Below are 72,089 nucleotides of genomic sequence, written 5' to 3' on the forward strand. Positions count from 1 at the left end.
GAATGGAATGCTCAGTTAGAAGTTGATGGAAATCCAAACAGACATTACATAAACACATTACTTTTCACCATTCCCAAAATACAATCAAAGCCCGACTGGAGGTTTGAAGGCTATCAGAGTAGCATCAATCCATCACCCTCATCAAACCCAATCAGGCTCCCAACTGAGCCCCGGCAATCTTCATGGGAGCTGGCAGGAAGCAGCGGGGAGGACACGACAACGCTCATTAATAATTTGAGCCGTCGTCTGTTCTTAATAACAAAACAACAGGAGTGGAGAGGCCGAGATAAATTATTTGATTTGTGCAATTATGTTCTCAGGAAATGGAAATGTCTGCTTCAGTGAGCCAGTCTGACGAGTCAAACCGTGTGCGGTGTTCGGCACAGATCTGTTTCAGTCAGCTCCACTGAAACGGATCTGTGCTGATATGAATGCGGAGCCCCTTGACATCTCAGTTATCTTTTTTGCGCCTGAGTCTTGTCCTCTGGTCCCTGTTAAAGATTGCTGGAGCTCTGCCAACGTGGCTCTCTGCTTGACTCCTTTAAACAAACACTAGATAAAGGATGCTTCACCTCTTTCCTCAATGCCTTTTCAGTGTTGAGAACTATTGCGTACTCCCCTAAAGATTTCTCCTGATTTTGCTTTTTTTGTCGCAGTTAAATGTTTCAGTTCAACAAACACTTTTTGCATTGCAAAGAGATAATGAGAATACATAGAAAAAGCAGTTTTCCCATCATCATTTCCTTAATTGTGAACCGCTGATCCAGCATCCTTCGTCGGGATCTTCTGCTGAAGAGCAGAATTCAAGGTTGCTTTAATAACAGCGAGTCATCTAGGTCATGAAGCAGACCACCGTGTTTGACTGTTGGCACAATGTTCTTTTTCTGAAATGCGGTTAAATGCACATCAGCTGCAATAGGACACACGCCTTCCAAAAAGTTTCACTGTTGTCTCATCAGTCACCTGTTTTTTTTATTTCCTTAGATCAGCTCATGATAAATAATGCTTTGTGACATCTTTCAGCCTACTTCATCTTTCCAGACAGATTCTATTAAATTAATTCCTTGATTATTTAGATAATGGTAAATGGTAAATAATCCCCTCAGCGAATGGTGGCTAAACTGACTTAAATTCAACTATATGTATTTTCTAAATATATTTAATTTAAAAATGCTTTTCAGGTCACTCAAGGACAGAGTAGAATAAAAGACACAGCATAAAACAACAGCTAAAATGTAATAAAATAACAAAGATTTCTTAAACAAGTTGGTTTTGAGTCTTGATCTAAACAGAGGGGGAGCCAATATTACAGATATCAGGCGGGAGGAAGCTCCATAGTTTGGGAGCAAAATGGCTGAATGCTCTAGGCACATGGTGCTGAGATGGCTGGAAGCCACAGTAAGGTAGATGAAGGAGGAAGACCTAAGGGGAGGGGAGGGGGTGGCGATGTGCAGGAGAGTTTTGAATTGTATTCTTGATTTAACTGGAAATCAGTGCATCTGGTGGAGGACAGGGGTCATGTGGTGGAAAGAGGGCTTTTTGGTAACATTACGTGCTGCTCAATTTTAAACCATCTGAAGCATATGGAGGGATTTATGAGGAAGACCAAAAAGAAGAGATTAAAAGTAGTCAATGTGAGAGCTGACAAGGTTGTGAACAAGGATAGAAGCGGTGAAAGGGGTTAAGGAAGGGCGGAGGCGGTTTATGCTGCGTAAGTGAAAATATGCAGTGTGAGTGATATTACTGATGTGAGCCTGAAAGGATAGGGAGCTGTCCAGGATGACACCCTGAGGGGAGGGGGAGACAGGGGAGCCCTTGATAGAAATAACTGCCATCATACTTTAGATTTTGTACCACAGAAAAGGATTTCAAGGGGACCATTTATATTTCCCCATTGGGCCAGGTTGTTTTGGATAATTCTATTTCTTTAATAAAAATAATCATAATTTCCTTAGTTATATCAATTTACAGTGTTTGCTATGGTAACAAACTTCCGTCCTCCTGCAGCCTGCTCCAATGGCCACATTGGAAGGCTGGAGGTCAAAGTCAATCTAGAGAATATGATCACACCAACAGTTTGATGCTTTTCAAAAACATGCCTAAAGTAACAATAATTAATCAGGAGCTAAAAAAGGGACTGTTGTTCCAGATTTATTGCATTATTAGAAACCTATTTTCAAATCATTGCTATTCTTTGCAAAAGACAGGTTACGTGCTTGGATTAAATTCAGAAAACAAACCCCGGACTTTTTCTGACACCTCACTGATACTGAAAATATTTAGCATTGAGTGTTTTTCACTCAGTAATAGCATCCTCACCTAAGATGTCAGCTTGACTTGGTGGCTCTTGGGTATGTTTGGTAAATTCACTGACAAAAAAAGCAGGTTTTAGCCTGATTATGACCAGTCAGGCGTGTTCAAGTGGAAATTTGTCAGATTCTGGTACACCTTTACTAAAATCTCTTTAAGAAGTCGTCCAGATCAGAGAAGTAGTGTAAAAAAATGAAGCCATCTTTGTATTTTAGGCTGACTTGTTCCAAACTGTTCTTAACTTTATGCAAGCCATATCGGTGGCATACCTGCTATATTCTGGGCTAGTGAGTTGTTAAGTCATAGGAAGATACCTCTCATTCTTCACTGGAGTGGCTGTTTTCAAAGAGCTGCTGTTAGTCCCAATTCAGGACAATAAGGGGGAAGTGTGTGGACAGTAGAATAAGCTGCTGTGCAGAAGACAAGATGCTTGTGATAATAACAGAACAGACAACAATAAAACATTAAATGTGTCTCAGCGGAGTCAAAGAAAGCTTTTGCTGAGCTGGGCTACAGTTAATGGATCTCCAGGACAGCAATTTTCTTTTCTTTTCTTTCCCTTCCTTTTCTCTTCTTTTTGTGGTCAGAAAACTGAGCAAGTGCGCAATTATTGTCTAGGATCTGACCTTTTCTCACACAAACAGCAGAGGGAAAGAAGAGGAGCCTTGCTCGAGGAGTGTTGGTGCAACGCTGAACTGCAGCAGAATGTAAAGGAGCCATGCAGGGAGCACGCTGTTCTCTGGGCTATGTTTCTGCTCAACAACAACACTGTATGTACAAAACCAATTTTCTCCAAGGATATCACAGAATAATACAGTACCCCAAACAGTGGACCTTATCTTTCGCGTACAAATAGACAAATGAACATAATCACACAGAAATATTATCAGTGTGTTCCCACAGAGGAACTATTGGGAAAGCTTGTAACATCCTAACCAAAAAAAAAAAAAAACAGAAATGTACATCTGCCTGTTTAGATCCCTGATCACAAAGAGAAAACAGGATCTTTTGAGATAGATACAGAGAAGCCACAAATATTTCTCATAAAACTAATTCTCTGGAATGACTGTAAACAGTGAATCTTAATATTGAAAAAAGAGACTAGAGAAGAGGCAGGGTTGTTCTGTGAAACCGTTTGAGCATCTGTTACTGATTAATTAACAAACCACTGATAGATCATCATCATGTCTCATTTATGAGTGCTGTTTAAACCCTGTTATCGGAGCACTTTGACAGGAATCTGTGGAGTTAGTCAACTTTGACAATGATATCCATGTTTAAGCATAGATAATGAGCAATAATATGAACACATGAGAGGACTGCATTCACACAGAAAGAAACCATCTGACATCTCTGGGACTCATTCTTCATAAGGGTCCTTCAGGCATGATGGAAGACTGCACAGATCAGGCTCTTGGTGAGGTCTTTCTAGAGTGTACTATGAAGAGAGTGGGCTCCCTGTTACATATGACGAAGGTGTGCTTTTTCAAATGATCAGGCTATGGCCATGGTTTTCTCAGGACTCCCTACTGCAGTTAAAGCATGGGGGAACGTTAACCTTTACACCTTTAACAGGATAACCGAATCATAGCTAAGCCTAATTGTTAACATCACACAATTCAGGCTGCTCAGTATAGTGGGAGCAGAGCAATGTAGCTTAAACATTATTAAGCTAACAACAGAATTCAATTTCATGTTCATCTGTTTTTTTTTCCTCCTGTCTTCAAATAAGCTAAAAGCACATTGCCTTTTTTAATGTAGCCTTTTTAAGATGAAGTTAGAGATGGAAAGACTTGGACGTCATGCGATGATGATGATGACGATGATCATAACAGGATATAATTACATGCAGTTCCTGAAAGTTATTATGCCTGATCTGCTTTCAGAAGCACTGTTGATCTTTTAATTACAGTAAGTTCTCCTCAATGGGATTTTTCTTAACAAAGTTAAAAGGATCAAACAATGTTTTTGGTGGCTGAAAATTTTTATTCTACAGCTGCCATCGGCTTGATTCCTCACAGATTGCAGAAATAGCTGGACTTTAGGTAACTGTGTCGTTATCGAAACAGACAGCAGAAATTTATGTAAGCTGCGAACCAGTTAGTGGAAAAATACAGCTGCCTACATCCGATTAGCAACCAAAGAAAACTGATTTGCTGCAACGTCTGCAGTTGAAACCACAACCACTCCCGCATTGACCCTGCCAGGAATAAGGTGGACACAGATCTCTGCTTTTCAGAAAAGATTTTACTCTAGGAACCCACCTACAAGTTCCAAATTCTTTATTTTATTTAAATTTTTCCTCTTTTTTTTAAAGATTTCTGTTGCATTGGTGACCTGTATTAAAAGTATTCAAATAGGGAAATGGGCAGAGAGGGAGAAGTGGAAGACACAAGAAGGTCCCAAAGCTAGGTGTAGCTTCCATATTTGGGGCCGCTGCTCTACAACTAGACATGTGCTGCTTCCTACATCCTTTGGTTTATTCACATCTATTAAACTGTACAAGCATATTTTATATAAAGCTCTCTGACTAATGGAGTTAGTGGCAATGCGTACATACCTTTTCAAAGTGAAAATATGCATCTGCACATAAATGAAGATGACAGTGTATCACCCACTCCCCCAGAAAACAAACTGTCATGCCATGTTGTTAAACCAATGAGGAAATGAAGACTGTTGACAACAGCAGGAGTCACAATCAACAGTAACATCACATTTTCTCACTGCAACGTCATCCTGTATTATATCTGTTATTAACTTTTAGTTATAAAACAGTCATTTTTCCATGTAAATGCAGTGTCTCTTTTACATCAAAGAAAACACATTAGTATTGGTTGAATCAAATTTCTAAAATAGTAACACAGTTGTACAGAAAAAAAAAACCTGTAATTAATTTATTTCCCCTACAGGGCTTCAGTCCAGGAATCTCTTCGGCCATTTTGGCCAAAGCAAACAAATCAGTCACTTCCTGCTGTAGCTGTGATTATTGCCCTCAGTAAAAAGCTTTGTAATATTTACTATCTCAGAGGCCTTTTTTTTTTTCTGTGTGAGAGTTAGAGTCCGAGCCCGTTATCTGTGAGCTGCAGACAAAGAGCTCCAACTGTGCTGTGAGGAACATGTCTTCCAGCTCAGCTGACCACAGCACAGATCGGATGGAGGCAATAACTCCACATGATGGGAATAGATAGTGAAAGGACACGGTAATCCACACGGCCATGACACAAAACACTTACTGAGTGCTGGGAAGGCTGGATGAGAAGTCAGGAACCATGTATGAAGAATCACACGTGTTATTTATATTCTATATATTTATTTGAATCCAAATCACTTTTCAACACTCTACTGGAGTAAAGAGGAAGAAGGTAAAAGTAATAGAAAGACAAAGCTGCTTCCTTTCCTTTCGTATCCTTTGGAGGAGATATTTGATGTGAAGCTGCAAACTTTCATAGGGGAAGCGGAGGGTAGATATAGCAGAGGACATGGCCACCTCAGCAAAAGCTTCTTACAAAGCAATGTAAATGTCACTCATCCTATATGACTCAATGCTTATTCAGTACCGGCACCAGCATTTTTTAAATTCCCCAATTAGATAGAAGTTCCAAATCAGCACTCTTCAGCAGAACACTGAGGTAGCTTCATGCTGCAGCTTGTTGTTTAGACGACTAGTGCAGCCTTTGCTGTTACAGAGATTACAGCAGCCTGAGCCAAACATTGTTTCATACAGCAGAGTCTGTTTAAAGAAGCCATCTTTGTTTTTTCTTGTTTTTTGTAAACTGGGGTATTTTTTATTTATTTTTTGCTGTTAGTGCTACCAATCTGATGAGTTTTGCAGGTGTGCATTGATTAAAAGCCCTGATGACGAGGGGTCAAGCTGTTCTGCCTGAAATACATGTGACTCATAATGTTCTACACCAAGCTGTCAGAGGAAGGCACGGGAGAGTTTGACATTAAATAAAGACATAATCTTACATTATTTTCAGATTGTTTTCTTTTAGGTCATTTCCTCGTGGCAATCTTTTTGTTTTCCAGAAATATATTTTTTTAATCTGTCATTAAAAAAAGAGGTTGTTTTAAAACAGGTCATTGCTTCATCCATATGAAAACACTGAAAACAAACCAGATGCCGTAGTAACTGTAACAGTCCTGCGTGTGGTGCTGTGACTCAGACATGAAATTACAACAAAAGCAAAGAAGAAGTGGGCTATGCACATAATGCCGATGCATGACACGCTGGGGTCAAGGATTAGGCCAGACATCAGACGTCATTGGTTTTAAAAAAAAAACGTTTTTCCACAGAAAAACAAAAAGTTTACTTTTCAAGATGCTTTCCGACTGAAACCGGTTTCTGAAGAAATAATGTTTTAAGACCCGTACCACACTGCTTCCCATTTGAGAAAAAGCTGTAAAGCTGAAAATGTTTAGAATGTTTCCATGTGGACGGCTCCTTGATGAGGGTGCAGGAGTTTTCTCAAAGCCATATGATGTATAGCAGCAACTCCCCTCCCCAGCCTCTTCTGTACACACCCAGTCAGCTGGCCCACAAAAAGGAAATTATTTAAAGAAAGGCTAAATAGGATGTTCAGAAACATTTCAATTTGAAAAAAAGTGGACTGGCTACAGGAGGCTAACCGTAATTCTGTTTAAACTAGTGCTGTTTTCACACAGACAAGAGTTTGTACTCAATAAACAATCTACAACTGCTGCTCACCACAGAGGAAAATAATATCACTGATTAACTAGCTGACATCCACTTGTAAGATTTCAAAAGATTTCCACACAAAGAGGAGGATGGTGGATAATACCAGATATTTGGTGCACTAAGCACATTTCCACACATTAAGTATAAAAAACTAAACTTGAACGGTGCTTGTTTTGTGTGTTTTGTTTCAGCTCTGAGAGTCTGAGGCAAACAGACCAAAGCTGTGAACGCTGCAACAGCACAGCAACCACCAGAACAGTATTACAAATCTACTTTCAAAAGAATCCCAAAATTCTTTCAAATTATGTTAAATACTGTGTTCAATTTAAATGTAACCCAGCAAGACTGAATTTAAATTCCCGCCTTGCTCTTTGAAATATCTACACGTCTAAACACCTGCTGAAACACTAAGTTACTGTCTACACACTCATCGGTGTTACATATATTAATATGAGTGTGTATGTAGCAAAATTAACATCTAAAATAGTCACATATAACATATTATAGCTATAATAATGTATCAATCTGTGATATTATTAAAGCAGCAGTGATAATGGTTGTAGACTGGTTTTCTAATGAAAGTCATTAGCTAATGTTTTTCTACCTTTTAGTTTTCATGTTTTTGTCTGAATATTATAGAAGTCCTGTTTTTGCTCAAGGATTTCATACAATAATAAATCCCCGGCCTAAACACAGGTCATCTCTCTTTAAACTAGAGCAAGAACATCTGAATCTTAAAGCCCATAACTTTGGGGAAGCACAACACTAAACCACCAGAGAGTGCCTTTTAAATCTTATGATCGTCTTGTACAAAAGCTTGTAAATGGTTTCATAAGTGGTGAAACAACACAATAAAGAAGAAACTAAGTATTGCCTTCACAAATCATTGCTACTTTGTGGGATTCAAGTTAAATCTTCCATAAATGAAAAAATCTTAAAGCTGCTAATAAACAATTAAGATAACCTAAATATACAAATATGTCTATGCATCACCTTCTTCGCATGAAGTGACTAAAAATCGTTTGCCGGCACCTCCTTAACAGGCCACCAGGGAAACACGCACACGAACAACACGCACATGCAATAAAAACAGACACAGGTAATAAAGAAGGCACCTGTAAGCCAGCATTTCAAGAAAAAACAGCGAAAACTGTCTCAGCAGCGTACAAAATAATGCTATCAAGCAGCCAAACAAGCGTGGATGCATCTATGTGTTCGGCTACTGCTGACCTGTGAAAGTTTCTGCGCTGCAGTAATGACCTAATGTTCCACTGAGGGGGTGTGGCTTAAGAAGGCCTTCAACTCGGATCTACAGTTAGTAAGTCTAGAGGATTTAACCTGAGTTCATACAACAGTCTGTACAAAAGACTAACACATTGGTCTGAAGATTGGATCTCCAGAAAAGCTTTAACTAATCTATTTTCCAAATCTAAATGTTTTGTATGAATACAAGCTGTTACAATACCACAGACAGGAAGTTGAAAACCTATTTCTAATGTTCTTTCCATGACTTATTTACATATAAGCTCTGCTTCCTTTGTAAAAAGCTTCATCACCTGAAAAAAAGAATTATATCTCATCATTATAAGCTTTCCTCCTAAAAGAGCTGAGTAGTTTTGCTAAATGCAAGGCAAGAAAAAAAATAAGCTTTGCTCTAAAGTTTATAGGGATAATCTTTCTGTTATCTGCTGTCACTCTTTCAGCATCCACTCCCGATTCGAATCTGACTCCCGTCAGCTTCGTTGACACATTTAGGCTAGGATGATGACTTGCTTCTCCTCCCGCTTCCTGTCCCTTTCCTTCTCTTTTCTCATCGACAGGCAGAAAGTGAAAATGGGCAGGGGTAAAAGATGTACCCATCGGGTGCTTCTACAAGGCCACATTCTGCCTCTTCAGAAGGTTCTAGAAAGGAAAAAAAAAAACACACCCTACTGCACTGCTGCCGCTGTGGCTCCGTCGCAGAGCCAGAGTCCGCTGGCAACTCAAGACGGCAGCCACCCTGTTACCGTGCAACAGTAGGCTCAGACTCGCTATAACCGGCTGAAAAGCCTGAAGGCGGCTGGGTGAGGTCACAAGAGGTCGTCGTAGTCCAGCAGCTTCGAGTGCTGACGGCTTTTCCAAAGGCGGTACAGACGGAAGTCAAAGTACATCTCGATCATCTCTTTGCCTGCAGGCACAGGATAGGAAGCAGAAGGTAAACTTCCACCAGTGCACATGGGTAAGTAACCGCACATGTCACCAGCATCACCAACAGCAGCGTACGGATTTCTGCCGTATTTGGAAGCTCAACAGTGTTTGTTCACATTTTAGATCATTTACCAAAAATTATTTCCAGATTCTCCAAACTGATTATCTGCTGTTGCTGAGTTTCAAGTTACAGTGCAGTGCAGTGTCCACATTTCATGACGACAGTGAAGATTGCATTGTCTATAAAATATTAGAAATATGCCTGGGCCAGTATTCATTTCTCCAGGTGAGGAAAAAAAGTCAAATATTGTCTGGAAATAATTATGGTGGCAGAAACATGGACAGCCGTGGTGTGGAAACTAAAGGGACAAATCACCCATATAAAGGCAAAACATTTTAAAAAGTGCAGTTCTCAAGCTGCAAGTGGCATATCTTCTAAACAGCTGACAGCAGGCTTTACCCGAGCAGATAACCCCACTAATTAACCAGCTACTACTGTTACTCTATAAAGAACAGAGTGATCATAATTAATGCTAAATTAGCCATAGGTGAACTCTGCATTTATTCTGTGATAGAAAAAAGGTTAAAAAATTTAAAGAAACAGACAATCTATATGGGATATTATTTTAGCATATTTTCTCACAACTGCAGGGCTTTCGTGATAGTTTTAGACATAATATTATTGAACAGTTTAGAAAAAAATATCATTATATAAAAGTTTAAAGTTAAGTGAAACATGTCTAGACAATCCACATGATCAGTTTTACGATCCTGTGGACCGTTTACGACCATGAAGAGATTGAAGAGCTGTCTAACATTAGTAGACTGAACCTCTGCATAATGCTTGCAGCAGCTCTAAGAACACCAGCCAGAAGTTTGGAGAAAATGAGAAAGCTGCTGAAGCAATTACTGGATAATGAAGACATGTAACCCCCAGATTCCACATCCTTCGTACTAACACCGCTCCGTTCACGTACGTGAACGTCCGACTGACGGAGCATCTACGTTGCTACTTTAATTAATGAGAACTGTTCCACATCCTCCATGACTACTCCAAACGTCCCTGTTGATGGACCTGCTTCCTGTCGTTCACCGCCAAAGTATGGAACAACTCTAATTTTCTGCTCCGTTTTGGACTGTCAGGCTCCGGCCGGGTCCAGTTCCATAATAGCAATGATAGCAAACAGGACAAAAGAACGTCAACAGCCTCCAGTTTGTCAGTTAAATGGGGTAAACAGAGATCGTTAACCAAAAATTATTATTATTTTTTTAAATATTCACAGTAAATGAACTGTTTTATTTTAATAAATATAAATAATATAATAATCACTCGTGTCAAGCGGAAACGTGCAGGAGCGGAGGATGTGGAATTACGGGGTGAGATGACCATCAGTCACCTTCAGTCTGGAGCTCCACGCACCAGCTTGGCTCATGGGGTGAAAATAATCAGGAGAGCGATGAGGAATCAGCCCACAGCTATATGGAAGGAGCTTGTTAATGAGCTGATATTAGTTAGTCTACCAATAACAGCATTAGCAACACTGAGTTTTGCCTGCCACTGCTATAAAAGCCACATGTCGAGGTCTCATATGTTGCAATGAAAATCTAGATGATTCAGAGAAAGCTTAGGAGAGGATGCTGTGGTCTGATGGGACCAGAATATAACTCTTTTATGTCAACTCTACCTGACATGTAAAGGAAGAGAAATAATAAGTATGGCCCAAAGAACACCATCTCTACTGACAAGCATGAAGGTGGAAATATTATGCTTTGGGGCTATTTTCCTGCTGGAGGAGCATAAATAATCACACTAACAGGCATATGAAGAGGATCATTTACTGTGGAGTCTAGGATGAGAACACTGAAGAAGGTTCAGTTAGGAGAACACAATGCTAAGACAACAATGTTGTACCCGAAGAGACTTGTTTAGATCCTGGAGTGGCCTACTAAGTCGTAAGTAGTTGCAAATAATTCTTAATATTGAGAACTCAAAGAGAAACTATTCCCAAAGAACGACAGAACAAAACTTTTTTTTGCTTTTCTTGGAATAAATCTACCTCTTGGATAATGACATATTTGTTGTATAATTCGAAAGAAATCTTCTTTACAACACAAGCCTGGTGGGCATTTTCACAATAAAGATGCTGACTAAAGAACTTCCCCTCTGTAACAGGAAGGCGTGCTAATGATCGCGGTGATGCACATGGGATCAAACTGATGGAAGCTTATTTAATGACTGTCAGTCTATTGATGAATGACTGGGATGTCATCAGATTTGCTGGCAGTAATTTGATTGTGGCAGGCAGGATCTGGGTCAGTGAGCTGCATGGACAGTTTTCAAACCTACATTTTTCCACACACTACTCTCTACATCAGAAATAATTCACTTTGTGGAGTTCAATCACCCAAACCTTTGAAATAAAGTCTGGAAAAAAACAGAGAGGAACACCTGTATGTTTCCGGTGCCGTCAACTCTTCTCTAATTGCTCTAATTATTTATTGATACAGGAAATACAATACATTGGCAAATATTTTGGGTCTCATTCATTTTGATGAAACTATTAAAATTCCATTCTTAATACAAAGGCTTTGGTGTACATGGTGTTAGCCAACCTTTTGCATCATTATCAACTTCAACTCTTGTGGAAAGGCTATCAAGCTATAAAATGGGAATTTTGGACCTTTATTCCAGGAGAGCATTTGTGAGGGCAGACAATAATGTTGGAGGACATGAGCAGCGTTGCAGTCTGTTCTATTTTATTCCAAAAGTGCTCTAGATAACAGTCAGGATTTTGTACAGGCTTGTCCATTTTTTTCACACAAAACTCGCTCGTCTTTTATTCAGGTTACTTTGTGCCCTGACATGGGAGTATCCACAAACAGCACAAAGTTGAGGTATATCAAATTGTCCAAAATGTCATGGTATGCTGAAGCATTTAAGAGTTCCTTTCATTGGAATGGAAGGGTGAAGTTAAATTCTAATGCTCTGTGTGCTCCCAAGATGTCAGACAATTATCAGCTAAATTAAACAGAAGGAAATGCAAGTTATCCAGTCCCCTTTCATTTTCAAGCATTCAGGATGCTGAAGTGAGTGAATCTGTATCAGTGTAGAGGGTGCACTGATTAGATCATCTAACTCATTTATATAGTTTAGATGTTTTAGTAACTTTTTTGAACCACATGTAATGCTTAAATAATTTTTGTCTTTAATGTTCCTATTATTGATTTTTATGTAAAGCATTTTGGTTTACCCTCTCAAGTGATAGTGCTGTAATAAACTTGCCATTCCTTGCCTGATTATTGTATTGGGTCGTTGCAGCGATAGTACAATAGGAGCCGTGAAAAAACTGCAGGGGTGGTTTAAACATGGTGGTTGTAAGCCTCAGGCATGTCCAAAAGATCTGGCTAATCTGATGATCAGACAGTAGATCATGTTTCCAATATTATATAGAAAGCATGTCATTGCTGGAGCATTTTTCCCAGAAGCACTGTTTTCATACGTCCCTGAAACAGACACATAATTGTGCTACCATAGTATTCAGTAACAACCATTGCACAAGTGTGGGAATCACAGCAAGTTGAGAGTCCACAGCATGGACGAAGTTCTTGGTTAACGTTTTGTGCCTTTCAGCTGAAAATGCCAAGTTCTTTGTCACAGCAGCACAGGTAATGTGAAGCAAGAGAAAAAGACACAAAGGAGAGGAAGCCGAGCGTAGTGGGTCAATAGAAGACGGGGGCTTGCACAGCAGCGATAATGATGTTTTATGAGCTAAATAATTAGCATGGCATCAATAGATGTCAGGAAAATAACTGAGGAGGGAAGCATGAAGAGTGTAGCACAGCACTCTTTTCATCACTAAGTAGCTTACTGTCATTTATTAATGCCCAATATAAACATTCCAACAGGGTACTGTTGAAGTCTATAGCACTAAATCAATATAACTATGGTTTTCTAATTAGTTTTCTTTTTACAGTGCACAACTCAAGTGTGCTAAGCAGTAGTCTGCATATTTAGTCTGTAAAGAATGTGTTTATTTCTCGAATCCCAAATGTGCATGTGATGCTCTCACCCTGGGCTGACAGCTCAAGTGGGGACTTGAATTCAACCGAAGAGGGTCTCATCAGCCTTTTCAAGGTCTGAATAAGCTGTAAGACAGAAAAAGAGGCAGAAGGTGAGTTTAGTAAAGAATATTTTCTTTCAAAGGACAAATAAATGAGATGAGACCATGTGCAGAATGTTTGGCAGCCATCACTCTTCTTCTCTATGCAGACAGTTATTTTTAATCAAATGAATTATATTTGCTATGCCAAACAACTAGCCAAGAGAATTTGTCGGAAAAATTATAAAAATAAAATTTCTGTCTTTGAAAAAAGAGGAATAAAATAATCTAGAACATTATCTGTCTCATATTGGCATTTAGGAAACAGAAATAACTTTAGTAATACCAACTGACTAGACAAAAAGTTTTGTCTGATTTCATGTCAGACAGTGAGGAAATATGTGACTTTTCATACAGTGTATATAAATATTTTGTTTCAACAGTATTGCTAAAAACAGCTTTTTTCTAATTCTGCACATAGCTTTACACGACTGAGCTGATGTTTTTAGACATGTATTGGAAACTGCTGAACAGTTATGAGCTTGTTTTTTATATTATATACATTATATTATATACAAAGTTTATACCCTGAGGTGCTGCCTCCCCTACACCCTGCCCTCCACACCTAAACCCTACCGCCATATTCCAGGGGAGAGCACAAGTGACAGCCCCAGCAAACCCCTAAAACCCAATGCCCATCCCCACCTCCAGAACCCAAACTTCGGATGGCAATCTGAGAACAGAGGTGTGAGAGAGACCCCGAGCCTGCCTCTGCCCGCTTCAATGTTGTGTTGTCGCATGTTGTTCCAGAGTGCATTTGAAAAACTGGGAGGGCCAAAAGGGCAGAGCCCAACCCCCCCATGTACCCTACCCAGAACCCTCAATGTCTAAAGCTGTATGGGGCAGAGGAAGCCACCAGATGTGAGGCCTCTGCGGGGCTGGAGATAAGTGTTGAGGCCCGGGAGCCAATGGCAAACCGAGACCGACCTCGCCGCCGGACCCACCAGACACCCCACTCTGGGCACCCCCCAGACCTCCAAGACCCTGACACTCCCCAAATAAGCCACCATGTCCCATAGACACAGCCAACATCCCCCCACTCACACTAAGAGCCCATCAAACGGGCCCAAAGAGATTGATCTGTGGAGGCAGATGATTTCTCAAGACTAATTTGATCCAACTAAAGATCTTTATACTGATTGATACTGAGCAATACATAGGAAAGTAAAAGCCATGCAAACTGATTTTTTCCCCAAAGTGCTATCATCTAAATTAGTCAGCAAGCAAACTCAAGGGGAAGGTGAATTTTTACATCTCAGGCACTTTGATAAGTCCTTACATATGTGGCTCCAGAACCTCTGAACAGGTGTACATAACCACAGTTCATGAATATAATTCTCAGGATAATTGCCTGTGCAATGTGAAAACTATTTAGATTGTACTAAATCCATCCTGAATAATCTTTGACCTGTTTAGTTTCTATGAAGGATTTTGTATTGTATTAGTTGTAAATTCATATTTCTAGTAATTTTGAAAGTTCTTAAACATATCTGAGACCAGGAGTTCTGTTCAAAGCTGACTGATAAATCCCCCTCCACCAGTGTGATGTCAGGATTATTCCAGATGGGTGTATGGCTGCACGGGAAAAGTGATGATGTCAATTCTATACCAGCGTTATGTATAGCATCTTAAAGTTATGATGCCCATGTCGTCTCATGTATGGCCAAAAATTCTGTGGCAGCTGCTTTACTTTTCCCACAGGCTCCTGTCAAATTCAGCGCTTAAGGTAATCCTACAAGGGCAAAACCCAAACTCACTACTCTAGAAGCCCCATAATAGCCATAGGTCCTCAGGAAATCTGCCCAGTAAGAGCATGTCAACAACACATGACAGAAAAAAAGGAACTGTTAAATTTTAAGACTGTGAATTTTGCCAAATAAATGTTCTTGATTCTTGAAGATTTCGAATGTATCATTCATTATGGCACTTTAATACAGGTTGTCTAGACACTCAATTTGGTCTTGTTCTTACTTAGTGCTTAAATCATACAGGGCTGTAGCTTTTCGATGATTGTTTGTTCAGAAAGTTTGCTTCCTAAGATTTATTACACCTGTTAGGCAAAACATAATGGACACTGACAGCTGCAGCAGATGGAATCGATTATCTCCCCAGAAGTCTAACTCTACAGAGAAATGGGCAGGTGTGAGACATGAGAAACTTTGACAGGGGCCACTCTCTTTGAGACGGGTAACTAAATGTCAAGAAGTGTTCGGAGGTGGTAAGGAATCCGCTTAACAATGGTCTACCGAGGGAAAGGGCACTAGCGAGCAGCTTGAAATGCCAGAACAAGTCTGATCCCATTTATACTGCAGCTCTAAGAGGATTTAAAGAATTGCTTGATAATATCTGATACCATGGGACACCTTTTCAGGTGAGGGACCGTCCACACTTGGAATTGATAGTAATCCTTATGGTCAAGTGCAAAAAAACGGCAGCTTATGTGGCCTTTTTTTTTGACTCAGTGGCTTAGTGCTGGTCTCTGTCGGATGTTCTCATGTCACTGCCACCAAGGGCTGCATTTCTCTCAGGAATGCTATAATGTCTTGATCTTGCAAAGTAACTGACAACAGATTTTAATTCTATGGCACTATATTATTTTATTTGTATCAAAATAAAACCTAAATTTCGAGTCTTCATAACATTTTTTTAAACTGCTTGGTTCAGAGAAAACGACATCTTTCAGCATAAATCTCAAGTTTTGATCGGTCATATCGACGGGACATTGAAATCGTTTAGACTCTTAAGACTGTTGCTGGAGAACTGAGTGACAGTGGCGTACCTTCTGCAGGTAGTTCAGCCAGTCGATCTATTATTAGCAGCTCTCCAGCTGGGGCTGCAGGAGCACACACAGGCACCAGCGGGGGGAAAATTGTTAAATGCAGCGAATAAGCCCTTGCCTGTTCATAGCCCTCTTCATGCAACTTGTTTCAAACCTCTGTGGAGGAAATGCTAAATGTCACACTGACTATGAGAGTGGTGCTCCGTGTTCTTTCCAGAGTGGCGGTAACATTGTAACACACAAGGATAAGACTTTTGTTAGTGCAGATCTAACTTAAAAAAAAAAAAGAATATTAACTGTTTGTGATTATCAATAAGAACAGTAGATAATATTGCTGGTGGGCATGTTAAAAAAAAAATTGTTTAAAATACTTTTGATCATAAAGAGTTACTATTACAGGTGTACCATAATGTGTAAACACTTAAAAGTGGGATTCATGATTGCATATATGTAAACAGTATTTTTAAATTGTTTGTGACTGATGATCAGAGTTCAACCAACAACAACAACAGACATCAACAGCAGTTTTCTTAAAGGGTTGAGTTTGTGCAAAGGCATTCACAAAACCCTATATGTCACAGTGTGATTTTTTTTTAACCACATGGACATTTGACCGGTTATTTATCTTTATAGAAAGCACTCCATATCAATACGATGTTTTTATATGAATGGTACTAAGGATGGCTAGGGTTGTGCTATTAAAATTCTAAAAGTTAATGTAAAAGTAGTGTATGAAACGAAAATATTACAGTGTGTTCTGCGCAATACAACTACTACTAATCCAGCTTTATTTATAACACACTTACATCACCACACAGGACCAAAGTGGTGCACATATTAGATGACACCAAAATGAATTAACTAATAAATATAAAACAGGGGAAAGAGTAATCATGCAATGCATACAACAGAGTTAAGTAATATTTTAAGGGTCTACAAAATAATTACATGAAGTAAAAATAATTTCCGATTGGATTTGTTTTAAGACGGTCCAAGTCTGCTTTGATTTTAGACCCTATTGGATCAGTAGTAGCCTTTAGCCTGTGGACCAACTAATCTACATTTATACTAAATGAAGGAGGTAAGAGACTTATGTACTGAAGGTGTGTAACTGTAGCATTGGCAGAAGCTTTGATGGCTTCAGATGTGACACTTCTGGCCTTTCCATTTCTCCTCCTGTCACCCACAATTAACTTTTTGGGGTGAAAAAGAATGTTCCGTTTATGGACAGTAGACGCTTTCAGCTAGAGCTTGAATTTTTCTGTCTCAGACACCCTGTTTGTACAAGAGAAATCCAAGTAGACAGTAATTTGTTATAATTTCATAGTTTTTATTGTTAACAAGGTTATGGTATTTTAAAGTGTTGTTTTTAACGGATTCATTACTTTCTGGCATTGTGTGGGAACATCTCCTTCCTACCAAGGTTTAGATGCTGGTTGTTAGCTGAGGGTTAACAAACCTTTGCCTGTGTGATGAACCAGTAAGGGTAGCCCGAGCCAAAGCGTGGACAATTTCAATCCCCAGGCTGTGTCTCTGATTAACACAATAAACATCTTACAGCCAGGGTAGCCATCTACCCTGCTGGAAAACAATAAGCATATTTGCACTCTCTCTCTCTCTCTCTCTCTCTCTCTCTCTCTCTCTCTCTCTCTCTCTCTCTCTCTCTTTCTTTCTCTCTCTCTGTCTGTCTCTCTCTCTGTCTAACCCTATATATATATATATATATATATATATATATATATATATATATGACAAAGCGGAATGACAATATGTTATAAATCTTTAACGGGTAATGGTATTTTTTTTCTCTGCAACTTAAATGGATCTGCAACTTAAATGGAGTGTTGTTTTAAATCTTTTTTTTGTCCTGTCAGTGTAGATATTTTTCTCTCTTACAACATACTTTTTATTCAAGATATAGTGTTTTAGCCTTTTTTATATATAGCATTATTTAAATAATGTTTTTATTGTTGTATTTCTAGAAAAAATATATTTTTGTAATTTTATTGTGTTTGTTTATGTTCCAAATGTTTAAAAAATAAACCCATCAGTGATGATTATTTTTTTTATGTTTCATTAAAAAACATTACAGTTGTTTCAGATGCCTTTTATTTGTCTGTTTTTACAAGCCCAGCTCCTCTAATATGTTGAGGTGTAAAAGAGAAAAGGCGCTTGGAGGTCAGCTATTTTACACAGGCACATTGATGTTCCACATTGCTTTTATTTTGAAGGGCTCTAACATGCTGACATAGGCGTTAGCTTTGCGGTACACTGCCCCTTATGCGTCTGTCATGTTTAAAGCAATGGTCAATGGTGAACTTACCTGGGTTTGTGTGGATGAAAACCTTGCTAAAAATGATCTTGTGTGTATGGTATTATTTTTTTAAAATAATGTGGGGAAGAAATTTGGATTTTTAAATACCATACGTGTGTACAAGGCCTAAGTCGTTGGCTGCTGCAAGGTATCTGGACTGTAACTGAGCCAGTACACACGGTTTGGAGCAAGCCATTTGTGCTGTACAAGTGGTGTTTTGTCACCATGTGGATAATTCAGTGAACCTTCACTCGTAATAAAGGTTCTGATCCAAAGATGACATGGAGATTGTTAACATGAGCTGCGGAGCTGTTGCCTCTTCAAGGCAGAGTGGAAGAACCACCCCTAGTGGTGGGGTCAGAGCAGCAGACTGATAGCTGTTGTCTGTCTGATCCTTCACAGCGGCAACAGTGCTTTCTAAATGCGACTCCACCACCCGTACACCCAACATTCCCAGTTGTGTGTTGCTGTGTTTTTGCACAAGCAGCAATAGGCTTTAAAGCCACTGTTTGAAGCAGATTTTAACCAAGTCTTAAACTGGTTCTTTGGATGCCAAGTGTTGCTAAATTAGCATTTTCCCCATGACAACGGCAGCACTATTTCTTCATGGACCATCAGTGATATAGACTGACCAATGACGTCAAAGCTAATTGGTTAGCTGGATGTTTTTGGTTGTAAACACATGGTGAGTGGTTGTGTGGTGGTTAGAGAGCAGGGTGCTTGTGTCCTGAAGAGGCTGCAAGGTTCCTGGTTAACCCCAGATTGCTCCCCAGGCGCCGCATAGTGCCAGCCCACTGCTCCCTAAGGGATGGATTCAATTCAGAGGACTTATTTCATTGGAATGTATGCTGCAATGACAATAAAGGTGATGATTATTATTCCATAAAGCACTATTCAGTGTTGCAGGAGCATTTTATTGTGTATTTAAGGTAGTGTTACATGGCCATAATAAAATTAAGACCTATTAAAGATACATTTAGGACTTGAACATGGTAGTTCAGTGAATTTAAGACTTTTTAAGATCCCGTAGAAACCCTATAAATAACCTGGCTTGAAGGACTAGTTAAAAGTGTTGCCAAGTCAGTTTTGTTTAGTGATCTCTCTGTCGCCCATCTCCAGATGCTCAACCAAAGCAATTCTAAGCTTTGTAGACAAGAGCTAAACATATATGCAATATTCATTAAACGACTTTACTGTTCATCTATTCCTTATCATTTCATGTTTGGAATTTTTGATATGGATGGCAGAAAAGCATAAAATGTCTTTGCATCTCGGGTGTCAGGAGTGAAGCATGTCTTGAAGGGCCAGCATATCTAAATATGAACAGTTTTGTGGGTGGGCATATTTCAGGTGCAAGTTATCATGAGTGTGTCTCTGTGTGGTTAGTGTGTCAGTCTCTGTGGGGGAGGAAGAGTTGTGGAAGGAGCATGAGTGTGAAAGTAAATGTGTGAATATGTAATTAAGGCGAGAGCAAGCATGCGCGTGTGTGTGCTGCCTAATATAGTGGCTGTCAAGAAGTCGACACTCCCTATCCTTTAATAGTGCTGTGGGTGCCTGTTATCTACGTATACAAGTATCGGGTGCCCGATACTTGTATACGTCCATCCCTCTTCCTCAATCTTGACAGTAGGACAACCGCTTCAGCAAGAAAAGGACCTGCTAATGTTGGAATTCATATAGCTGTCTGATTTAAAAAAAAAATAATAATAACATTATTTTTGTAATTAATGGCAAAGAAACTGTTCAAGCGTACAGTCGTCTGCCGTGCAAGTACAAAAAGTGCTTTGCAAGGTTATAGTCAAGGGACAAAGTGAGCAGAATGCTTAAATGATTTATCTGCACATGAACACAGGAAGCATCTCTGTCTCAGTTTGTGTGCGTGTGCATGTTTAAAAGAAGGAGTAAGCAAAATGTAAACGTTAGCATTAAGCTGTTAGCTGAGGTTGACTTGTGTGTCCGTCCTTAAGGCGTAACAAACCTTTTCTCCATTAGCACTTCCGAGCACATAGCAGCCCATAATATGGATGAGGTTGGGCTCCGGGTTCAGTTTACTCATCAGCCTGCTGAGACGCCGCCAGAACCTGCTCGCACAAGGACAAACAAGAGGCACAGTCAGTAACAATAATAAGAAGAAGGGAATAAATGTCTCTATTTTTTTAGGTAAAAAGCTTAAAAAATTTGACATTAGCTCCTTCCATCTTTCCATCAATACTGACCAGCTTCCTTGTCTGTGTTGAGAAAAGCATTCAACCACCACATATCGCATTAGGTAAAAACAAACTGCTTCCAACGTGGACTGACAACAAAAAATCACTTTGTTGCTCATTTGTGCTGTGTACTCTGCAAACAACTGATTTTTTTCTTACCCACTTTTTGTGTAGGTCAGATTTGTACAATGTACTAAAAATATCTGCTATATCAAGATACTCTTTAATGTGAGCTGTCAATTTTTTAGAGCTCCTCCAACATTCTCATGGTTATGCTGGCTGCTTCTCTGAATAAAGCTATCCTTGCCTAGCCTCGTGAGACCATCCTGATCTCGCGAGTTTTCAAGGTTTCACTCGCAGATCAGTCTGGCTACTCTCCGTTGAAGAAAATTTGGAGCCGTTCACCAAACGAACGTCCAATCAGCGTTGGCTTTGAGGCGGGTTGAGGTGTGACGCAACGGGAAGCGCGTCAGTTCAGTCTAAACAACATGGCGGCTTCAGCCGATGAAACTAGCGTTAGCGTGGCTATCGAGCAAGTTTTATCGGAATTACAGAGTATTTATTTGCTGAGCTAACGAGCCTTTACCTGCAGCAGCAACAGTAGCTTGGCTTGTGGTTGTGTTTTCGTCGTCGCTCTGTTACGAGCGACGACGAATCTGATTGGTTTATTTGGCCCGTCTATCATCAACATAGGCCAATCAGCTAACCAGTATTTTCGCCCCTTCCCAAAATTACTTCAACGGAAGGTTTCCAGATGGATATGCGGAGCAAATCTATCTGGCGGAGTCAGGTAAATCCTTGCCTGGCCTGTTAGTCTGGGATGGAAGGCCATGTGTTGGTAGTTCTCAGCTGTGTCATACTCTTTCCATTTCCAGATGATGGACTGGCATTTTAGATACCAAACCATCATACTCTAGTTAAAAAAACTTGTCAATTTAAAATTTTCCATTTGACCTCTAAAGTGGTTTTGATCGTATCGCGAACAGTGTATTGTCATTGGTGGTGAGAAATCATCCTTTCTTAAAGTCAAAGCCGATGTACCACAGGGCATCGTTCTTGGTCTTCTAATGTTTAGGGTGTACATACAGTGAATGATTTACTTAAAGCCTGTCTTGGTGCAGGTTTTCCTTCTTCCAGGCCTTTCTACTCTGGGTAAAGCGAGTAGGGAGGAGCCGAGTCAGGCAGGGGTTGTGGATATTAAGGTAAAATAATAAAAGTGCTTGAATACTAGATTGCATCAGTTTTTAGTTTTATATTTGTGTTTTATTTTCCTTCTCCAGTATGCTCTATTTTCTCACATATCACCCTGATAAAGAGCTTTTAGTTTTTGTAGTTCTAACATGACAAAATATATAACAGTTAAATGATAGTGACATTTTCTAAGGCACTATGTACATACAGATACATTAATATACCAATGCTGATTTCCATAAATAAATAAAAAATATGAATATAACAGAAAGAAAACTAAAATTGGCCAGGAACAAAAGGCAGACTAAAAATGAGAAACTCTAATGGACCTGTTCTGGAGACACTATCAGAATCCAAATAATATGCTTCAGCAATCTCTAATTAAGCCATGACCCAGGGTGGATTTCTATCATGAATTAATACAAATATTTCATGAATTTCTTTTTCTCATCAGAAACTAAAAGCCATTTATGTTATTATCTCACACTGAATAGCTCATTATTCCACTAAATTATCAGATTTAAACAAATGTTCCTTTCAGATGTATGGCTTTGAAAAGATTATTTTGAGGAAAGAACTTTGTCAGTTTTCCCAGAGAGTAGCAGTCTCTGTGTTTTTGCTTTTAAACAGACCTCATATGTTAATTAGGAACGTCCAGTCTTCTGATCAAGGCTGTTAAACGATTAGTAGCAGAGACTCTGACTGTGATTCCCTCAGACACACCAGAAGATGTGAATCTTGGAATCATGGAAAGAATGGATTAAGACTTAATTGGGTTGCGTATATTTAAATATGATGGAACCAGATTGTTTTGTAAATTGACTTGAGAAGAACTTTTACTGTGAACTGGCTCCGTAAAACAAACTGAATGAGACCAAGCTATTAAAAAAAACACCAATCACAAAATAATTTCATAATCCAGGTTCCTAATTTTTCACTTTTCTTTTCTTTTCCATTATACAGCCCACTTTCAGCCTCTTTTTATTTAGAATTTTTTTTTATGTGTTTATTAGATGAGTCTTCTCGTCTCAGGTTTACAGGCACCTGCATCAGCCATACTTGCCCAGCTACTGGACTCATATAGGATACATTGTGTTTGGCATCCACTGTTGTAGTCTGGCGCTCACATTAGTGGGCTGCAAGCCAAAATGAAGCACGCATCGACTGAGGAAGCAGCACACGTGACATTGGGATAAACTGTTTACAGAGAACTGCTCTGCTAGCTTCCTGTTGTAGTGGCAGTAAAGTGAGCCTCCTAGGAATAAAAACGAGGCTCAGCAAGTGGATGAAAACACTGACGTTCCCTGCTGGATTCTGAATTAATCAAGGCACGATAAACATGTGGACTGAATAAATCAGAGTTGTTTTGACCAAAACATTAAAAAAAATGAACCCAAAGCACCAATTGTGTGACTGATGACTAACAACAGACCATCATTTCCTCACTAGTAATTATCTAACTGACCTTACAACTTTGAGTGAATACCACTTATTCTTGACTTCTCTGAATCAGAATGTTTATTGGTATATTTTTATTTTTCATATAAATATTGATGTCAGAAGCCAGAAAGAAAAAAAACCTGTGCCTAATCTGTATTAGCAAAGCAACACTTACTGGACCATGTCGTCCTCCTTCTCTACCTTGGCAAAGGTGGCCACTTTATTCTTCAGCAGGTAGAGATGTCCCGGACCGCCCTGAGAGAAGGTGACAATGTTAGGAAAGATCCATTTCACACTGCAGGCTGAGGCATTTTCCTTCTCTGAAAGAGTCTAAAACCTTAAAGACTTCATAACTGCGCTCAGACATTGCTGTTTTGACTGCTGTTTAACATTTACATGTCTGCAGAAACTTTAATTACAGCTTTTGGCATAATCAGTTAAATCAGACTTTATATAAAAAAAAAAACGGTACGCACAATCTATTCCTGTAATCTATGCAGCAAGAGTTCTATCATTATTCTGATACTGAGATCACTATAAATGTCAATATGTCATTCCAGAGAGAGCAGCATCTCCAATGTGTTGCTGCACACTGCTTGTCAGCTGGCTTTCCCCCTATTTCCAGAAAAGACAAATGTCATACAACACAGTCATTTCTTTGAATGGAATGGAGCGCCACTCATCACTCCTACCGCTGTGATGCTGTTTTGAAAATGTTGCACGGCCGACATGCTAGGCACGCAGGAATGGCAAGCTGTTGGATTTCTTTCTCATTTTGAGGAATAAAAAATGTTGTGGTTTAAACTGTGTTTTGTTGTCATGATGGTGTGTATGTAAACCTCAGAAAAAAAGATGACACGATTGGGATTGTTAGTTTTGTCATATAATGTTTCCCCACTGTTGGTTCCTAGAGAGCATCAAGGAGGATTCATATGTTGGAACATCTGATGTGCTTTTTAGAGTTAAAATTGCACTGCTTAATGTAACTGGTGCATATCAAATACCTCTTTATAAGTTCAGGGCAGTGTTATCAATTTTTAAATACTTTGTCACATTTAATATTAAATACAATGAGAGATATTGAAATCCATGTCCCCTGATGAGCAACATGTCTGTGATGCTGCTGACTGCAGTGTGGTTCCCTGAGCAGATAGCTTAAATAATTAACTGCCACAACACTAAAACTAAATTTAGTTTTAGGAATCAAAAACAAAAAAAGTAACAAATGAATGTTACAGAGCATTATTATTATAATCTAAACAATCAAAAAATGTTTGGTTATTTGTCCAGTAGTAAAATACATGTTGCTTGGCCCTTATTATGGAATTTTACTCTTGAACCAGACCTGCCACGCAATTCTATAATAGTCCCACCAAGTGGAGTAAAAAGTTAAGTTAGATCTGCTTAAATCCATATTTGTCAAACAAAAAAGCCATAATTCAGCCTGAACAATACCTTCCACACTGGACTTGTAGACTAACCTGGGGCTCACACTGACTACGGTGCAGGTTCTGCTCCCAGGGAAACAGCGTCAAGCTGCGGCTGCGTTCGGAACAACAGATGTTCATGTGGTCCTTTCTGTTGCTATCCCTCATAAATGATTAAAAACAACTATGTTTTTGGTTTTCTGGGGCAAAACTCGCTATCCGTGTGCACAAATATCCTATTCCACCCTCCAAAGGCCCCTCTGTTTCCTCGTCTGTCTGTGTTGTCATTTTGTTTACATAGTCCAGTTAGAATGAGTTGGTGCAGTGATTTTATTCTAATTTCACAGGAACTTTCTCCTGCCTAGCATCCAATTTTTCCTGTTTGGCTCATGAAATTCGGGAGCTGCGGCGTCCCGTCAAACTTCCTTATTGTGGAATTCTTTGCAGCACCGCATGGCCTCGGTGACCGGACCTGCAACCGACCGTGGCTGACGGAGCGTATGCATTGATTTTTTAATTATCTGGGTTCCTTGCAGCGCCAGAACTGTATTTGCACTGTATTCAGTGGGAGCCTGGCTTTAATACCACATAAAACAGCAGATCTTTCATGCATGTATTGTCAAAAAATAAGAATCAAGCTGGACAGACAAGATGCACGCCTGGCCCATTGATCTGCATATAATTTTAAACTGCTGTAAGAGCTGTTATTGGTGAATGTGTCAAAACACATTTGTTTTCCTGAAAGAATTATTTTGTTTAATAATTCTAATTTATCAATAATGATGATGATAAACAAATGGAGGAATCGATTATTTCCATAATCTATAGTTTTGTCGGGTACTTCAGTTTTTCTTTTCATCAGTATAAAATTGTATCTGCAGCTGTTGGAGTTACTGGAATCATGTCTTATTTCATTATCTATTGTCTGTAACTGCTGGCTCATTTTCCCCTCACCTGCAGTAACTTTATAAAGGTGTATTTTGCTATAGTTTGACGTAATATTTTTAGAGATTTTAATGTACAAATTAAATATTGTTTCCCACATTTGTTAATTTAATTTAACGTTTTTTTTGTTTGTTTTTTTTTATAAAATTACAGACAAAAACAATTACTTATAACTGCATCATGTGATTTTTGCTTGTTATCGACTGGACTGCTAGCTAGGCTGACTATAAAGTATGAGATGGTGCAACATTATGGAAGCATGTCTCCAGTCGGTCGCTGCTGTCACTCACCTGGCAGAAAATGAGCATGTTCCAGATTCTGCATCCCTTCCTGTAGGCAGTCAGCTTCTTCTCTATCTCCTCTGGGGAGGGAGAAAGAGAGGTGTCACTTTTCCCACTCTGCTTTCATGGTGAGAAACATAAATTGGCAGGGCCTCAAGAGACTCACACAAACACAAGAGGACAAAAACAATGAGTCATCTCTGCACTCCAGCCAGCCGAAACGTATCCCAACCTCACAGTCTCCACCCCTACAGCATGAGCCATTTTCACCTTAGCACTATTATTATTCAAAGATTAGCACTTACCAAGGATGTCATCAAAAGTCGCATGTTCATGGTCCTATAAATAGAGCATTCACACCGAATTACTATTTTATTCAACTAGCAAGGGAAATGTAGAAAAAATAAAGAATTAAGAAAACTGCAATAAAATAAGGTTTAATTCCATATTTATTGATACTCTGTTTCCTTTTATCGGATCAAGCTATTTAAAAAAGTCTGAAAAGTATAAATATGAAACAAGATAAGTACTAATTCCTATAGAGGATACAACACTTTTTTATTCAGCCAAATAACAACTTAAAATGTCCTAATGTAGCCAAGCCAAAGTAACACATTAAACAAACTAAACTATCATTGCCTGAGGGACCTTATTTCATTACTTGTAATTGTCAGACTAAATGACTGGGTATTCCTTTCATCTGCTAATGTTCAGATATGCACTGATCATTGATGTGTAGATTTCCAGTCTGCCGTTTTTTTAAAGCATTGATCTTCCAATACTGATTTTAGCCAGTTTCTCTGAAAGAAAAATGCCATTCCTTTCTTGCCTTTCTGCCATGAGTGTTAACGCCTAATATTAGCTTTGGAGTAAAAACTTTAAACTGTCTCTACCATCTGTTCTTAACATTGGAACAGTAAGCACTGCTAACTGTAAACATTCGTCTCTGTGTGGTTTCCCCAAATAATGGTGAAACTTTCCTCGTCTCTGGGACTTCCACAACACCGGCAGCATTTTCAAATGGCAAAAGTTCTAAAGGACAAATCAGAGCAGTTTTGCTGAAAAACATTCAGCCTTCCTTCTTTGTGCTGTGAGTCAACTCTGGGTTGGTTCCTTTTTTTAACCAGTTTAATGAAACCAGAGAGCCTGAATGAAATGTCCCTAAAACTTTCACCTTGGAAAAAGACAACCTGTGGCAGACGTTTCCCTTTTTTCTTACCAGAAACAGTCAGGCACAGAAAGACCTAAGTTGTTACCTTATTCCACTGATATCTTCTGTGCTTTGTTGGACTTAAACATCCCGTCTATTTAAGACTGCTAAATTGAAATTTTCTTTATCTAGCTTCCACGCTGAAAAGTGTTGTGGTTCATGAGTCTTATTTGCACTCAGTGATGGTGTTTTTTTTTTGTGGCCAGAAAAAGATTATATTTTTGAGTTTCTGGCCAGCCATCACTTGATAAAAAAATCAATTACAAGCTCTCCAATGTGACTCCTTAAATATGCTTGCAAGGAATCAGAACAGCAATTCATTTAATAAGTCCGTGCACATCAGCCAATTGGACATTTCAAAGTACCTCCTGGGTCAATCAGTAGTCACTACTCACATATAGAATAGGGATGATGGAGGGATCGTCCCGGCGGATGATGTTGGGAACATATTCAGCCTTTGGTACCTTGGAGGATATGAGCTGTGAAATAATAACAACACATGAACACAAACTGTAGTCTCACATACAGCACCATCATAAAGCTGTAATGGAATGAAACAGGGGGCAAAACTATAACTACATACTAAAGGGGACAAATGATTTTTAAAGCCTTCCTTTTCACATTAAAATCATTCAGTTAGGTTCCATATAAAGTGGAACTGCAATGCTTTGGTCTAAATTCCTCATTAGTTTACCCCACATTCCCCCTTTTTTACCCCTTTTTTCTGTTCTGAGGTTCGTCAGAGCAACTTTTTCTGGTGTCAACTCTTTAAATATAAAGGGGGCACCTCACACACTGCCCCCCCCTCCAGGTTGCAGAGTGCTCCACTTCATGCTGTTCAACAATTTTTGTAGTATGCTGGTGGACATCGTAATAAACAATTAATAACTTATCCACAAGCTTCGGCATCCTTCAGCTTGGACTATAAATTCGCTCCAAGAAATAAAAATGGCAGATTCATAGAATGTGTTAGTGAAATTGGTTGGTAATGTGATTTTTTTGCACTCCTAGGACCCTAAAAGGGTGTTTAAGGGCTAGAAAAGTGGATTTTGCATGATTTGTCCCCTTTTAAGCATTAGATAAGAGAATAATCCATGCTTTGCCCTCTGTAAGTGTTTTGTTACAAATTCAGCCATTCCTGCATTTTTGGCTTGTTGTTCCCCTTTGTAAAATACAAAGTTGGAAATAAAGTTAAAGTTCAAATTATAAAGGTCTTTTAAGTCTAGAAAGAAGGAATGGCAACATCGCAGCTTCAAAGAATTAAACTCAGTACCTTACTATTCTCTTTGTCTGCGCAGCTCCCTTAAATGCCTTTTCTTTTCAACAACTGCATAATTAGGGCCCCAATAAATTATAATTATGATGTTTTCACGCTTTTTACATTTTTATTTTTAAGAAAAGAAAGTGTGTAATTATGGTGAGGAGGAAAAATAATTAAATAATCAATAGCAAAAGAGTTCTACATTTAACAACCATGTAACTTTGACAAATACAATAGAAGGTTTAGCAGAATGTTAAGTGCTTTTGCAAGCCTCTATTTGCCCATCTTTTGTTAAAGAACAAAAAATATTACATGCAAAACAAAGAATCTCATATATTGTTTTGTCCTAATATACGGTTTTATCAAGCTAGGCTTTTATTTTGTTTATTTTTTTTGTTGGGCATTGGTGTTTCAGCAAGCCCTTTTGCCATTGCTGGTCGTTATTTCTCTATGTGGAAAGGAGAGCCGAGTCAACTCCTGCCTAACCGGGTAAGAACAACTACGGGGGGCTGCAGTGGCCAAAATACTTCAGAAGATTACGCATTTAGATTCCATTTCGTTTGTCAAATTACGTCCACAGTTTCCCTATCGTGAAAAAGACAGGTCCCAAAAAACAAATAAGCTTAAGTCATTAAGTGAAACAGATTATTATTAAGTGTTCAGTGCCTGATGGGAGGAAATTTATGAAAACAGAGCCCTGAAATGATTTTTGCTCCCTTACAGATTTCATCTGTTTTGGGTTGGCTATGACACAAGTTACGAGAGATATTTTTTTATACCAGATAAAGAAAACCAGGATAAATACAAAAGTAAGAAAACAAAAGCTACCCAAAGCAACCTGGACCTACGTGGGACTGTAATTGTCCCACAAACCTTGTCCTCCAGTTCTGCCACCACTGGCAACCAAAATTGTTATCAAGCAAAAACATTTTTTTTTTCTTTAACATCAATATCGGAGTATTTTCAAGATTGTTTTATTTCAGGCACAATGGAAAATGTTTGAATGTCAAGGCCTTCTTTAGGGCCACGCACTAAAATCTCAATAGGTTATAAGACTGGACTTTCAGTAGGTCACTCCAAAATATTCATTTAGTCTTTTTCAAAGTGCACTTGAGCTTAAGGTCAAGAACTGTTCCTTGAACATTAATTCTTCTCCTTCAGGAATGTCTGGTAGTGAGCAGAGCTCATTGATCCACCTCTTACAGCAAGTCACTCAGGTTCTAATAAAGCAGAGCAGACTCAGGCTATCAAACTATCTCTACCAACTTTGGTAGCTTTGGGGGTATTATGTTCTTTTTTAAATGCTGTTTTTATTAAAAAAAATACTTTGATGATCTGGTTTGGGTTTGAGAAAAGGTAAAACATATAAATTAAAAGTGAAATGAAATTTCAACAGCAGTCCATTTTCATAAATACAATAAATATTTTAGGTTGATACTGGATAAAAGTTAAGGTGAGAATCACCACTTCTTCTTAATTACCATGTTTGATACCAACCTAACACCTTCCCGATCTAGCATTTTATATGGAACACATCACTAATTTTGGGAAAATATATACATTTATTGACCATGATTTTTGGAGGGATGAAATCTTCTCCTTCGCAAGCCGTCCTCTCCATCTCCCGCTCATCCTCCCAGTCAGCATCCTCGTCAAGCCCTTCATCTAGAGTCCCTGAGGAGGTCTGAAGCTCGCCACCTGGCTCGCACACAGGAACAAAGGGCGCGATGAAAGGACAACACACAAACGGGATCGGGGATAAGGGTACATCCTTTAAAAGCACTGCACCTGTTACTTCATTTTTTCCTGCACAGAGGGGAGGAACGGAGGAGTTAAAACCAAACGGCAGACAACACAAAGCGACACAGCAGCAGTCTCCTTATGCACCCGGCCACACACAGACAGACGTGACACCAAGCAACGGGCAGATGGACAACAGGCTGCAGGATGAAAACGGCTCTGAGGACGATGGCCGTGGCTAGTGCCGGCAGACAGAGCAGCACGTAGAAAAGGCAGCAATCAGAGACAGTTACAGGACAGTGCATGTGTTAGTCAGTTCCTGTCCAGGTTCAAGTGAGCATTTGTGTACTCTGCCTGTCTGTAGCTCTGTGTGAGCCGTTAGCCTGTGTGCATGTAGGTCAGGTTGTAGCATTCGCTGCCAAAGGCATTCATACCCCTTGAACTGTTTTTGCACTTTTTCACGCCACCAGCCACACATTTAAATAGACTGGATTTATTTATTTCACTGTTAATCCGTCTGCTCGGCAAAGTCTCTCAGAGGTTTGTTGGTGAACAAACGACATGATGAAGACCAAATACAGCAGACATGTCAGGAAGAAGTTTAAAGCGGGGTTAGGTTATGAAACTAAACCCCAGCTTCGGGCTACTCACAGATCTCTGTTCCATCATCATTTGAACATAGAAAGGACATGAGAGAACAACAACCTTACAGAGACGTCTCAGTTTTAGTGATGGGACAGAGGGAGGCTTTTCTTCAGCAGGGACAGGAAAGTCATTCTGGAAAGTATTGAGTCAGACGGGCTAAACACAAACGCACATCAACAGTTTCCTTTGTAAAAATTTAGACCAATGCTCTACTGTGTGTTGGGCTGTCACATCAATAGAGGCTGATGTCTGTGTGCTTATAATGCTCAATAGATGCTAAAGTCCTAGGGGTATGAATGGTTTGGAACAGCTATACTGCACCGTGTCTATGGGCACTAAATGAGAGAGTGTATACCATGTAGGGCGCATTTTTGAATACTTCTTGGCAATGTGAGTGACTGAGAGAGCATGGACTCACTGTCTCTGGAGTCATGAATAGACTCAGGCTTGACGGGGGTGGGGTCACTCCATGAGCGGTTGAAGCTCTTGGCTCGGCGGTCGACGAAGGCTGACAGGGTTAGGGGGGAAGAAAGTCACTCACATAGGATCATCAATGATGACTGAAAGCTTATTGGTCCAGCATTTGACAGAACGGGAGCATTAACGTGATTTATGTGCTCCTCAAATCACTCTGGGTTCTGGTGGGTGGAAATGTATAAAGTTCTTTATTATTTATTCATTTTATGCTAAAACTGCTGCAACAATATTTTACCAAATATTTTTTTCCTGTTCATGTGCAACACAAATTTCTAATAGAAACATAAGGGATTGAATACATTTTAAAAAGACAAAAAGTTAAATTAAAAAGAATAGTAAGGCATGGTTAAATGATTAAAATAACCACATAAATTATATAAAAATCTCTTTTATGAAGTTTCTGTGACCTGAAAACAACGAGACCGCGACAGATCATTTCAAAACTTAAATGGGTGGGATTTAACCAAAAGATGACATATGTTGGAGCGAGAAATGGAAAAGGAAATAAACTAAGAAAAAAACATTGACTGATGAGAAAACCTGACCTACTCCAGATGTTCTCAACTGTTTTCTGTTAATCCTCCTTTTGAAGAAGGAAACATGTTCTCCCCCTCCCCAACCTTCGTTGTTTTCTGTTTTAATGCATTAAAGCTGTCGTTCTGAAGATTACCCATAATCCATTTTAAAATGTATAATGTGTGTATGTATATATATATATATATATATAATATATTCATTTATTGCAGTGGTTTCTAACAACCAGAATGTTTCAACATTGCCACACTTTTTAAACTATTTAGTAACAACAATGTGAATGGCTGACTCGTACCTGCAGTCAACATTTAACTAGCTATGAACCTCATATGGCAAACATAATAAGCCTCAAGCCTCAATTGCATTAAGTTTTGTACTTTTTTAGGAGTTTATTAATAGTGTTTCTCATACAATAGAGCAAACAGCAAGAGTGCTGTTGTCTCTTGCGCACAACCCACATAATCTGTAGAAAGCACTATTAAAACATTTATGGCAGCTCTTTATTGATTTGTTTCACCTTAGTGGCTAGCTTGTCATCTGTCTGACGGCTTCTAAATATATTGTTGTATGGCTTTGAATTAAGAGTTCATGTTTCCATTTCAAGCCTTTTAGGAAAATTCTTGTAAACACTACTGCGACATTCGTCTATGCACCCTGGATCAAATAGTAAAGGTAGAATCCTACTGGATCAGTTAAGAACCCCTGTCTGAGACAAATGACGTTCAGTTTGGTGTGGAGTAGGCTGTGGGCGGAGTCAAACCTTTGACTCCACCCCTGACTCACACTTTTGACTCTGCCCACAATTTCTATTCCAAAGTTGTATAGAAGATCCAAGAAACCTTTTTGCTCCCTATATTATATTACCACAAGCTTTCAAGCTGGGTTAGGATAATGTCCCCCAGTCACTCAGATCACAAGGGGTAGAAAATTGTTTAGCCCCTTTGCTAATTATTTAAGCCTAAATGAAAGGGATCAAAATTGTCAGTTTTCTTCATTATACATCAATGTAACATAAAACAAACATTTGTTCAAACTAAATCACAGCATGCTGCATCAAATCGAAATATCCCTTAAGGTACTTAACTTGTTTTTTTAAATGAAGTACAGTTCAATCGAAAATTCTAGTTATAAACAAAATTCAAGAATAAAAACATCAGGGTGCAGACAAATGTTTGACATTTGGAAAATATACAGCACTGCTGAAAACAGACTTGATATATGCAAACCTCCTAATGAGGTTCGCATATAACAAATTTACAGTCAATTGTGTAAGAATTCTGCATAAAATGGTAATGATACAATAGTCCCAGTGAAAAACACTCATGAAGACACAATTACCGTGGACCAGTTGAAACACTTCAGTGCTATCTTATGTCAGAGGGTCATCATTAGGAAAGACTACCATCCTAATTCAAATACAAACTTTAACACATGCAATATACTAAGCATGCTGAAGTAAAAGTCATGGCCAAAAGTTTTTGCAGTGACACAACTGTTGTGTTTTCCAAACAGGAGCTTCTACTTTTCTTACAACAGCACTTTTAGAGTTTTGCACATAACGCCAAGAGTTTTATTAACCTAAAAAAAAGTGCATTGTCCAACAAAGACTGTTTTCCATACATTTTTGTCATGGCATAAAATGATTATGTAATGTAAAGCTGTGACAGAATTCATGCAAAATCGCCTTACTGGCAGACAGACTGCTATAAAAGACGGAAAAATATGCTTAAACATATTTTATTCTTATTTTAGTGATCCATATGTCCAAACAAACATATGTAAATACCAGTGTTGTAGTCAAGTCACTATGCCTCGAGTCCGAGTCCAGGTTCGAGTCACCAGTGTTCAAGTCCGAGTCAAGTCCAAGTCATTAAAAAAAAAAATCCGAGTCGAGTCCGAGTCGAGTCCACTACTCATCCGAGTCAAGTCCGAGTCGAGTCACTATTGACGTGTGATGTATGACATGAAGCAGTAACATTCCATTGCACTAATAACTCTTTCGCTGTAGTTATCCTTGGTTTTACTCGGTAAAACTACCGCTTTTTCCAAGTCTAAGACGTTTCCTAACCATGGTTTTTAAATATTGTTGTTATGGAACGTGCAACAGCGACTCGAGGTACGCTGATAGGCCGCATATGAAGGATGTTAAAGCCGCAAGCGGCGTCGATCGGCCCTCGCAGCCAAGCGCACTCCGGCCACCGCCACGGTGCCGGCCGGCCGGCGGGGTTCGCGCACTGCCGGCCGGCCGGAGCCGCCCACCCGCCGGCCGGCCGGAGCCGCGGCGGGGTTCGCGCACCGCCGCGGCTCCCCCCACCGCAGATGCTGTTACGCATTTTCCTCGCCCGTCCACCGGGCGATTCCCACAAACGCGTTCGGCAGCGTTCCCCCATGACTCACAACAAATCTGGTGCAGATCGGTCGATGTAGCGAGGAGATCCAGCCGTTGGATAATGATAATGCATTTCGCCACCGGACCGGACTTAAATTGTTCGGCGGGCCGGAAAATGTATACCGATTCCTGGACGGTGACTACAAACAGAAAAAAAATGCAAATGACGCCATGAACGCCGAGCAGGAGAAAAACAACGACTTACCTTTCTATCAACTCGGCCCGTTTTCCAGTCTTTCTAAGCCCTCGACACTCAATCCATCGTTTGAGCTGAACGTTGGTATGTTGTTCCACAGTTCTACCAGTAAAATGGGCGCCTGGACATTCTTTTGTGAAAGTTTAACAGCGGAAAAGTCGGTCATATAGTTGTTGCATGTGTAATGGCTGGTTGCTACGAGCGCTCTCACACTGTTTGCCCAACCTTAGCGGCAAGGGGCGTTGCTCATGAGATGGTGACGTCACGTGCGCGGTACGACATTTAGATATTAAAATCATACACCAAATAATATTCTAATGACATATTAAAATTATAGCCTAATGATATTAAAAAAAAGTCGAGTCTTTTTCTCAATTTCCGAGTCAGAATGATCTGAATGTAGGAGTCCGAGTCCAAGTTCGAGTCATCAGTGCGCAAGTCCAAGTCAAGTCACGAGTCTCTAAATTTAGCTAATGACTCGGACTCGAGTACTACAACACTGGTAAATACCATCATGTTGCTTTAAAATAGCTGGGAATGCAGCTACAATGAACATTCCAGCTGAAGCAACAGTGTTCTGGATCATCAAAAGCTTCAAGGTGAAAGGTTCTATGGCACTGAAGAAAAACTGTTCAAATCCAAGCTGTCAGGACATAATGTCCTCCTAACCAAAATCTTCTTCAAATTGTGGCTACACCAGTGCAGAGCTTGCTTAACCCTGGCAGCATGTGCAGTGATCCTGGTCTAGTGTCAAGGAGAGGCAAACAATTCTGCAGGAATTACCAAGGGAGGGGTAGCAAAAGACCTGGTTCAAAGTTCTTTTCTCTGAAAAATCCTTCCACCATGGATTGAAAAACCACTTGTCCAGAGACCAAAATGGACAACTACCATGAGCTCTGTGTTTTGCAGAAGCATAACAATCTGATTCACACACAGTATTTTTTTCCAGCTAACAATAGAAACATATGGAATATTCTAAAAAGTTGTAAGCCATAAAACAACACTTTTACCACTGGTTACACTTCAGGCCATGACTGAATTTATGCATTCTGCTTGTTTCAGAAAGCATGAATTATGTGTGATAGCGTCTCTTCTAATGTTATGGTATAAATCATTGCAGACGAACGCAAAAAAGAAAAAAGAAAAACACACAAACAAACAACAACCTGGCATCAACAGACACTCATGCAAACAGATTCTCTCAGTGACTTACTCTGGACCTTCACCCTGCGACTGCCCACCATCCTGAGGTGTTTACGGAAGTTTCTAAAAGTTTGAGAACAAGACAAAAAAAAAGAGAAATGTCAACAACTTTTTATTAAACTATTTCTGAAAAGCAGTGTTTATTTCATGTGAGGAAAAAAAATTTAAGCATCATCTGTGTGTGGCTATGTGTAAATTTCATTTGATGTATTCTTTATTCCTTTTTCTAGTAAACATAATAAAACAAGTACACAAGCAAACTGTAGTTATCCTAATAGTGAACAGCGTTGGCGTATCTCAGCACATTAATTTGTTGTTGCTCATCAGTTAAAGCTGTTTGCTAGGCATTATGACAGCATGTTCTCTGGGTAGCAAGAAATCCTTCAGCCTGGTTGAGGAGGTGTCTTTCAAGTTGGACCTTTTGGTTATTTGGTTGTAAAAGTTGTCATACTGAAAGACTCAGTGGTGCTCCAAATATCGGAAAGTGTATGCCTGCAGAAAGAGACTATGCTTAAAGTTAGAGTCATACGTCTGAAGGTCTGTGACCTGTGCTCGAAGATCAACCGGGATGCTTCTACCTTTAGTTTAAGATTTCTGCAGACCAATTGCAGATTTCCTGGAGCATCCGCACATCGTCAGTTTGTCGGTGACAAACCCATCATACACTACAATTGCTAATGAGAAGGCACTAAAGAGATTCCACATGCAGGACTAAACTGAGGTCCTCTCCTTGTGAGCAAAAGTTGAAGTACAATGATGAATGATAAGCGAGGTCAGGAGGATGTACAGAGAGGCATCAGGTAGCCTTATTTACCTGACATATTGGGCACGGCCTGATTTAAGCTTTGTTGTAAGTAAGCTATTGGAGCACTGTAGAGCAAACTGAAGAGTAGTGGACTACCGTCAAACATGTTCTGTACCGAGATGTGTAAAGCGCACAGGAGATAAAACATTGTGTAAGGATCTGCGAGTTCAAGCCCACAGTGATGCAGTCTTAGTTTCCGGATGTAAAAGACAGGCGGAGCAACACAGGTCATTGTGGGGATTTAAGCAAAAAGGGCGCTCTAGTGTCATGGAAAACAAAGAAGTAGCCTTGTCAACTTGAGGTGGAGTACATTGCATTAGCAGCAGCCACACAAGAATGTTTGTATTTAACACAATGGCAGCGGGGCCGTGCACTGTATGAGCACCATGAATATTTAAGGACAATCAAGGAACCACAGCGTTGGCAGAGACTCCGTGGACAGAGTAATCAGAGTCAGTAGACAGAGATGTTAAAATGTTGATATCAAAGAGCATTTTGAGAGACTAGAGACTTTTTGAGAGTCTCTAGTTTTGGTTCAGAGAATGCTCCAGAAAGCTGATGCTAATGTGTGGTTATTCCTTTGTCAATTTATAAAGTATTTTCTGTATACTTGCAGAGTTGACAAACTACATTCTGCTAACAAGATGGAAAAAAAATAAAATAAACAGAGAACTAGGAGAAAAACAGCAAAGCTTGTTTTAAAGAAAAGAAGAGGTTTGCTGTTTTCCCAGTGTGGATCATTTATCTCTCAGCGACATCAAGTCCAAAAAAACTACTCTGATATTGTGGTGAGAAATCAGTTTATTCTTACTTTTAGGTTATTTTCTTCTTCTGAATAGATGATGTATAACCCAGCACATTACCCAAATAGTGTAATAAGTTGGGTTTTGATTTGTAGACTAAGGTGCAGACAAGAACTCGGAAGAGACATATTGTTGTGAGGAGTGTAATTAAATAAAGAGGAAACAGAGACTTACAGGCAGGAAAAACAAAAGGATGACCAGAACCAGGTCGCATTGCAAAGAACCTGATGATGAATGTGACAAACCTAGCTGACTATACAGTGGAAAAGACGGCGGGAACAGCAAGTGGAGTAAATTACACAGGTGAGAGAAGTTAGGGAGTTATAGGGCGTTTCGTTTGTTCTTGGTAGTCGGAATTTTCAACCTCCGGGTCGGAACATTTAACTGGAACGGCCCCTCAAGTCGGTATTACAAATCAAAAAGTCGGTTCAACCAAATGGTCCCTGACCTCGGCATTCGTGGTGGCTGCTACTCGCAGCAACATTGAGTCAAACCTCATACTTCGGCTGGTTGTGGCAGCTCTTTATTATTTATGTAACATGTAGTCAGTCGTACAGGTGCTACCTTTTAGTGTTCATCAGACGGGATGTTTCAGCTCTGTTTATTTCCACAAATTACCAACTACAAAAGCGCTATTGTCATCGTTCTTTTAACAACAGCACGAGTGTCCATGTTTTTTTTTCGCAACAAGTCGGAGATGACGTAATCTGCAACTCATCAGTTCCGACCTCCGAGGCAAAAGGAATGCACTTTTAGGCAGAAGGAGAGGATGGGCAATGAACTGGAAGGGGCAGAGGGATAACTGAATCTAATAGGGAAACATAAGAATGGCCAGACATGGGTGAATAATCTAACTAAACTGAGGATGGGGAGGCAGAAAATGAAGCTCTAACAGAACTACAAAAATCATAATGTACGTAAGTTGACTAAAACAAGAACTGAATCTAACAGATACAAGAATCTGTTAGATTTGGAACATAAGTACTGAACAGAAAACTAAACTAATGACAGAAACAAGGATCTGAAGCTAAACAATGCTAAAGGGTGCAAACACAAGCAGACTGCAGGATCCCTGCAAGAAGTAATCACACCCCTAGGGATCCTGACAGAGAGGCTGTAGTGAAAACTGTATATCTCTGAGCAGAAAACGGTTGTTCAGAAAAACAAAAATAATATGAAAAGTGACACGTGGACTGAATTTAGCTACACTGATTACACATTCTACACAATTTGTAATTAGTAAAATTTAAATCTATTTGTAAAAACATAAAAAAACAATAAAACAAACAAAACACATCTCATGTCATTACCCTAATATTGTGTATTGCCTTGTTTAATGAGGTGAATGTGCCATTATGACAATGTTGCTGAATACCTTTGTAGGTGAACTCCCAGCAAAACAAGCTCAACATAAATGAAACAACATAAATTTGATATCTGAAACATATATTTTGTCTCTTCATTTATTGTCTTATTAACACACTTTTGTACATATTGTTGTGTATGCATTGATTACCATGGTTAACATATTTCAATAATGTCTTTAAAATAGAAGTTAAATTGTGTTGAGTTATTAAAGTAGATGGCTGATCTTTCTTTGGGTAAAGCACCTGCTGTGCTAAGGTGTGTGACACTTCATGTGGCCGGGTCCCAGCCCCGAAGCTCGTTATTTTTAATGAGCCCCATCTCTGTAGCCTATTGTCTTGAGATTTTGTAGGTTGGCGTGTTGTTTTTCTCACTTAATAATGCAAATGGTCTAGATTTAATGTGTAAAGGTAGAAATTAACCTGGTTTTCTACTAACTGGGTAGTTTCAACTGAAATTTAAAGGTCAGATCCACCTTGCAGAGTGTCAACGTGAGGAAGGCTGCTGGTTCGGATGGGATTAGCGGAAATATCCTCAGAATAGGGTTGTCAAAATAACCGATACCTTGATATAATTGATACTAAAAAAAATACTATTCAAAGATACTGATTTGCATCAGAATCACTATAAACTGACTTGTTCACATTTCCTTAAATTGAAGCACGTCTTCCGATCGCAGCACTGGAACAACAGAGGCTCCCTCTGCTCCCTGCAGCCACTCATCTCAACAATAATCTGCTGCTGATTGTTTTAAACTCTAACATGTCGAGTACAGCCAGGAAAACACACAAGACCCTCCTTAGCGATAAGAAAATATAAAAGGGGCAGGGGGTCAGGAAAAAAACAACATGCTTAACAATGATACATGCTAAGTTAACAGTTTTATATGGATATTTGAGAGCAACATAAAAAAGGTCAGTAAGCTGCTATCTCTGCAACAGTGAATAAAGCACTTCACCCTTTTGCACTGGGATAATATGTAAATCTACCACTCATACCGCCTCAGCCGCGCAGAATTGCCCCCCTACTTTCTTTGTAATAATAAAGAAAATTGCAGTCAAGTTTGTCATTTGCAAAAAATCTTTTGCACTTAACCATAAACAACCCTTCGGCTTCAAAAAAGTTTGCCGCGTTATTAAAAATGGTATTGAGTATCAAGAATTTTTCTTAGTATTGAAATTTAGTTTGATTTTGTAAATAAAAATCTATTTTAAAGTTTTGTAATTTAAATGTTTTTGTAAACTGAAGTTGGTGGTGAGGTCAGCTGAATGCGTTATTGGATCACAGCTGACCCTTCTGATGGATATTTACACCTGCAGACCAAAAGAAAGCTGACGCTATTGCAACAGACTCCACTCTTTTTTCTCCAATCCAATCTACTAAAAGGTTCAGGACTTTAAAAACTAAATCCAACAGACCCAAAAACTGTTTTTATCCCAGACACCTCATGTCAAGTTAAGTCAAGTCAACTTCATTTGTATAGCACATTTCAGCAGCAAGGCAGTTCAAAGTGTGTTACATCATGAAAACATAAAAGCATCATAAACACATTGAAACAGTCACTGGTTGTGAGACCAGTAAATTGTATCAGGTGAAACCATTAATACACATCAAATATGTTGGTCAGTGTTCCTGTTATTATGGGCCGAAAACAACTCTAAACGTGGGTTTTCTTTATTTAAAGGAACTGAGTGTTTTGGCTGATTTCCAGTTTTCTGAAAGTTTGTTCCAGATTAGTAGAGCATAGAAACTAAATCCTGCTTCTCCATGTTTGGTTCTGGTTCTGGGTATGCAGAGTAGACCAAAACTAGAAGATCTCAGTAGTCTGGAGGTCTGTAATGTATTTTGGTGCTATGCCGTTCCGTGATAATAAACTAACTGTTCTGTTATAAACTAACAGAATTATTTTAAAGTCTATTATCTGAGATACTGAGAGCCAGTGTAAGGACTTTAGAACTCGGGTGCTCTACCTTCCTGGTTTGAGTGAGAACACAAGAAGCAGCGTTCTGGATCAGCTGATGTTGTCTGATTGATTTTCTTTTGGGCAGACATGTAAAGACAACGTTGCAGTAATGTAATCAATGCAACTAAAGATCAATGGATGGATTAGTTTCTCTAGATCTTGTTGGGACATCAGTCCTTTAATCCTGGAAATGTTCTTCAGGTGATAGAAGGCTGACTTTGTAACTGTCTTTAGATGCTTTTGAAGGTTCAGGTCTGAGTCCATCATTACACCCAGATTTCAGGCCTGATCACTAGTTTGTATTTGTAATAACTGAAGCTGTTTGCTGACCCTAGTTTGTTCCTCTTTAGGTCCAAAGATAATAACTTCAGTTTTATTTGACCGAATATGGAATTTGTTTTATTATTGCTAACCTTTGTTTTGTGTATTATTTTTGTAAACGTGTGTGACATTCACACTGCCAAACGAGGGCTGCTAAACTGTTTTTCACTGTGTGAAACAATGACAAGAAATCATATTCTGTTTTATTTTATTGCAATGCTTAAGTTTAGGCTGCTAAAAAATAGGAAAGAAAAGTTGAGATGTTGGAGCTGACTGTAGGGGTCATGAAGGCAGATCCTAAAATAGAGGATGACTCAGAGGAGAGGGGATCCATCAGTCTGCTGCTGTATTTTCATGCTGAGTGACAACAACGCCTAGCCTCACGCCCACCAGCACAGAGATTTCCAAACAATAATACATCACTACTTTTTATATAACTGTGGCCTTTTCAAAATTATGTTAACTAAATGAGATGCACTTTTTTAATAAAAAAAACCCACTGTGTTCTTAGTGACAGCACACACTCACCAAAAGTAAATTAGACACACACACACACACACACACAAATATTGAAAAAATAAATTAAAAATTTATGGACAGCATGTCTTAGGACTTGGTGGATATGGAGTCCAGAGCCAAATATCAGCAGATTTGTTCTGAGTGCCAGAGGGTACAGAGCTGCAGCAAAACACTGATAGGCTTTTTTAACAGTTTACTATTTGGTGAGAATAGATGACAACCTGCTTTCCCCATTCTTAGCATTTCACAACATAAATAATATACAGGATGTTGGTCTGAGATCTGTTACTGAAAGAGCAGCCACATGTTATGAGCTAGAGCAATAAATGAGAAAAAAGAGGATGCGTCCATGTTTTCAGGATACACTGATCCCAAATGTCTGTATGCTTTTATTTGAACCAATATTTATTCACTTTTGTAAGGTTTATGTAAAACTCAGTGTTTTTTTTTTAGATGTAAATAATTTGTTTGTGAAATTAATATTTCAGCCTTAGTCCTTCACTTTCTATTTATTCATCTGCTGTTTTTTTTCCTATTTCTTCATTTATCTGTTTATCCACCCATTAATCTATGGATCTTTTTGTCAGGAACAATATTTATACATTTTATTAAGACACTTGAGAAACTGTTTTTAAATTTTGACTTGTAAAAATTGCATTGAAAGGTAAAGTAAACTTCAGATAGTGACTGCGGAGTTTGGAAGTGGAGAGGTTGGAACAGCCTTTTTGTGCAAGAGTGAACAGTACAACCGCACTGGTTGGCATAAGAAAAAATTGATAAAATGTGTTTTCCTCTCCACTGTCACTTCATGCATGTTGAATTGAAAGAGTTTTCATTATTTTCTCACCAGCTGCTCAGTGACTTGGAAACACAAAATGTACCCAAACTGAGCTAGAGAGGAGGTGTCATGCCATGCAGGAGCACAGCACAGAGAGGGGAAGGGAATCAAACCAAACCCTGATGAGGACCCAACCAGAGTATTAGGAATGCTTTAGTATGTGTTTCACTGGAACATGGCTGCAGGGTCACATCTCCTATTCTAACGTCCCTCTGGCTAGCTGTCTGACTATACAAATGGAAAGAGTAACAGAATAAAAGCGGCAAAAGCCAAATAGCTGGATTTCCAGTACCTGTCAACACAAGTGGTGTAATCCAAGACAAGCTACTGTAAAGTGTGATCTCTGCAGCACGGATACTGAACTGTTAGCAGTACATTTCCATCCATATCCTCATTTGTTTCCAAACTACAGTTAGAAAAAGCAATGTATTTGTGGCGATATCTGGGGACTTCAATCACACCACCTTCTTTGCTCCACTTCTGACATTTCCAGTTTGTCAGCTGTGCTAACAGAGAAAATAAAATGTTGGATTTCTTTAATGGAAATGTCAGGGATGCATACACTTCCTCTGCAAGAACAGCACTTGGACAACCAGATCCAAATCTTGTCTTCCACTGACCAGTATGTAAACCCATTGTTCAGAGGCAACCCTTCATAGGAAAATGATGTGAAGAATGTCACAGGAAGCTTAAGATTCTGAGATTATTATGTCAGAGTCTGTTTATTCATTGTGGTTTTGCATTCTTGTTCCATTGAGTTTCCCTACCTGTCTCCTGTAATTTCATTGCACTCCATCCATCCATCCTTCCATCCATCCATCCATCCATCCATCCATCCATCCATCCATCCATCCATCCATCCATCCATCCATCCATCCATCCATCCACCGTCTTCCGCTTATCCGGGGTCGGGTCGCGGGGGTAGCAGCTTCAGTAGGGAGGCCCAGATGTCACTCCCCCCAGCCACCTGGGTCAGCTCCTCCGGGGGAATCCCAAGGTGTTCCCAGGCCAACCGAGAGACCCTTGAGCGTGTCCTGGGTCTTCCCCTGGGTCTTATCCCGGTGGGACGTGTCCGGAGCACCTCTCCAGGGAGGCGTCCAGGAGGCATCCTAACCAGATGCCCGACCCACCTTAATTGGCTCCTCTCGACGTGGAGGAGCAGTGGCTCTACTCTGACTCCCCCGGGATGACTAAGCTCCTCACCCTATCTCTAAGGGAAAGCCCAGACAGACTACGGAGAAAACTAATTTTAGCCACTTGTATCCGGGATCTTGTTCTTTCGGTCATGACCCAAAGCTCATGACCGTAGATGAGGGTAGGAAGGTAGATCGACCGGTAAATCAAGTGCTTTGCCTTTTGGCTCAGCTCTCTCTTCACCACAACGGACCGGTACAGCGTCCGCTTCACAGCAGACGCCGCACCAATCCGCCTGTCGATCTCCCGCTTCATCTTTACCTAATTCGTGAACAAGACCCCAAGATACTTAAACTCCTCCACTTGGGGTAGCACATCTCCCCAACCCGGAGGAGGCACTCTACCCTCTTCCGGCTCAAGACCATGGTCTCGGATTTGGAGGCACTGATTCTCATACCGGCCGCTTCACACTCGGCTGCAAACCACTCTAGTGAGAGCTGTAGTTCACGCCCTGATGAAGCCAATAGGACCACGTCATCCATGAATAACAGAGACGCAATCCTAAGGCCACCAAAACTGATCCCCTCAACACCTTGGCTGTGCCTAGAAATTCTGTCCATAAAAGTTATGAACAGAATCGGTGACAAAGGGCAACCTTGGCGGAGTCCAACTCTCACCAGAAACGAGTCCGACTTACTGCCGGCAATGCGGACCAGGCTGTGACACCAGTCATACAGAGACCTAACAGCCCTTACTAAAGGGTCCGGTACTCCATACTCCTGGAGTACCCCCCACAGGATCCCTCGGGGGACACGGTCGAATGCCTTCTCCAGATCCACAAAGCACATGTAGAGTCTGTTTATTCATTGTGGTTTTGCATTCTTGTTCAAAGGTTCAGTCAGCTTTGTGCGTGGGAGTTGGGCAAACTCCCATGCACCCTCCAGGATCCTGCTGAGGGTGTAGAGCTGATCCAGTGTTCCACGGCCAGGACGAAAACCACACTGCTCTTCCTGAATCCGAGGTTCAACTATCCGATGGACCCTCCTTTCCATAACCCCGGAATAGACCTTACCAGGGACGCATAAGAGTGTGATTCCTCTGTAGTTGGAACACACCCTCCACTACCCCTATCTGCCAATCCAAGGGAACTGCCCCCGATGTCCACGCAATGCTGCAGAGTCGCGTTAACCAACACAGCCCCACAACATCCAGAGACATGAGGTACTCAGGGCAAATCTCATCCACCCCCGGGGCAATGCCACTGAGGAGCTTTTTAACAACCTCGGCAACCTCAGCACCAGAGATGGGAGCATGACATCCCGGGTCGAGGTCAGCAGCACACCACCCCCACTGTAAACTGTGTTGGTACTGCACTACTTCCCCCTCCTGAGACGCCGGATAGTGAACCAGAATTGCTTCAAATCCGTATGGAAGTCTTCCTCCATGGCCTCTCCGAACTCTTTCCACGCCCGAGTTTTTGCCTCAGCGACCAGCCAAGCCGCCTGCCGCTTTGACTGCCGGTACACATCAGCTGCTTCCGGAGTCCCACAGGCCAATAAAGCCTGATAGGACTCCTTCTCCAGCTTGACAGCTTCCCTCACTGCTGGTGTCCACCAGCGTGTGCGAGGGTTGCCGCCACGACATGCACCACCTTTATGTGGTCTGATGAACTGAAGTGAGGAGCTGGAACAGCTTTATATGCTTTTGGGATATTGCAGTAAACTTGATCTGATATATTATTTTCTCTGGTCGAGAACTTAATGAATTTATGAAATTTGGGGAGAACAGCTTTTGGTTCAACATGATTAAAGTCCCCGGCAATGTTCACAGATGCTTCTGGATTACTGTTCATTTGACTGGTGGCAAAACAGAATAACTGTTCCAGGCTTAGCGTAGCATTAGCTTTCGGCTGGATGTATACTGCAGTGATTATAACAAAGCTGAACTTTCTAACAAGTTAAAATGGTCTGCACTAAACTGCTAGATAATTCAGGTCATGGGAACAGAAGGTTCCGATCAATTTTGCATCTGTGCACCAGGTGTTGTGAATTTAAATCACCAGGCCTCCTCCTTTTTTCCTCTCTGTAGTTGCTGTTCGATCTGCTATGAACAGAGAGCGGTTTGCTCAGCTGTCCATCTTGCGTGCAAAGATTCTTAACCGGATCTCGAGTTTGTTGCCGAGGGAGCTTTCATTGGCCAAGATGAGGCTCAGTAGCGCTGGTCTGTATGGGTTATTTAATTAAGTTCACCACCAAGAGTCAGTGTAGCTGAAGCAAAACTGCCATCTATACACATCGGAGTATGATATATTTCTCCTAATAAGACAGCAGTAAGAAGAATTTCATTTTTATGTATACAGAGGGAGACCAATAAAGCGAATGCTAATGTCTGCACAGATAAGGTGATACTATAAGCCACAGAACTGGAAAGACGGAGATGACTGAGCACCCACATGTCGCCTGTTGATTGGTAGATTGTAATTTCCCATATTTTTGGTTATAATAGGATGAGATTATGTTTTTCAGAGAAAATCTTTTTCGCAAGTATTAGGGATGCAAACAATTAATCGACTTACGATTAATTGTTGATTACCGGTTAGTTAAATTAAAGTTTGTTCTATCTCATTAATTGATAACGTCCACTTAGATGGACCTTCTTTCAGTGTTCTAGTATGGCCACAATCTACAAGAGGGCGCTGCTGGTAATTCTAAAGTGGAGCAAGTCCGTCCTGGCGGACGCAACATGAAGCTAAATGGAGCCCGGTGAGGGATTATTTTTGCACTGTTTAATGACAACAAGGATGCAAAAATGCTCTTTATGCAATTCGGTTTTTAAATATAAACACTCATCAAGCTCTTTAAGTTTTCAGCTGAATAGCTCCCTTTCGGTCGGGCAGCCTGGTGGAACAGAATTAGTTTCTTAACCAAAATTCACTGATGGGCTCAGAGGGTAAGGATGTGATAACTGAAAAGTGGAAGCCATTACACAAAAAAATGGTAACATGATGCCAAAACCACAGCTGATGGAGAGGGATTTGAAGGGGATTATTAGTTAACAGAATCCTGTTTTGTTATGTTTTATAACTATTTCCAAGTTTAATGAGTGAGAAAACAAGAATTTTTTATTTATTCAGTCAGTATTTAATACAAATGGCACAATAAACTTAAAATATAACGATGTGCTTCTTTAAAAAAAAACAATTAGCCCTTTATGTTATAGAAAGACCCTCTTCATACAAGAGTTTATTTAAGAAAATTGCCACTTATCAATTAATCATTAGTTGATAGATAAGAACAATCAGCTTGAGATTAACTCATTAATCAATAACTTGCATCCCTAGTTGGTGTGCTTATATTTAGATACTTTATTAATATTTTAATTTGTCATGTTTACAAACATATTCAAATGTAAAGCTGCAATACAGTTAAGTCACCCAGAAGTGGTATTTACACCATCAAGAATCAAGAAGGAGAATCAAGAGTCTTTATTGTCATTATTTAACCATAATGAAATTGTTGATGAGACAGCTCAGAATTCACATATAACACAGACACAAATCAAGACATAATGTTCCAATTGATGCACTGACAACACCTGCTGAGAAGCTAAAGAGCATGTAAACAGTCCTTACCATCCAAGGTCTTGTGTACGCATGAATGATGACTTGTTATAATAAGACCTGCATTTTAGTACATTTTGCTGTTCTCCTGCTTAGCAAACTTGTCAACAGTAGAGGTAGAAACAGTGTTGGAAAGTCTGCTGGCTTGTTTTTGTCTAAAGTTACTTGTAAATTTTGTGAGTTGAGTTTTTTTTCTTGGGCTTGTTTTTGAATGTGACGTTGCTTATTTGGGCTTGGCTTTTTCCCCCAAACGAACCCCTTTTCCTGACTATCACACCAGAAAACAAAAGCTATTAAGATACTTGCTCACAATGTTGCTGCAATACTGAGCCGGCTAAAATATCTGTCTCACCCCAAAGTTTCTCTGAACGGTCCAAGTGTGCCGTTTTTCTGAACATCAGTGCTGTTTGCCCGGCTTCTCTCCCCTCCCTGCAGAGCCCAGTGATACTGCCAGTGACCAGCTTTCAGAATGCGTATCCCAGCATTTAATTGTCTTCCTACAGATCATCTTATTTATCTGATCAAAACAAGGACACGTGCACTCATTTCAAGAAAAGTTTACTTACTTTTAATTCCCTTTTTGCAGTGTAGCAAACTGCTCTGAGTTGGTACAAATGGAAAAGGGGCAATAGGGTACTATTGTGACAGGACTCGATGTATCCAAGTATTTAATCATTTTATCACATTTAGACCTATGTAGAACTCGTTTTTCAAAATACTGGCAAACTGTCACAGCAACTTACTAGCTGCTTACAAAATGTGACCTTCTCTATACTCCCAAAAGAGCAGAAATTCGGTCTTTATGGCTGTGTGTCAGACACAGCCATAAAATGTATCTGGTTAGCTTAGCGGTTAGCTTAGCAGTTAGCTTCGGTGTTAGCCGTTCATTGTAGCTCACTGTATACTTTGAACATGGCTGAGAGTCGCAAGAAGTAAACCACGTTCATGTTTATGAGAAGAAGAAGAAGAAGAAGAAGAAGGCCTCAGTAGAAAGAAATAAGACCAGAGTGGATTTTTTTCTAGTGATCCCCCTGAAGAGCAGAAGAGTAACGCAAGATGTTCTTGTCCATGCGCAGTTATTAAAAAAGGGACTTGGGGAAACTTCCGGAAAAATTGCAGACCCCAGCTTTAAAAGGCTTTTTAAAACTGTGTTCTTTGATATTGGAAACCAGCCAATGCCTACTTCAGTGTTTACTTTCTCTTATATTGTTATGAAGTCTGTTTGGATTGTCCCTGCATTTTTGCTGAGAATTGTAAATCCACACCTTTCTGATTTAGCTTTTTTTTTTTTTGCTCTGGGCCCTGCATGGCAGTAGCAAATCATGAACTTCTGTTGATGCAGTCCATTTTTGTTAATGCTCTGTGGTGTGAATTATTACAATATTATCAATTTAATTGTAATTTTCACTGTCAATGGTGCTTGAAACTATGCCAAAAAGGGTATTTGTTGTAACACAGGGGAACTTCCACAGGTACGGTTCAGCACCAGACAGGACAGGACAGCCAGGACAGCTGAGACACAGTACCTCTCAATCATGGTGGCTGTCTCCTGCTCTCTTTTCCGTCTCTTTCGCTCAGCAATGCCACGGAAAGCCCTGCCAGGATGTCAAAGGGTTAAGTGGGTTTGTTTGGAAATAAAGTTTGATTGTTTTAGCATCCCCTGAGAAGGTCTTTGTCTGAACCCAAACTGACTCAAAGGGTTAGTTTCATCATAGAATCTACTTTAGCAAAGAAAAGTTTGCACTATGCATCAACAATACATATTTGGTGTATTTTTTTTTTACTCAGGAATGTTTTTGACTGAACAGCTTGAAATACAATAACATAAATGTAAAATGTGACCCCGTGAATCCAGTTGGGTTCGGGCATGAAGTGCTATCAAGATAAAATGGGGAAGCAGAAAACAGGTTTCGTGGGAGAGGTTCTGAGTAAGTGAGGGTTTGGTTAACCTCGCACAAGGGTTAGAGTGAATAAAAGAGGAATGGTTCATCTACCAGAGGCACGATATGTCATGGATACTCTCATGTACAAATCATACACTAACCACAGACACACACAGAGCACAAAGCGTAACGGAAATCTAGAAAAAGCGACACTGAAGGAGAACCTAAGGAAACTACACGTCCTGCCTACTGACTGAGTGAACTGTTCAGATAGAGGCACTCTGTATGAAGCCCTTCATTTCTTGAATTACTGATTGCCAGTGTAATCAAATTTTGCTTTATAATAATCAACCATTTTCGTGTGTTCAAATTTAATGTACATTATTTCCCATTATCCGATGTGCTGAATGACGTGGGTGTGCCTCTCTTGAAGGAAGACAACAACAGCTCTGACAACACATCAGATATAATGAGAATCATCTGTGACAGCCTGTGTCGGGAAAGAAGCCATGTCCTATAGGCCTGGTTTTCACTGACTGACAAACAGACAGCTGATGAACTATGAAAGGACAAGTAAAGTCACTCATCTCTGTATGCCATCTATTATCTGTAATCCTCTATTGCTCCGCTTGTTCATTGCGATTACATCACTTGCTTCCACACATGGACTCATTCTCTGTTCCTTCTCCTCCATCTGCCATCACCAGCTACTTTGAATGGTAAAACGTAATTCAGACTGATAAAACATTTGGCTGTAGACCCTCACGCCATCCAAAAAGCTGGCGACTGCTACATTTTTCTGCTGCTAGACACTACAATAAAACTGTTACCACAAATGGGCCAAATGATTCTTCTAAATTGTTTTAATGTGGCTGTTTGTTTTTTAATCTAGCAGTTTTAAAGTTATAGTTGCCTTGGTGGTAGGCTATACCTTTAGCAGTGATAAATTGTACTGTATCAGGCATGCAAGAAAAGAATGCACTGATGCTAGCCAGCATTACATCTATCCATCCATCCATCCATTTTCCAAACCGCTTTATCCCTCATGGGGTCGCGGGGGTTGCTGGTGCCTATCTCCAGCGTTCACTAGGCGAGAGGCGGGGTACACCCTGGACAGGTCGCCAGTCTGTCGCAGGGCCATTACATCTATAGGCAAATAAAACATAATTAAGAAGATATTAATTAGTTCATTCAAAAAAATCTAAAGTATAAAGTATTAACCAAGTTAAACAATTATTTCATTGTAATCAGTGCAAACAAAAGCCTGCATAGAACTAAAGAGCCTTAAAGGAATAAACCATGGTTTTTGAAGTTAGGATTTGTTAAAAGGAAATTCAGTCTTATGCATTAAATTACAATATGTGTTCAGAAGAGATTTGTTTGTCAGATTAAAAGTACCTATTGACATCAATAAATATTGCAGTTTTTTATTGCTTTTTATGGGTCCAATAGGCATGCACTTAAAGGGTAACTCACCCCTGTACCAGAGCCTAACTCCGCCCACATCTAATATATGAAAATGTGCCTAAAGGAGTTGGTGCTAAGCTGACCAGGGAAAATGTGGGGGTAAGGGCTGGATGTTGTCTGGGCTACTAGAACAAAGTAAATACATGCTAAATAAACGAACTGAATGCTAAGCTAATAAATCGCTAACCCCAAAATCCAACTTGCTACCAAGCATGAGACGGACCTTTAATACCCCACAGTGGCAAAGCGATCAAGAGCAAACGATGCGCTTCGAGCAATGAAAATGGTGCAAATTTGGCAAATGGAGTGTAGCAAAACTGCGTATAGGCGTGGTGGACATGCGACTAGAGGGAAACAAAATTTAGCATGAGTTCAACAATTGGAACTTTTCTGTTTTTATGTTTTGTATATGTTACATATTTAGAAAGTACAATTAGTCTAAATCTCTATTGAGCACTGATGGATTTGCTGACCGAAGACGCCTGTAGTTCGTGTCTTGAATCCGTCCCACCATGTGGGGCAGCGGGTTTTCATACTGGGTCCTGGACAAACGGAAGTACCGCTGGAAGTGATGGCACTCCAGGTGGTGGTACTCACTAAACTGGGTGCATCCCTGGAGGTTCTGGTGGACCCAGGGGTGCATTACACATAACATACAGCACCGTGACTCACTTGGTAAAATTCACGTCCGCCATGGTGAGCTGAACAGACAAGAGGAACCGGCAAGCGGATAGATATTCGTATTTTTTAAGCAAGCTGGGCGAACTTTTCGCTGTGATGTTTGTGCTTTGTCAGCGCAAATTCTTAGCGAGAGAGACACAAAATGTCAACTGACCAACAATGGCAGGTGATCAAGGCAAAATATTCATCTTGTTTGCGCCTGATATGAACGTACCTTAACAAATCCATGCATCCAGTTTGTTAGCAAAACAAAAGTCAATTTGGGGATGAGTTACCCTTTAAACTGACTGATGCGATTCATGGAATAGGGCTTTTCTTTCATGTGACATCATCCTAATACTGCTGCCTTTTGGGTGGTTCTGCTCAGTGGTTCCGCTCACTGCTCTGCTCACAGACGGAACAGTGAGCAGAACAGCAGCAGGAGTGCTGGTAGAACTGTTTACAAGATGTCAAAGCACTTAATACTTACACTTAATACTTATCTACTGACTTAAGTTTATGGAACTACTTTCAGGAATATGGTTTTTATTGACAGAAACCTTAACCTGTACATGTGTAGCTTGAACTGGGTAAAATAAATACCCTCATATCAGCTCAGTCAGAACAAATGGGTGACAGAGTTTGTAAAGCTGGCATTTGTGTCTGTTTATGACAAAGGTGCCTTGAATGTCGTAGGTCACATGGGCACAGAAAATATATAAAAAGGCATTGCAAGTTGACTGAGTTTTTTTGTTACACCCGATTAGGATCAAATCAGAATGCACCAGAAGTGTACCAAATATGTTGAGAAGGCCAAAAGCATGACGTTACTCAGAATTACTAAAAATTGCACACGTTGTGCAACCCAAAACTAATAGGTAAGATCCTCTTTGCAGCAATATATTGATACGGAAACAAGGAGACAAAACATTAGGATGAAGAAGACATCTAAAGACTGGAGTATACACATTTTTGTTTGGTAAATAATACTTATTTTCCCAGATAATTTTTCCAGGATAGCTCAAAAAGAGAGCTATTACTGTTACAGATTAATTTTATAACACAAAAAAGCCAATATTTCTATCATTATATAAATCCAGAGATTATACATACTTCTTGACTTATGAAAGTATATCCGGAGTTTGTCAATAAACTAATCTTTCTGACCACACAGATAAGACATACTTTAAATATGATAAAAGTAGAGTCAAGCATCCTCTTTTTTACAATTCAAAATATGTTCACCCTATCTTAGTATTAATTTGGTGCTTTTATTGGGGTCTAGGCTAATAAAGCGCAACATAATAATAATACATTTAATTTATACTGCACTTTTCATCAAAAGATCTCCAAGTGCTATAGGTAAAAAAGAAAAAAAGCTATTTTAGAAGAGAGAAAAAAAAACATCAAAAGGGGACCAAAAGCTTTGCTAAAAATAAATGTTTTAAGACCTTTTTTAAAACACTCAGTGGATTGAGGTGCCTTCGTGTTACATCCAGTCAAAAGGCTGCAAACTCCATGTTTCGTTATTGACTTGACTAATCTATGATTAAAAAAAGAAAAACAAAAAAAGGTAAAAACAACATTTATAAAAGGTCAGATTAGTTTACAGAGGTTGTATACAGCAAGTGTGCTACCTTTGCTCTTCCAGTTTTCAGCATGCTTAGTCAGAGCAACTATCTCAAAGAGAAGATGGCAAAATATTTCAAGTAGAGGTATTTTTTCGAAGGCTGGAGTGCTTACTCTTGATCACACTCCACTAGCTTCAGCATCTTTTTATGCTAAACAAGTAATAAGTTGCTGATTTTCAAAGTTAATTTTTCAGTTGATTCAGCACACAGTACATGTGACAAATCAGGATTCCAGACACATCTGTTTGACTAGCCGTTAGTTTTAGCCTCTTACTCACAAAAGGGGAGAACAAATTGGCAGTTATTTGGCCCAGGTAAGTTAATAACTGCTCAAACAAAGATGACACAATACCACACTGCAAAAAAATTTGAACTGTAGGTGGAAATGCTGAAATAAATGCAGTTATAAAGACAAAGCATCAATTATCCTGCAATTGTGTTTCTGTTAAAAACATTATGACGGCAAGTGACTTTTGAGAGTATTTTTTCCTTCTCAGTGATTCTCCCATCATTCCCACTGCACCTGCCCTGCACTGCAGCCTACTACTGAATCTGTAACATCACACGCTCAGTTCTGCAGACACTGAGGGCTGAGGGGGTTAAGGACACAGCAGACTATATACGGTAGCACAAAGCCACAGGAGGAAAAGGGTTCAAGACATGTTACCAACTCACAGTGAGAGAAAAAGGCAGAGCAGCAGGAAAAAAAAACAAAAACACGTGGAGGCGTTTGAAAGGGTTACTCACGATATGCTACAGTCGAGGTTTGGTAGGGCGCCAAACAGAGGAAGAAGAAAAGAGAAAAAGAAGGAGAAATGTAGGAAAAGTTAGCAACAGGGTCAACTAAAATACTCCACGCACATAGTGTATCAAGAACTGATATATGTTTCAGTTCTCACCTTAAAAATATCTAACACAGGAAGCCTGACTTCCAATCTAACTGATCACCCATGTAGACTGAAAGAATTTAGGAGCAGCAGAAACTTGATTACTGTCAGCTCATATCAGGGCTGGCCGTTAAGACTAATACTTTGATCAATGAAGATGTAATCAATAAACCTGCAAGACACCCATCATGTAGAGATGAGAGACAGGGCCGAGCCGTTTTAATCAAAGGCCATGTCAGAGCCATATATCAGTCTGACCCCAATAGGGAAACAAGCAGATGGAGACAGACAGAAAAAGGACGGGGAGACACTGACATACGGACAGAGAAAATGGGAGCGTGGGAGAGGACAAGGCAAGGATGGTGGTGGGAGGGGTTAACCGTTTGTGAGTGGTAATTATTAGATCAGGGTGATAGGCCATAATTATCCACTCATTTGAAGGCAAGTATTTAGTGAATGTTTGAATCTCTATTCATCCGATTTAAAAAAAAAATAAAATCCTCATAGTGTAGTTTAGAAATGCAGACATGTAGCTGGGAATATAATTTAGAATTTCTTTTCTCTGTTAGCTTGAGGGGGATTTCCAAATTATTTTCTTCTCCTACAACAAAAATTGAAGCTCATGTTACATACTGGTTTATAGTTGTGGACAGGGGTTTTCAATCAGCTTTAATGAATTTTTAATTTTGAGTGGTAACTGGTTGATTTTAAAACCATTCCTTTTCCATGGTTGAGTTATGATGCAGCATACAACGTCTACCATTTTAGAACCGCAGTTGGATGCAGATGTTTTATTTATAGTCTTTACTCTAATTCACTTTGTGTCAAAATTAAAATTGTGGACTAAATTAAACACCCTAATTAAATGTGGTTAGATATCTCTCAATATCTTATATCTTAATATTGCTTAATTCTTTTAGCAGATTTGGTAGAACTCAGTTAAATGGGTTGGTTCCCTGGCACAGATCTAGATTACAGATCTATTCCAAAACCAGTGTCAATGTGTCCTTAGGATCATGGCCCTGCTCAAATATCCAATTTTAACAATGTTTTTTTTTTTTCCAATAGCAAGATGGTACATAGGGCTAGACAATATATCGAGATTTTAAACATATTTTATAAAAAGAGATTAGAGAGAGACTATATCATTCATATTGAGATGTTCTATGTTGCATTATAATTATACTTTTATGTATTCAAGAACCATATTTTTCAGACTATAAGGCTCACTGTGAATTAACGTGTGGCATTAAATATTAAACATTAAACATTAAATATTCTTCCCAAGTATGTAATAACACCCCTCCCCAGACAAAATATTTAGACTATACTGCCCTGTTTCTAACATAAGGCCAAAAAAAAAAACCTAAACTTTAATACTGAATTAACTTACTTGGTTTATTGTTGCTAGCAAGTACTCTGGGTGAGGGCTGCTTTACATGAATGCACTTCTAGTTTTGACATTACAGTCAGGCAGTCTTGTAGACTGCTCAGGGGTCCGATTAGGTAGTGACACAGTGTACCGTAATGTTCTGTATATCTATTGAGCGGAGTGGCTTTGTAACTTACCAAAGTTGTATTTACACATTTTAACAGATTTTTGAGTGCATTGTACCACATAAAATCGGTCAGTAAGCACAACGGTATTCATATATAAGGTGCACCTTAAATTTTTTTAAAATTTAAGGATGTTAAGTGTGCCTTATAGTCTGAAAATACGGTAGGTTATTTCTTTTTGCTGTTTGTCATATTTATCTACAGCTGTTAAAAAACAAAAACCTGCCTGTGAGACATTTGGGATAAGTCCACAGATGCCTTTTTATAAATGCTTTATGAAACAAACACATATTGAGATAAATATCGTATATCGGCATTCAGCATAAAAATATTGAGATATTATTTTTGGTCCATATCGCCCAGTCCTAATGGTACCATTACCTTTCCTTGAAAGTTAGAACAATCTTGATTGCTTAAAACATTCCAAACAATTGAGTCTTAATCTCATTTAGCCATAAATGAGATTAAACATTTGTAGGAGATGTTTGGGCTTGTTGATGTGGGGAGATGCAACTTGAAATAGACAAAGCCCCAAAAAACACACGTGTGCACCAAACCCTTGTTTTTTTTTTGTTTTTTTTTTTAAATCACTGCAGTTGTAAATTGTATAAGCCCTCCACTTTAACAAATCCAAAAACATGGTTCAAATAAACAATTCAAAGCTCATGACAACAGTTATGCCAGCGATAAGTTATGAATGTTATAAACTTCTAACCACCATCATTCACTAAACAGGCTGTACCGACACCAGAGGCAGTGAGATGGTGGTGCAGTAAGACACTGCGATGCACAGAGTGGGAGTAAAGGCGGATTTCCCGGACATACTCACGCCTGCATGGTGGTGGTAGCTGTCTGAAAGCTGAACATGTTCTCCTTGGGGAACCAGCTATTAGAACTGTCCTCTGTAAAGACAGAGAACAAAAGGAAGGAGATGAGTCAGAGAGGAGCGTATTTTTAACACACGCCTTACAATCAGGAGAGGATGCTGGTGAAAATGGAAACTTTTAGAAATGTTACTTTAGATAGTGGGAACACACAGCAGGAACACAAGTCATAACAGTAATACACATCATACCAGGACATCACCTACTCTCAACTCAGTTACTCAGTTAACACATAAAAAGGTGTTTGTTGGATCAAAAACAATTATGTAATGTTTAGCAGAAAAGAATCAACTGAACCCAGTTTTTACCCCTGTCATCGGTGGATGTTCTGTCCTCACTGTACACCCTCTCCAGTTTCTTGCGATGCTTTCCACCATCTCGTGGTGAGGTATCCAGGTCCAGGGATCGTTGGCTTTGACATGGGGCACGGATGCAGGCCACACAGTCTGGGCTGTACTCTTCCCTTGAACCCCCTCTCCTCATCCCCCAGTCACCAATGTTGCTGGCACTCCTCGAGCTCTGGAGAGGTTGTGAGGATGATGAAGAGCCCCCTTGTTGCTGGTTGGTATGGTGATGACTAGTGCGATGATGGCTACTACGGTGGTGGCTACCGCGAACAACTGTGGATGATGGCTGGCTGGTGCAGGACAGATTGTAAATGGAAGGGTTGGAGGGCTGGGACACCGGCGGCTCTCTGGGCCCCTTCAGTACTGTCAACTCTACGGCCTCCTCGCTTCCAGGGCCCCCTAGAGTCATCCCGCCTTCCCTTGTTATTGTGTACACCCTCGGTGGCTTCAAAGCAACACTCCCGTCCGAGCCTCTGGCACTTGGTGGGTCCTCTGAGGAGAGGCTTCGCTCCACAGAGAGTCTACGTTTTGAGGGGCCAAATGGCACTTGAGCCTTGAGGGTGTCGACCTGAGGGGGCGACTCCAGATTTTTCCTAGGATTGGGTTGATGGGACTGGCTGGGTTTAGTTACGGACAAACTGTTGCTTTGCGGTGGCAGATTGTTATTCTGCAAACGACCAATGTCTGGAGAGTCACAGTCCTGACCGGGGAATGTGTCTGACAAAAGATGATCTGGGGATAAAGAGAAAGAGGGGGGATGGAGAGAATTTAGAAAAGGCTTACAAAATTCCAGGTACCTGCTGTTGATCTGCAAAAGAGTACTCATATGTGATAAATATAAAAAAATGCAAATGCAAATTTCTGTAAGTAGAGATTGTTTGTTCCTCTTGGTGAACAAGTAAGAGCTAAAATCCTGTGAGGTTTCAAGATCGAGATTGATTAGAAGGTGATTGCTAATCATCTTTACATAGTGGTCATGAAGAAATAGATAAGGAGGCAACCATGATACACATAGCAATAGCAACAGCAAGACCAAAGAACACAAGAAGCTCAAAAAACACAGAGGGCTCATTTCTTTTTTCACATCCTTCCCTTTAGGCAAACAATATGTTGGGTTTAGATCTATTAACTGTGTCAGACAGAAGTTAGGGATGTTTTCCAATCATGAGTTCATCTAGAATTGATTTATCTTATGGATTGACTAACATTTAATTGACAACCGGCCTTTTTCTTAAAAACCAGAGTTATCTCTCGCATCAAGAGGTGTTTTCCATAACATAAAGGGTTACATTTTTATTATAATATGCTGAATTTAAAAAAGCACATCATTAAGTATTAAATACTGACCGATTAAACAGAAATTTGTAATTTTCTCACACATATTTAAACTTAGACATATTTATAAACTGTAACAAAACATGATTCTATTTGGTTTCTGAACAAAAACAAATAAGATGAATAGAATTAAATATGTGAAACACTATAATCCTCACAAAAGCCCTCACTATCAACCGTGTTTATTGGTATCATGTCTTTTTCTATCATGTTGCATTTTTTTGTGTGGAATTCCATCTGCTTTTCTGTCATCACACCTTTGCCTTCTGAGTGCAATCAGTGAGTTTTGGTTAAAAAAATTACATTGGATGGGAGCTACTTAGGTGGTAACTTAAGGAGCTTGTTGAGTATCCTTGTCGTCATTAAACTGTAAAATAATCCCACACTGGACTCGGTTTGGATGGTTTAACTTTCCTGTTCTGGCATGCATGCACCATGATTTTTCTCCTATAACTATCATGGTCTTGCACCGCTAAAGAATAAGCAGTATCGCCCTCTTTTGGATGGCAGCCACACTACAACACTGATAGAAGGTCCGTCTAAGCCAGGGGTGTCAAACATACGGCCCGCGGGCCGGATCCGGCCCGCCGAACAATTTAGTCCGGCCCTGTGGCTAAATGCATTATCATTATATAAAAAAATAATAATAATTCCAGTGTCCTGTCTGGCAATGTGGCAATAAGAATTGTTGTCTAAATGCCAAAAAGAGCTCATCAAATTTGACTTTCACAAGTGGAGCAGTACTGCTTTTGCCATAGTGCTCCGCTTGATTTATTAATGTGAATAGTTTTATTATGATTCATGTGGGGAATATCTCAAATGATATGGACACTACAATGGGAAAGTAGGAAATGAAGAACAAGAAGAAAAAAACAAAAGGTGAAAGAAAGAGGAGACAAAAGGAAGAGAATGATAAAACAATTATTGAAAAAAACATGTACTTTGTTTAATTGAAAATAAGCAGTTCCTATATTGTCCACGAGGGGCGCTGTGTTTTAATTAGCAGATTAAGCTTCAGGTGTGGAAAAATTTAAATCATTTCTTAATTTTTATCTGTTTGATGTATTTTGTCATGTAGGACGGTGTTTTTAAGTTCCAAAAAATGTGAATAAATGTTTTTCAACATTGTATTATCACTGTGATCAGTTCTTATGCATAATGCACAAGTAAATGTTTAACTGAATAAAAGTATTGTTGAAATTGCACATACTTTTCTTAAAAAAGCTGAGGTTATTCATAATATATTGTGTAAAAGTGAAATTAATTTAATATAAAAATCAACAAGTCCTACTTTTATTAGTTCTATTTAATCTTGCAATGAGGTACCTCTTGTGGCCCTCTTGAGATCAGATTAAGCTGTATGCGGCCCCTCAACCAAAATGAGTTTGAGACCCCTGGTCTAAGCGGACGTTATCAGTTAATCGCATCGAACATATTTTAATAATAAACTATTATTCAACAATTAATTGTAGCTAAATTGCTTGTTTTCACCCTAAATAGATAGAAGTCGTTAAAAGTCAGAGCATCAGCGGTGGCGATGGCTGTTCAAGCAGTCGCTGCTTCACTCTCAAACTAGAACAAAAGCTCCAGCAAGCACCAGCAACAACTGATAGAAAGAGATCTGTCAAAACAGCTAAGAAACAAACTCCCAGGATTCAAGTAAGCGACCCAAGCTTGAAAAGTAGAATCACTTATGTAGCAAAAAGGAAAGCGCAAAGCTTTTTACTATCAAATTTTAAACATGGATAAAGGATTTCAAGCTAAAACTTGCTGGTAAAAATAAGTAGAACTGGTTTCAAAAGAGGCAGAATTCTTCAAAAAGTAGATTTTGTTGATTAATATCTATCTTAAAGGCATACTATGCAACGTTTTTCAGTTAATTAATGTGTTCCATACCGTTTTGGATGATTAAATGAGTCATTTCAGGTCGAACAAAAGTTTTCTCGGCCGCCCTGGTGGTCTGTGGGGGAAATACCGCACTTGCAATTGCAGGAGCCCTCAGCCCGCACCCACAGGCTCAGAAGTCTGGTGCATCACGAGAGTCGGTCTTGCTTTACGGCGAGAACTCCATGTGTTTTTGCCCTGCCATTCACTATATGCACGCGCAAAAGCAACAAAGAACCGCCTGTTAACTGCAAATAAACATGCAAGCATATCGAGTTTTATTATTATTTTTTTTAAATTTATTTATTTATTTTTATTTTTTATGCTGGCGAGAAGCTACCGCGGCCGCCGCGGCCGCCTCGCCAAGATAGCACTGCGGGAAGCTTGATGTTCATACTTTCACTGTGTTAGTCATTGTTTGTACTGCCGTTTTTTCCACTTTTCGTTGCGTTCGCCTGTCTGCTAAGCTCAAAACAACTGCGCCTGGCTTGACGGAGAAACCAGAACAGCTGAGCATCTTTATGACAGTGCACTTTTACTTTCGCCCTCTGGGGGGAGCCTCGCTGGAAAATCAACCCCGGTTGCATAGTATACCTTTAACCCTCTAAAACGAGCTGAAATTATAAAGGTTAAAAGGCATAGCTAAGAGGATAATGGGTTGTAATGTATTTCTGTTGTATTTTGAACAAAACAGGTCAGTTGAGATGTCAGTAAAATGTTTTAGCTTAATGAAAACAACAATAATGTGTCTCTTTTATATGCTCACACCAACAAAACCTGAATATACAGCTTCAGCGTTTGGGATTTCAAATCTCAGTGTTTTAATGCTGGTGTGTGTGTGTGTGTTTGGGGGGGGGGGGGGTGTGGTGGGGGGGGGGGGGGGGTTGTCCCTGCATTTTCCTTAAAAGCTTGATTTGAAATTATCCCTGGTTGAGTCATTCATTACTCACAAAATCAAAAGGCTTTGCACTCAAAGGACACTGTCACAAAATGGCTGACAGTAAAAATGGTGCAGTGCATTAGAAATGGAGAGATTTCAATAGTGGACCCTACTTGTTCAACAGGGTGGAAAATTGCCAGCAAGCAGCTAAAAGCAATTATCCACCATTTTCATAAGAAAACCCTGCAAATGTACTTTTCAGCTGCAGTGATTAAGAAGCTGTGCTGATTTAATTTCAAGTTCTTCTATGTAGATTTTAAACATTCGCAATAAAAAAAGTTTGCCGTTTTTAAGTTCTAAAACATTCACTAAGATTCAGCTTTAAACTTTGACAGGAATGACTTTTTATTTCCTAATAAACAACTTTTTTTAATGCCTAGCTGCAGCATCTGAATCATGCTTACATCTGGACTTTGAGCCATTTAAGCAACTGGATTTCCTGTTTTTTACCTATGCTGCTGAAAAAGCTCTACTGTATCTGAAACTTTGTTATTTTGAAAGATGATTTTGTCCACAGTATATATATATATATATATATATATATATATATATATATATATATATATATATATATATATATATATATATATATATATATTTTTTTTTTTTTTTTTTTTTTTTTTTATCAACTTGAGTTTTCTACTCAACTCAAAAGCTACAAGGTCCTTAGGACCTTTGACTGGAAAACAAATCATTAGCATTTTACTCCAGTGGTTGTTCACCAATCATGGTGCCACAAGCATTATGGCAAAAGAATCGGACATGTAACTCTGTGTTTTTTTTTATTTGTATTTTAAATTTCTCTGAATGAAATTGTTAGGATGGGTAAACTCATAAGGAACATTTACTTGTCAAATGCCATTGTTGATATATTTAGACCCTGGCATTGTGTTAGCACATACCTGTATTCTCCAGATCAGCAAAAGTGCCAAATTCATTGCTTTTATAGATCAGACTTTCATGGCCGACTTAATGTTATGGAGGGGAGCTGGCTAACACCTACCCTTTTTCATGCACTGGTTTTCTGTTTTGCCCCTAGTTTTGATGAATAAATGTCAAAATTATGGAAAATCTTCGAAACGTTTGTTTTTAACAGATTTAGAAACTGGATCAGGGCCAGATTTTCTGCCATCAAGTATTGGTACATTAAATCTTCTAATTAGATGTCATTTAAAGACTTCACTTATAGCCTGGTTCATGTTGAAAATGCGTCGCCTCAGCAGGCTGAGAAAACCAACAGAGATATTCCTCTCATGTTTCTGGTGTAACTCAACATAGGTTACAGTAGCAGAATAATTTCTACAGCGAGTTCCCCACCTGCTCCGTTGCGGTTTTCTGGGTTTGCGTTGGACAGATATTCTCCGAATGCTCTGGCTGCTCTGTAGAGACAAAACAAAGACAATAGTTGATCTGAAGGTTTTTACGGATGCCTTACACATATACAGTCTGCCTGAGCTTGTTCTCTCAAGCGGCTTTCTCTTCCAATCAGATTACACCACCTAAACAGTCTGCACACTGACATCTGATAGAGTGGAAACGGGAGAATCTGCAGGGAAAGCTGGGGAATAGCTTGGTAGCCACAGCTTGCCTCCTCTGACAGATGATGCCAGGGATCTACAGGTGCTAGAAATTCTCACAGCCACAAATTGGCACAGAGCAAGGTCCATAGCAGAATGGCTGTCTGCAATGTATAAATCCTGTTTGGATGGATAATGCATCACACCGCTGCTGACAAGCGTTTTTCACTTTTAAAGAAACAAAGTAACCTTATTTTCTGAACTAATTTTTTTTTTGCATTCTTGAGACAAAAGTCAAATAATTTAAGATACAGGTAAAAACCAGATCATCCTTATCCAACAGCTGTTCTCTGATGTGGAACAGCTGTACCGAGAAATACATTTCTCCATATACACAAGCCGCATGCAAATTCACCTATAGAGCAACAGCAAAAGCTAATCACTCTCCACCCACTCGCTCCAGCCTTGCATTCCTGCCACCAGCACATAAACCTGCGCAGACTCGCGCAGCGTTAGAAGGGGCACGTGGTTCGGCATGCAGACAAATATATTCTCTTCATGCACGCACACCCTGTTATTTACGTGAGCACATGGTTAACAATCCCAGGAGGACTGTGGTGGTTGTTAGCGCCACACAACAACACCCTAAGTAATTAAATATCAGGTGGCATGTGAAGGGCCGATCCCCTCCCCCCACACAATATGGTGGAGAAAAATGCAACCATCGCCGATCTGCCAGCGAGAAGTCGTGCACAGCTCCCGCCGAAGTGAGAAAAAAACATCCATGTCATGCATAAAAAGATGCTGAAAAAAAGCCAATGATGATCAAGGAAAAAATGCACATTGCAAAGATGAACTGAACTGCTTGGTGATACAAAAGGTCCACATGAGACATTATTTCTGTCATTACAAAAAGAAAAAAAATACAATTTAACAATCAAATCATTCACTATCAAATGACAGTTAATTTGCTTTATCTGTACCATGATCATGCTGCTATTGTTCTTTTATTCCAGCATATTTTTTAATTTCCACCGTGTGACACACAGGGGAGGAGGCAGAAGATGATACCCTGTGACAGGTGGGAGATGTATTTATATGAGACCAAAATAGAAAATTGGGGAGTGGGAAGTACGATGAGAAATGAAGGTATAATAGTCAAAAAAGGAGAGTTCAATAAGGAGTTGGGGTGAAGCAGGGGCAGGAGACGGATGATCCACAAATGAGATGATATTATGCTCCCAGGAACTGTTGCATGCCTGACTACTCCTCTTTCCCTCACAATATGAGTGAAGGAAGGGGAGGACAGCATGTATGAATAGCAGAGCTTGCAGGATGCCAGAAGGAATGTATATGACATGGTACAATAATAAAGAAACAGAGAAGAACTTCAGTAGAACGCGCTAAAGAATAATGTCACAATCCTGAGGTGTTTGACCAATCTGTCTGGATGACATGATTGAATTTGACTTTGTAAAGTGCCTTGAGATGACATGTGTTGTAAATTGGCGTGATATAAATAAAATTAAATTGAAAAACTGAATTTGAGGTTTTCGGGTTTCTGTTTTTCTAGATGCTGCTATTTTAGTTCATACTTGTGTGGATTATGTTATTAGTTCTTTCTTTGTGCGTCTTGTTTCTGTTAACCCTCATTCAAACACTCCTTCATCCAAGCATCATTTGGCTAGAGACAGAAAATTGGAAGGGGGAGGCACAAAGGGAGAAGCACCATCTTCTGCTGGGAATAAACATGCAGAAGGAGAAGGGTCCGTGACTGAGGCGGAAGATAAAACATCTGAGGTGTGACAGGGAATTTTAGTGTCAAAGGAGGGTGTGATGACTGGCTGCGGGCAGGAGGGGAGGATGCTGAGCCTGTTCCTGAACTGAATCTGATCTGCTCATTGGCTCAGGCCAGACTTCCATCTGAGAAGAAGAAGAATAACTTGTAGAAATTTGGACCGCCTCATATTTCATCCTGGTCACTGGCCTGACCCACTCAGCGATTGCTGAGGGGTGGGATCAAAGAGTCGGTTCAGCTGAGCTTGATTATTTTTTTTTTTTGTATAAGCAATAATTACCGATCATGTGGCTCACAAAATGATCTGCCTCGATAAAGCTCTCACAGACTGAGTGGTAGCGATGTGGAAGAGCAGCATCCTTCGTGCGTGTCTCTTTACCAACAGAGACACACATAGCAGGTTGTTTCATACATAGCTTGTAAAATGGAACGAGAGAGACAGCCAAAGAGGAAAGGATGAGTAGAGAGACAGAGGATGAAAAACGGGAGGCACGCGACTGCAGTAGGTTACTCCTAGGGAAAAGAAGTTTAGCATTGGCTACCGATGCAGCAAAGGGCTTTCAATTAATATTTGGAAGGAGAAAAGACATAAACACTAGTGCTGAAAAGGAAAAAACACAAGCATAGCCTATACAGCCCAACGAGTTTAAAGGGAGGTTAGGTCCACTTTAAGGAACCTAAGGGTGGTTAAAATGACTTAAAATATATACTGATTTTAGAATATGGCTAATGAACATAGTCTGGAGAAAAAAAAAATCTGTTTCATTCTACAAAGCCTCTAGATTATTTAAAATGTCAATGGAATTTTTTGCAGCGAAACCAGATGCACGGTGTGAGAGAAAAAGAGATCTAGGGAAAGAAAAGGACAGCAAAAATCACAAAAAGCCATTCCATTACTCTGCCTGCCCTGTGCCACTGCAGAAACATTTATTTTGGAGGTATTCAGTTGATGATGTGTGCAGAGGGTGTGCATTCAAAGTGCTCTCAACTGAGTGTTGGTGGTTTGCATTAATCAGGTGGTGACCTGGGACGTTATTAAATTCTGTATTATTGTCCTAGTCTGGCCCTGCCATCACCATTAGTTCACCCAGGACCGTTTCTATTGTTTCACAAAAGAATCCATTCCCACTAAAACTGGACTCGGGGTTGTTTCCTGATTACCTATGACAGCTCATCACCACAACGCATGCAAGCATAAACAACAGTTCATTGTCTGTGCAGGCTGCTCAAAACTGGAGGAGGTCATGTCAGCCTCATTGTCATCTCACAATCTCCAGTTTTTGCTAAAACTTCATTCTTTTACACGGCCTCCAGATTAGCCCTGGGCCATGTGCAATAGTAGGAAGCTACAGTATTTAATAGTACGCTAGTATACGTTGGTAATCTTGGATGAGTATTAATTGTTTGCAAAATGTGATCCTTCCCAAGAGACAATGGGTATTATGAGATTCTTTACAAAGAATAAGAAATTAAGTCAAAACTTCTCCACAGACCTGTTTTTAATAGGGAGTCATGTTAGCTAGCTAATGGATCACCTAGTCAATGCTAGCTGATCCATTAGCTAGCTTAATGTTAGCTATCACGTCACTCAAAATCAGTGATGACATTACAATTTATAATTGAGTTGTATGACAAAACATTCTTAGGAGTTTAGAATCTTTTTTATAATATCAGCATTCTCTGCATAAAAAAGTGTGTTCAAGGTGAGAGCACTTTGAATTTCAGTCAGATGGTAAGACCACTGGGTTGAAACATGACTAAATATATAATTTGTTACTTATTATATATTTTTTTCATTTTATATTCTTGACTTTTTAAACTGACTTATTTCAGATGGCAATAAAAGAAAAAAAACAAAGCTTCTTCCATCTCCATCTCTCTTGACATAGGAGCTTGATATTCAGTCAGAGGCAGGGTCAGCATGTATGGACAGTGGAGAGCTCTGTTGCTGACATGAGTGATGAAGGGTGCTGGGAAGTTGTATTGAAATCTAAAATGTATACTAAAATCAATATTTATTTTAAATGCGTTTTAGTCAGTTGTATGAACTTCATCAAAGACATTACTGATATTGCTTAAATGCATTATCTGGAGCAGGGGTTCCCAAACCTTTCTGCAACTGCCAAAATAACAGTGCCACTGACTTGCGACCCCATTATGGTGAGTGGGACTAAAGTTGTAAAATTAGAAGAATAAAGTACGATTTTTGTAAAAATAAATAAATAATGAAAAAATATAACAAAAAAGTGTACTCTTCCCCCTACGTTAAAATGAGAAATGTGAAGTATCTTGTAGAGTTATATTTTGATATCAGCTTCACAAATAAGGAAATGCTAAATCTTTTAATCAGCATTATATCATCTCGCAACCCCTCTTGGGGGGAGGAGGGGGTTGAGAATCCCTGATCTAGAGCATGCTTACTTATGTACGTAAAAGTAGATGTTTAAAAGCTATTAAAATACACAATGCCAGAAATGGTGTCTACTTCTTTCAAAATTGTACCCAGATCCCCTGACAGTGTGTTCCATCATGTTACAAATGACGTACAAATGAATAGCTACTGACGTACCTATTAGTGCCACCAAGCTTAGGGTGACCATATTTTCATTTGGGAAAACCAGGACACCTTGGAGCGGGGGGGGGGGGGGGGGGGGGGGGGGGTAATGTTTGTTGCTGTGACATCCACTCACTTAACATAGGCCTACGTAATCCTACAATAACATGATATTTACAGTTGGTTTATTAAAAATGCTTTTCAGTAAAAGTCAACAGCAATAACTCCAACAACAAATGGTAATTTTAATGTATCAAAATGTATTTATTAAAAAATGTACCAAATGTATTTATTAAAAAATGCGTAACAATTCCTTTAATGAATGAATCGCATAATAAAAGAAATAACGTCTCATCTAAACATCACTCACCTAACAATAAAAGTTAACAATAACTCTCAACTCCCAATATATAGTTTCAGATACTCAGCCACAGTAATGAACGAAATACTGTCTGTTCTGTAGGCTATTGAAAAATAAATTAAAAAATGAGCTAATTAACAAAAAATACCTCTTGTGTAGCAAAAATAAGTCAAAATGTACCAAAAACGAACAAACATATCAATAGACTATCTTTAATTTCCTGCTTAATCCTCGTCTTCCTCTTCATCCAGTTTTTCCTCCTCTTCATCCGTTTTTTCTTCCTTGTCCTTGTTTGCCCATTTATATTTTGCTGTAGAGCTGATCTTTCTCAGCAGTTTCTTGTGGCTCAACACATAAGTATGAAAGTCCTTGCAAGACATATTTTTGAAATTGTATTGCACAAATAGGATCCCTTTCAATGATTCAACTGAGAGCTGGTTCCTCTCCTTTGTCCACTGGCTCTGCATCAGTGAAAAAACTCTCTCTACATTTGCATTGTGAGGAGGAAGTGCAAAGACAAATTGTGCAATCTTCAGCAGTTCTGAGTAGCATGCAATACTTTTGGCCTTCTCAAAGTATTTGGTCCACTTCTGGTGCACCTGCAGGCCCCTGAACTCATCATCACTGCAGCTTTCTATGAATTTCTTCAGATTGGCAACTTGGTCAAAGCATTTAACATCATCAATTGGCACCCCCTTCTCTCCAAGGTACTTGATGCAGGCCTCCACATCATTCCACTTTGGTGGCTCACTCATGTCCATCCACATGAATGGTGAGAACTCTTCCATAGGTGTCATCCACTTCTCCAAATACTCCAAACATGAACTGTACATGCCGAGCACATCAGCCATGAACTTGTCACAGCCCTCTTCAAGTCCTTCTCTGCGATTTTCGGCCAGCAGTCCCTTAACTTTGAGGGACATGAAATTGTTGTTATTCCGTTCAATAAGAATGTTGTGGATGCTGCTCAATATTTTTTTAACCTCCATGATGGAGTTGTTCTCCCTTTCCATTTCTTGAATGTGATTGTGGAAGACGGACATGAGTGAGTGCATGTGCCACAAGTATATCTCACTAAATGGGTTTTCAAAAAATGCCCTGATCATCATGGGTGGCTTTTCCTGAGACAAAAAGAATGCTTTTAAAGCAACGAACATTTGGAGCATCCTCTCTATGCCTGGGAACAGAGAGAGCCACCTTGTCTTGCTGTGTGACAGCATCCTCTTGTATTCAATATCAACAAAATCACAGTACTCTTTGAGGGACTCTGTACGAACAGTGTAAATGTGGAAGTACTGGTAGATTTTAAAAATGATATTCTCAATGTCCACATCAAGTCTGTCTGCCCCGTGATGGACACAGTTGTTAAGTATGTGTGCTGGGCACCCCACGCCAATCAATGTTTTGTTTTGTAGCATTCTCTTCAAATTTGCAAATACATTATTCCCCCCTTCATCACGCCGGGTTCCACCAAAATTAGTGTTGCAATTGTCCCCGGTAAATGCGACGCATTTGGAAGCCAAATTGTTTTTTGCCAATGTTTCCATTAGGTAATTGGCAATGGTGGTTGCAGTCTCATTTGGTGTATCTTGCACTTGAATCAACTTGCTCTGCACACCACCCTCCTTCCAATCAAAGTACTGAATAATTATGGGGAAGATTTTCACCGCACCGTGAGTACTCCCATCAGTACTTACACCACAAAATGGGATGTCTTCGTGCGCCACTTCAACAGAATGAGGTGCCAGAACACCATCAACAATAGCCTCGGTCTTAGTTCGGGCACAACTAAATTTTTTGGCAGTGTCTGAATCGGGGAGGGTCTTTTTCAACAATGAACTCGTGCAGTCCATAGATCGATAACTGTTGTGATGTTTCACTGTGTGGAATGACCATGCAGCCTCCGCTGCATTCACTGCATCCTCGTTCCCTGGTTTGGCAAAGTACTGTGTGATGGAGCGCGCACTACTCTCACCTCGGACAGCTGTTTTGTGTTTCTCGGTGTCCAGGTGGCTTTTTAGATCTCTTGCACCTCCATTGGACACCGAGACATATGTGCCTGCTTTGCACACTGTGCACAATGCCTCCCATTTGTCTCGACCCGGTCTGAAAGCGGGGAAACTCTTTTGTAAATCGTCCGTAAACATACATTTGCGCTTCGGCATGTTGTTAGCGTACTGACAGCCACGCTATCTATCTTCTGAGAACAGGGCTGCCCGCATTGACACGGCTCAGGGATTACGTCACATGCACCGCCGTGCGCAGGGCCCTAGTGCCTGTCAATTTAATGGTCCAATGAAGGTAATTTAAAAAACAGGACATTTCCTCACTTTCTAAAAAAAACCCGGGACGCCCGGGACAGGACGTGAAATACGGACATGTCCAGGGAAATACGGACGTTTGGTCACCCTAACCAAGCTGAGTGTGCAGTGAGACTGGTGTACAGGTTAAAAAACTGCTATAAATATGCTGCATTGTCGCAGACGCCATAATGATGAGAAGATGCTCACCCATCAACCAAAGCTTTGTCGGATTGAATCCCCGCCCAAGTGCATGTTGTCGCTGTGTCACTGGGTAAGACACTTAACCCAACTTCCTCATGTACCCTTGAGATATTCCCTTATTTTTGGGAATGCATTATGTGGCTGTGTGGGGCTGGAGGGACTGTAGGTGCAGAATGGCGGCCATGCTTCCAACACCGAGTGGAAGACAAAAGTGAAAACATAATACCTAAAATGGTAAAGCGTCTTTGAGCATCTAGTAAAGCGCTGTACAGGAGTAATGCATTATAATTAATATAGATTTGGAGTTACTGATCTGTCCGATATGTGAGAACATTTTCCCAATTATTCCCAATTACACTCAATTGAAATGCATTGTTTAAAGATGATTTGAATGTTTAAATACTTTTGAAAGCATGTACTTTGACTCAAGTAATAATTCACAGAGCTGTTTTTAATTTTAGTGAAGTGATATTTGACCAGTAAGATCTGTGCTTTCATCCAAGTAACCAAACTGAGTGCTTTTTCCACTGCTGACCACTAAACCTGACCACTGACCTCCTAAAAACTTCAGGCACAGGTTTAGGGTTTCCTGTTATACGGTCCTTCTAACACTGCCTACATCTTTATGTAATTTGATCAGCTGACTGAGTTATTGGAACAACCAGGGCAAATTGGACATCTTATGAAAGTGAAGTGAGCTCAGTTACTGTTTGGATCTATAGAAACATGTTTAGCATTCAAATCTGCTGGAAGCAGCATAATAGAACAAAACAGATTTCTGTTATCCTAGGCCCTTCTGCCTGGATACACATTGTTCTGTGACTCTCTGGTGTTTCCAGCCTTAAGCTGTTTTCTCTGATCTCTAGCCACTCAGAACAGCTCAGATCCTCTCATGCTGACCCCCCTCTGCTCCTCTCCTCACCACCTTCTACCGTTGTGCACTTTCCACAAATTTCCTTTTATCTTTTGACATTTGTAGCTTTTTTTCTGGGTCAGTTGTTCTTCAGTTTTTCACTATTTTTTCTCTTTCTTTCCTTTTGCCTGTTATATCTAGTTGGCTCTTTCTCATATTCTTTAAGTTCCCCACAGTAAACCTAACCAGAAACCAATGGGTAGACAGCAAAGTGTGGTCCCTGCTGAAGGCCCAAGATGCAGCACACAGATCAGAAGACAGACTAGCCTACAGCAAGGCTAGGAGCGAGCTGAAAAGGGGCATCCAGACCAGAAGGCAAAGCACAGGTACAAGCACCGCACTGAGGAACACTTCAACATCACCAACCCATGTAACATGTGGAGAGGCATCAGGACCATTACAGATTATGAGTACAGCGACCAGCAGCTCAGCAATGACACAGCTCTCCCCAACACCTTATATAGGGTCTTCTCCAAGCAGCAGAAGGTCTGAACATGTTCCTCAGCCAGAGGTGCAGCATCAGCCACTCGTCCTGCAGCTGCACCAAGTAGAACTCCACCTTAAGGAAGATCAACACCAATAAGGCTGCGGGTCCTCGGGAAAGCTGGTTTGTAAAATCCTCATGACTTCATTACAGGACACTTGTTCTCTTCCCTCTATTGACAACAAAGGTCATGTCTCAGCAAATTAACTCTACCTACCAAACGTTTGCTAGAGAACTCAGCAGTTCTCAGATTTAAAAAAAATTATATAAAGAGATTGATGCAAGTGATAATAGGATGAGGGGCCTCAGATTGGTAAAGTCCTGTTTGTCTATCACAAGGCAGGCGGTTTATTACACTTAAGCATAAAATGACCATAAAATATTCCTCTAGGGAGTGGGCAACATATCATTGTTGTGGCTTTTACAACTTTTTCTTAACTAAATGTGCAACCTATCATCACCAGCTCAATTTTCAGGACAACCACCTTACCATTGACGAGAATACACCCGTGGCTTTTCCTAAACTTTTGCTGTCAAAGGAGACAGCATGCATAATAGCATGCATAATGTTTTCACAGAACACTCTTGTTTGAACTCTACTTAATTAGACTCTCATAAAATGTGATTAACATTGTGCCTCTTACAGGTCATTACAAATTATACTAGTCCAGTCTATCAGCAGTTATCAACAACAGCAAGAGCCTGCTGTTGGTCCTGAGATGACATTTTAGGGCTTTTGGAGACCTCTTTTATCATCTTGTCGTCTGCTTTCAGGAAGAACATGCTTGGATGGACAGATCTGGGCTTGTGGTTAGTGGTTTCAAGTGTATTCTACTGTAGACCATATTGCACACAGTGGAATAGTTGAAGTTCTTTAGGGATCTATTCAAACCCCTTACTAGATTTATTTGCTTTAATAGTCTATTTTTCGAAGGTCTCAGCCCCCTCATATAATATATTGAAAGGAATGTTTATATAATTATTATGTAAAGTTTCAAAATTATAAACTAGGTATTGTCTTCTAATCTAAAAAAATCAACTGTCTGCTAAACCCTACGGGGAGCTCTCGGCTTTGCTGGTGACGGTTAGAACATAAAAGCAGCGGCTACTAAAACTTCATCTCTTCATCTGATGACGGCTGACTTTCTTCTTCTAACTCCGCTTCCTCATGATAGGGAGTCACTATCACTCAGCTGATAGCTGAGCTATTTGTACAGAAAAGTAAGACTCCTCCCTACTTTCTGGATTGTCAGCCATTGTAGCGGCGGTCGGTTTATGCAACAAGGTTCCCCTTTTATGTCACAAAGGAGCATAACAGAATCTAAAAAAAAGAGTCCTTTTTAGTGAGATTTATGATCATATATCTCAACATATATTAGCTATCCAGGTTATTGCAAAAGCAAACATGCTTAAATTGGAGACAACTGGACTTTCGCTCCATGCTTTCTGAAAACCTTTCCAGGAGTGCAGGCCACTAGACTTGACAAAGACTCCTGTATAGGTATCGAAACGTTTTCAGAA

At 39.8% G+C, this 72,089-nt stretch overlaps 1 protein-coding gene across 3 annotated transcripts; it reads right to left on the reverse strand.

The window, feature by feature from the left end:
* Nucleotides 1–4,025: 4,025 nt before the first annotated feature.
* On the reverse strand, nucleotides 4,026–56,789 carry LOC105915598 (NMDA receptor synaptonuclear signaling and neuronal migration factor). 3 transcript variants are annotated; one of them, XM_036131991.1, is made up of 12 exons: nucleotides 56,240–56,789; nucleotides 55,877–55,949; nucleotides 35,606–35,658; nucleotides 31,215–31,304; nucleotides 29,982–30,109; nucleotides 27,546–27,629; nucleotides 26,246–26,279; nucleotides 25,950–26,020; nucleotides 23,463–23,542; nucleotides 20,428–20,530; nucleotides 13,267–13,342; nucleotides 4,026–9,176 (listed from the first exon to the last, which is right to left on the reverse strand). In XM_036131991.1, exons 1-12 carry the CDS (start codon nucleotides 56,685–56,687, stop codon nucleotides 9,079–9,081), a joined length of 1,338 nt encoding a protein of 445 aa, XP_035987884.1. In that variant the 5' UTR covers nucleotides 56,688–56,789; the 3' UTR covers nucleotides 4,026–9,078. The 3 variants fall into 3 exon arrangements, with proteins under 3 accessions (XP_035987884.1, XP_035987885.1, XP_035987886.1); XM_036131992.1 differs by lacking the exon at nucleotides 31,215–31,304 and adding an exon at nucleotides 53,351–53,356; XM_036131993.1 differs by lacking the exon at nucleotides 31,215–31,304.
* Between the last annotated feature and the right edge of the window lie 15,300 nt (nucleotides 56,790–72,089).

Source organism: Fundulus heteroclitus, unplaced genomic scaffold (genome assembly GCF_011125445.2).
Source record: "Fundulus heteroclitus isolate FHET01 unplaced genomic scaffold, MU-UCD_Fhet_4.1 scaffold_466, whole genome shotgun sequence".
In the NCBI taxonomy this organism is placed as follows: domain Eukaryota; kingdom Metazoa; phylum Chordata; class Actinopteri; order Cyprinodontiformes; family Fundulidae; genus Fundulus; species Fundulus heteroclitus.

Coding starts and splice junctions, on each gene's coding strand:
- LOC105915598 (XM_036131991.1), bottom strand. CDS start 56,687: ATGACTCTAGGGGGCCCTGGAAGCGAGGAGGCCGTAGAGTTGACAGTA. Junction 30,110..31,214: donor TATTCATGACTCCAGAGACA/GTGAGTCCATGC, acceptor TGTGCGAGCCAG/GTGGCGAGCTTCAGACCTCC. Junction 20,531..23,462: donor AAGGAGGACGACATGGTCCA/GTAAGTGTTGCT, acceptor TTGTGCGAGCAG/GTTCTGGCGGCGTCTCAGCA.